The 72,089-nt window shown below is 41.5% G+C and overlaps 1 pseudogene; it reads left to right on the forward strand.

Annotated features, from left to right (window-relative positions):
• The first annotated feature begins 613 nt into the window (after positions 1-613).
• LOC101605055 lies at positions 614-24,376 on the forward strand (annotated as a pseudogene).
• The last annotated feature ends 47,713 nt before the right edge of the window (positions 24,377-72,089 follow it).

Raw genomic sequence — 72,089 nt, forward strand, 5'->3', positions numbered from 1 at the left:
GTAAATGTTCATATCAACTTGTTAATTTCTACCAGAAGAGAAATCTAATGGAATTTTTGACTGGCATTGCCTTAAATTTATACAACAGCTTTGGAAAACGTACCATCTTAACAATACTGAATTTTCCAAGCAAGGAATTTAGCAACTTGTCCATTTATTTAGGTCATTTATAATTTTAACAATGTCTTGTAGTTTTTGTTGTATAGATCTTGAATCTTGTGTTCATTCCAACACAATACATAAAACAATTTTCTATTGAACATCCCACTTTGAAGAATGTACAGGATTAATATCATTTATATATAAAGATATAGAAACTAAGGTATTCACTTGAAGCATTACTAAAAATTTTTTGTAATTAAAAATAGTCCAGCCAAGGGTGCTGGCATACGCCTTTAATACCAGCAGTAGGGAGGCTGCGATAGGAGGATCACTATGAGTTCAAGGCCAGCCTGAAACTACATAGTAAAATCTAGATCAACCTGAGCTAAAGTGAGACTATTCCTTGAAAAAAAAAAAGAAAGAAAGTCCTATGGGGCTGGGAGATGCCTCAGCAATAAAAGGTGCTTGCAGAGCCTGCAGGCCTTGGCTCAATTCCCCAGCCACCCACGTAAAACTGGACCCAAAAATTGGCATTTGTGATGACAGTGCTATTGATGTATCTTAGTCAAAAGAAAATGGACAAAAATCAGATAAGGCTAGGAAGAACAGGAAGAGGAGTGTAATATATTGTCATAGAAATTAGTGAGTCAATAAAAATAATCAGGCAAAATCCATTTCAGAGAGAGGGAGAACACCTTTATTCACATGTGGACCTCTGCTGGCTCATACCAAAAACGTCAGACAGAGGCCTGAACTCAGATTGTTCTGGGCTTATATACCTTTTACAATCCTTTGTCTGAATTCTCCTGTGCTTAGAGAGGGGAAAGATTTAAATCCATGAGTGCAGGATTCTGTCAAATAAGATTAAGTACAGGGAACTTTCTCCTGGGACAAGGTAGTTATATATTGTCCAAAGGGATCAGACTCAGAGTCACAGAATTCTTGTTAGCTACCATAAGTGGAATTTTCCCTGCTGCAGTTTCAGAGGAGAAAAGTACAACATCTTTTGTTTCACTGAAAGTCCCAGGAGCATATTTACATTTCTTATAGATACAATGATTATATTCCATCTAAACTAATATAAGCTAGAAACATTAGATATATGGTGTTCCTTCAATAGGTCCCCCCTTTTGAAGTCTTTTCTATTTTACAGAAAATCTAAGTCTTGTTTCGTTGGACCATAATAAGTCCTTGGGCTGAGAGCATCTAGTGGTGATAAGTCTACCTAGGAGGTCCAAGATGCAGGGCCCAAATAATAATCCTAAGAAGATCTTTGTTAGTAGTCTAATCAGGGGCATAGACTAGTTATCCCATGACCAGTAGCTGTCCTATGACAGCCAGGAGTTTGTTAATTTTCTCTCCTTTAGCCACACTTTCTTTAAATCTCTGGACTCTATTCCTAGTAACTCCAGATTTGTTTGTATAAAGGAGAATTCCTTATTGAAAATAAGCATAGGCCTCCTTTATCAGCTGTAAGCAGATTCAGCCCTCTCTAGTTTTGTATAACCACAGCCAGTGAATTTAGCTGCTTTTGTAGGTCTATCAGTGACTCCGCTATTTGGTGTATATTGTCCATGAATTTAACAAAGTATATTAAGTGTATAGAGACTTCTATTTTTTCACTTTTAGTTCCTATTCATGGATGCTTCCCAGTACTGTATAGCTTGATATGGCATAAGCTGCTACAAAAACAGCCCCTCAAATTGTGTTTTCTATCACTATGTAGAATAGGACTATAGCTGTTCTTTCCCCCAAGTTTTAACCCCATGGGACCATTGATCCCATCCCCACTGAAAATACCAGCAATGGTACCACTGCCAGACCCAACTGAATGGAATGGACTTGTGATGATGGTCCAGAGGTGTCTCCCATAGACTTCCTCAGGCTTCTGATGCATGGGCCAATCAGCAACCAGTTGTGCAATTAGTGTAGACCTGTAGATCCTCAAGCTTTAGCTGTGAATACACTGATCAGCTTCTGGTCAGAGCAGAGCTACAGATCTTTGGAGTGCTCCTGGCACCTCCACAGGGTGATTCAGAATGGCTGATCTGGACATTGTTGTGTCATCCAAGACATGCTACCTTCAGCTGTGTGGGTCATCTTTACCCAAGTGTGATTAATCAGCAGAGTGACACCTGTAACTTTAATAGCAGTTAGAGTGAAGTCTTATAATATGGGGACCAAGTCCAAACTGGCTGGAGTGGCTCCTTTTTTCAAGCTTTTACTTAGATTATATCCCCAGGATGAAGGCGGTATGTCCAGTTTTCTAGGGGTAAATGGGATTCCTTGTGTTACAAATTTCAAAAGAAGACAAACAATCTAGTATTTTTAAATCTTAGTGCTGGTCTCTAGATTTATTACAAACATGCCTTTTTCCTTGGTGGGTCTCTCTCCATTGGAGACAAGATTTAGGTTTGATTTTATGGACCCACACATTTAAGCCATTAATTATTTTCATAGACTCATGACCTTCTCATATTGTAAACTGTATTCAGAGTAGCTGTATAAGTCCCCATAACCTTTTACTGGCTTTAAGTCACATCTGAGATTTAGGACTGTTTCATGACTATAAATCCTATAAAATCAAAACAAGCTACATATTTTAACACATGGTGGCAAAGTAAGCATTTCCATTGTAATAATCATAACAAGGAGAGAATGGACAAATACAAACTGATAGCCACTAGGTAAACATAACCAGTAATGACAATCTTTGGATTGTCTATTTTACCCCTTTAAGTAGGCTGATCACACCTGGTCAAAGATCCCATCTTGAGACATCAGTGTAGATCAGATTATTTCTAGATTTTTTTTTCTTTCTTAAGTTATCTCCTTAATTTGTATTGTTACTCGTTGCACCTTTCCTGAGTGAATTTTAACTTTAGGCATTTTCTTTCCTTTGTTTTCCTCCCTTTTAAATTTCTTTTTCTTTGAAGGCAAACAGTGGCTAACTAATTAGGGCCAGACATAGGCAGAAGAAGGTGTAAGTTAACATAAAAACTTAGTAATGTAAGGCAACATCAGACAAAGAACTTATTAGTCTGAATTTTCTCCTTTATTTTGTTTTGTTTTGTTAGAGAAAGAGAGAGAGAGACAGAGACAGAGAAAATGGGCATACCAGGGCCTCCAACCACTTCAAATGAACTCCATATCATGTGCCATCTTGTGCACTAGTGTACATGTGTCCTGGGAAATCAAACCTGGGCCCTTTGGCTCTGCAGAGAAGTGCCTTCACCACTAAGCAATCCCTCTAGCCCTGAGTTTTCATTTATATTATAACATTTTGTGGTTATAGTCTCTTACTGGGTAACACATTATATTTTAGAGGTCAGTTATGGCTCTCTAGGAGACAATCTTAGGGACCTGTGAAAAGCTCTAGGACTCTCACTATTGCGTCACCTGCAAGGATGAGTCAAGGCCATGCTGACCCCGTGGCTTCATTTAGAAGCATCTGTAGTGACTCTCCTGCAGACACACTGGCTTGAGTCTATTTCCTGGTCTCCAGGTTTCCATGTCCTCTCTGACTAAGAAGATAGCCAACTTATCAGAGGCTAGAGGTTAGATAAGTTCCATCATCATCTGGGGCCTTTGACCTAGGAACCAAAATATTGGTTATCCTCTTCACTTCAATGTTTCCAATTGACTTTGGCTTCTACATATGCTTATCAATCACTCAGAGAGACTATATATACCTGATTAACAAAACAGATCTGCTTAAAGAAGCAAAGAACATACCTGGTAAACAAGGTATATCTGGTTAGAGAATAATGCAAACGTTTAAATCATTCTGATTAATATTTAAGCTTAGTTGTCAGGTGACAATAAACCATATCTGGAACATAGAAAGCATAAATGTTTTATCTTTTAAGTATCTGTCAGTTATAAATACAGACAGAACATTTTAGCAGCCCTGAAACAATTGTTTACCAACAACTTTAAATCAATTGATATGATCTAGAACTTGTATGTCAGAAAAAGACAAGACAGTATAAAAACTTGGCATCTATTTGAAAACAACTTTGGTAAAACTGGAAGCAGAACAGCAGAGTTTAAGATTTTATTTTTCATTAATAAAGATCATTTGGGGTGACTTCCGGTTAAGATGGCAGCGTAGGTACCACGCCAAAGCAGCCTGGGGAGAAAAAAGACAAAAAAAAACTCAGCAAAATACACACTTTTACTAAAAAGTGAGGTGTATAGGAAATTGAAGCAGCAGCGGAGAAGTAGAAGAGATCCAGAGCCCGCACAGGCCGGCAAAAGTGGCCCCAGCAGCTCCGCCAACCGTGGTGGCGGCAGCACAACAGAAAGCCACCAGGCTCGGCTCCAGCTGCAGGAAAATCCAGGTGCGGGAGCTTCCACTCACACCAGTGCTCTCCGCAACTCAGGAAATGTGAAAGGAGAGTGGCAGTGAGCAAAGGAGGAGCAGACCATGAGGTAGAAGAACATGTGGAACAGCAAGAGAACCAGAGCAGCTGTGGCAACCTCCCCTCCCCCACCGCCTGAGCCCAGCTAGAGCAAGCAGAGCAGTGGTTCCGGGACCCAGCCACGCCAACTTGGGCTGACAGCAGCACCCAAGCAGGAGCAGAGTCTGGCAACAACATCAGCGCCTCCAGCACCAGTAACAGCGGCACCAGCAGCAGCAGATCCAGTAGCGGCAACAGCAGCAGATCCTGCAACAGCTGCTTCAGTGGCAGTACCGGCAGTGGACCCAGCAGCAGCAGCTGCAGTGGCAGCAGTGGCAGTGGACCCAGCAGCAGCAGCTTCAGCAGCAGCAGTGGTTCCAGAAGTGGCAGCTACAGCAGCAGCAGAGGCAGCAGCAGCGGTGAGCCCAGCAGCAGCTTCAGCTGTTGACAGACCCAAGAGGGAGCTTTAGCAGCAGCAGTTCCAGAAGTGGGGGTGCTGATCTGCAGGGCCACAATTACCAGGCTTGGTTTGCCCCGCAGGACAAGCCAGTGCCCAGCTCCAGAAATCAAAACAGCAGCCCGACGACCCAGGCAGCAACTTGACTGAGACCAAAACCATCCAAGGTAACTGGGATTACACCAGGGAAGGGTCTCACTTGGTCACAAGCTGACTTGGATCCCTCAACAGACCAGAAATCTTAACCTCTATGTTGATAGAGGATCTGCTTGTTATAATAACTTCTCTGGCATACATACTTGTGGCTGTTTTTGATTGAATGGGTACAGGGTTTAGTTAACTTTTAGAATCTACCTGTATTTTATTCTACTCAGCCTACTTGAATACTCCTATAGCAGGGAAACTCAACCCCTAGGAACACCTTTGTAGATACTCTGAGAGTCTTAAGAGTCACACCTAATATCATAAGCTCCTACCCTGAAAATATATAACATGAAAACAATTGATACAGCTAAGAATACCCAGCCAGCTAGAAAATCCAAGCATTAACTTAATCCAAGATGCAAAAATATATACATTATAACACAAGAAACACTAAAAAGCAAGACGATATAAATCCACCTAAAAGTATTAATGCATCAGAAATGTCCTCCAGTGAGAAAGAGTTAGAGGAAATGCCTGAGAAAGAGTTCAAAAGAATGATTATAAATATGTTCAAAGAGGTCAAAGAACACATCAAAACAATCAAAGAAGAAATCAAAGAGGAAATCAAAGGAATCACAGAAGATGCAGGACACCAATTTAATGAAATAAAGAAGGCAATACAAGACATAAATAAGGAAACAGAAATAATAAAGAAAAACCAGTCAAAATTACTAGCAATGAAGAACACAATGAAATAAAAAACTCTGTAGAAAATCTCACCAGTAGGATGGATGAGGGAGAGGACAGAATATCTAAGCTAGAAGACCAGGTGGCAGACCTAATGCAGTCCAACAAAGAGAAAGACAAACTTATAGAAAAGTATGAGTGGGAATTTCAAGATATTCGGGACACTATGAAAAGATCCAATAAAAGAATTCAGGGCATAGTAGAAGGAGAAGAACTCCACTCCAGAGGCATAGTAGGCGTCTTCAACAAAATCATAGAAGAAAATTTCCCCCAAATTGGGAAAGAGGTGCCAATGCAGATACAGGAAGCCTTTAGAACCCCAGCCAGACAAAACCCAGAAAGAACCTCTCCTCGCCATATTATAATCAAACTTCCAAACACACACACCAAAGAAAAAATATTGAAAGCAGTTAGAGAGAAAAGTCAAGTTACCTACAAAAGAGAGCCCATCAGGATTACAGCAGATTATTCAACACAAACTTTTAAAGCCAGAAGGGCTTGGAGTGATATATTCCAAGTTCTGAAAGATAACAACTGTCAACCAAGGTTACTTTATCCTGCAAAGTTATCCATTCAAATAGATGGAGAAATAAAGACATTCCATGACAAAAGCAGGTTGAAGGAGTATTTGAAGACAAAAACAGCTCTACAGAAAATACTTGATAGAATCCTCCATGCTGAAGAAAAGGAAAAGCACACATATAAGGAACCTAGAAAAAACAAGCAATACTCAAATACTAGTTAACAGAAAAGAGTGCAGGTAGAACCAGAAACACACACACACACACAAAAAATGGCAAACATAAATACACACCTTTCAATAATATCTCTTAATATCAACGGTCTCAATGCCCCAACGAAAAGACATAGATTTGCAGACTGGGTTAAAAAGCAGGATCCTACAATTTGTTGTCTCTAAGAAACTCACCTTTCTACAAAGGATAGACATTATCTTAGGGTGAAAGGTTGGAAGATGGTGTTTCAAGCAAATGGGCCTAGAAAACAAGCAGGGGTTGCTATCCTAATATCAGACAGGGTAGACTTTAGTCCGACGTTAGTCAAGAAAGATAAGGAAGGTCACTTTATATTGATTAAGGGCACACTCCAACAGGAGGACATTATAATCCTAAATATATATGCACCTAACATGGGGGCTCCAAAATTCGTCAAACAAATACTTTTAGAACTAAGGCCACAGATAACACCAAACACAGTGGTGGTGGGTGACGTTAACACCGCACTCTCATCAATTGACAGGTCATCCTGGGAAAGAATAAACAGAGAGGCATCTAGACTAAATGAGGTCATAGAAGGAATGGACTTAACAGATATATACAGGACATTTCATCCAAAGGCTGCAGAATATACATTCTTTTCAGCAGCACATGGAACATTCTCTAAAATAGACCATATATTAGGACACAAAGCAAATCTTAACAAATTCAGGAAAATTGAAATAATTCCTTGCATCCTATCTGACCACAATGGAATTAAACTACAAATCGGTAGCAAGAAAGGCTATAGAGCATACACAATATCATGGAAAATAAACAATACACTACTAAATGATGAATGGGTCAATGAAGAAATCAAAAAGGAAATCAAAAAATTTATAGAGTCAAACTATAATGAGAACACAACATATCAAAATCTCTGGGACACAATGAGGCAGTTCTAAGAGGTAAATTTATAGCCTTAAGTGCCTATATTAAGAAATTAGAAAGGTTGCAAGTAAACGACCTAATGCTTCGCCTTAAAGCCTTGGAAAAAGAAGAACAAGGCAAACCAAAAAGCAGTAGACGGGAAGAAATAATAAAGATTAGGGCAGAAATTAATGAAATAGAAACAAAAAAAAAAAAATCCAAAGAATTAATGAAACAAAGAGTTGGTTCTTTGATAGGATAAACAAGATTGATAAACCCTTAGCAAATCTGACCAAAAGAGACAAGAGACACAAATTAATAAAATCAGAGATGAACAAGGTAACATCACAACAGATTCCAGAGAAATTCAAAAAATCATAGGGACATACTATAAAAGCATATACTCCACAAAGTATGAAAATCTGAAAGAAAAGGATGATTTCCTTAATCTTTATGACCTACCTAAATTAAATCAAAATGAGATTAATCACTTAAATAGACCTATAACAAACATGGAGATCCGAACAGTTATCAATAATCTCCCAACTAAAAAAAGCCCAGGCCCGGAAGGATTTACTGCTGAATTTTACCAGACTTTTAAGGAAGAGCTAACACCATTGCTTCTTAAGCTTTTCCAGGAAATAGAAAAAGAAGGAATTCTACCAAACTCCTTCTATGAGGCCAGCATCACCCTGATACCAAAATCAGGCAAAGATAGAACAAAAAAAGAAAATTACAGACCAATCTCCCTCATGAACATAGATGCAATTTTCTCAACAAAATATTGGCCAACAGAATACAATAGTATATCAAAAAGATCATTCACCCTGACCAAGTAGGCTTTATCCCAGAGATGCACAGATGGTTCAATATATGCAAATCAATTAATGTAATAAATTATATAAATGGGTTGAAAGACAAAAATCACATGATCATCTCATTGGACACAGAGAAAGCATTTGACAAAATCCAACATCCCTTCATGATAAAAGTCCTACAGAGGGCTGGAGAGATGGCTTAGCGGTTAAGTGCTTGCCTGTGAAGCCTAAAGACCCGGGTTCAAGGCTGAATTCCCCAGGTCCCACGTTAGCCAGAGGCACAAGGGTGCACACGTGTCTAGAGTTTGTTTGCAGAGGCTGGAAGCCCTGGCGCGCCTATTCTCTCTCTCTCCCTCTATCTGTCTTTCTCTGTGTATCTATCACTCTCAAATAAGTAAATAAAAAATGAACAAAAAATATTTTTAAATAAAAGTCCTATAGAGACTGGGAATAGAAGGAACATATCTCAATATAATAAAGGCTATTTATGACAAGCCTACAGCCAACATATTGCTAAATGGGGAAAAACTGGAAGCTTTTCCACTAAAATCAGGAACAAGACAAGGGTGTCTACTGCCCCACTGGTACTGGAAGTCTTAGCCATAGCAGTAAGGCAAGAGACGCACATAAAAGCGATACAAATTGGAAAGGAAGAGATCAAGTTATCATTATTTGCAGGTGACATGATTCTATATATAAAAGACCCTAAAAAGTGTACTAGCAAACTGTTAGAACTGACCAAAACCTACAGCCATGTAGCAGGTACAAAATAAATACACAGAAATCAGTAGCCTTCATATATGCTAACAACAAACACACAGAGGATGAAATCAGAGAATCACTCCCATTCACAATTGCATCAAAAAAAATAAAGTACCTTGGAATAAACCTAACCAAGGAAGTAAAGAATCTATACATTGAGAACTTTAAAACACTCAAGCAAGAAATTGCAGAAGACACTAGAAAATGGGGAAACATCCCCTGTTCCTGGATTGGAAGAATCAATCTTGTGAAAATGGCAATCTTACCTAAAGGAATCTACACATTTAATGCAATCCCTATAAAAATTCCACATGCATTCTTCATGGAAATAGAAAAAACAATCCAAAAATTCATTTGGAATCACAAAAAACCTCGAATATCTAAAATAATACTGAGCAACAAAAAAGAGGCTGGTGGTATCACCATACCTGATTTTAACCTATACTACAGAGCCATAGTAACAGAAACAGTGTGGTACTGGCACAAAAACAGACATGTAGATCAGTGGAACAGAATAGAGGACCCAGATGTAAGCCCAAGTAGCTAAAGCTACCTGATATTCAATAAAAATGCCCAAAATACTCATTGGAGAAAAGACAGCCTCTTCAGCAAGTGGTGTTTTGGAAACTGGATATATATCTGCAGAAGGATGAAAATAGATTCTTCTCTCTCGCCATGCACAAGAATTAAGTCCAAATGGATTAAAGACCTTAACTTCAGACCTGAAACTCTGAAACTGCTAGAGGAAAAAGTAGGGGAAAGTCTCCAACATATTGGTCTTGGCAAAGTCTTTCTGAATACAACCCCAATTGCTCAGGCAATAAAACCACAGATTAACCACTGGGACCTAATGAAATTACAAAGATTTTGCACTGCAAAGGACACAGTGAAAAAAGCAAAGAGGCAACCTACAGAGTGGGAAAAAAATCTTTGCCAGCTATATATCTGATAAAGGATTAATATCTAGGATATACAAAGAACTCAAAAAGTTAAATAATAAGGAATCAAACAAGCCAATCAAAAAAATGGGCTATGGAGCTGAATAGAGCATTCTCAAAGGAAGAAATACGAATGGCATATATGCATCTAAAAAGATGTTCTACGTCACCAGTCATAAGGGAAATGCAGATTAAAACTACATTGAGATTCTATCTTACTCCTGTCAGATGGCCACCATCATGAAAAGAAATGATCATAAATGTTGGCAGGGATGTGGAAAAAGTGGAACCCTTCTACACTGTTGGTGGGAATGCAATCTGGTCCAGCCATTGTGGAAATCAGTGTGGAGGTTCCTCAAACAGCTAAAGATTGATCTACCATATGACCCAGCTATAGCACTTTTAGGCATATATCCTAAGGACTCATCTCATTTCCTTAGAAGTATGTGCTCAACCATGTTTATTGCTGCTCAATTTATAATATCTGGGAAGTGGAACCAGCCTAGATGTCCCTCAACTGATGAGTGGATAATGAAGATGTGGCCCATTTATACAATGGAGTTCTACTCAGCAGTAAAGAAAAATGAAGTTATGAAATTTGCAGAAAAATGGATGGACCTGGAAAGGATTATACTAAGTGAGGTAACCCAGGGCCAGAAAGCCAAGCACCACATGTTCTCTCATATGTGGATCCTAGCTACAGATGACTGGGCTTCTGCGTGAGAATGAAAATACTTAGTAGCAGAGGCCAGTAAGTTAAAAAGGAGACATAAAGGGAAGAGAAAGGAAGGGAGGAGGGTACTTAACAGGTTGATAATGTATATATGTAAGTACAATGATTGTGAAGGGGAGGTAATATGATGGAGTATGGAATTTCAAAGGAGAAAGTGGGGAGGGGAGGGGGGAATTAACATGGGATTTTTTTTTATAATCATGGAAAATGCTAATAAAAATTTTTAAAAAACGATCATTTGGACATGAGGTTGTGTCCTAGAACAGGAAATGTACATGTGTGTGTGGGGAGGGGAGTTGCACACACAGACACACACACACATATCACACTAGGAGACATCAGAGTGCTTCCCCCTTTACCAGCCTACTGATGGGTTCAGGGCTGTTATGCACATTCACATACAAACATACATGCATGCATTAAGAAGCTTCACAGTGCCTCCCACTTCTTGTGTTCCCCTCCCAGTTTTAGTGACACATGATAGGCAAGGGTTGCCACCTTAGAACGAATCCATTTAGATCCCCATCTGGAAGAACTTCAGCAGCGCTTGGCCACAATGGGTTCAGCTTGTGATTTGTAATTAGATACTATTCCAATTCTGCCATGAGACCTTATGCCCCTTGCCATGGTCCTGCAAAATTAGCCCACTCAAATCCTGTGGTCTTAGTGGGGATCTTAAGGATGCCCAGCCATAGGACTACAAATTTGAACTCAGAAGTGGACTGAGTCACCCATTCACTCACATATTCACACAGAGGTTAAATTATAGTTCCCTCCTCCCTTATGGAAATTCCCTGGCTATCACTATGTCAATGCCTCTTAATGGCCCCCTGTTGGGCCTCATTATAGCCTTAACTTTCAGTTCTGAATACACAGTGGAGCCCATTTCTATCTCACTACACAGATGGAAAGACCCTCTTAGCTTCAAATACACATGGAGCAACCCTGTCAGCTTTGAATACACATAGAGCAATTCTTTAAGCTCTGAATATGTATGGAGCAGCCCACTCAGCCACTCAGGTCTACACTCAGAATGGTCCTAGAACTGGTCAGAATGGTCCCATTCTGTTTTCTGGTCCCCCCAGGACCTACCTTGGCCATATGTCTGGTGACTCTGTCCATCTTCTCTTCCAAATCTGTTTGGGAGCTTGAGTGCCATGGGACAGCAGAATTCTGATCAGAGTTTGGACCTTGGAAACCATTAGGGAGCATGCTTTCCAAATCACTGGGAGACTCCATCCCCCACAGCCAGTCAGCTGCCTGACCCAGTGGCTCAAAGGGCCAACAGTTTACATGAAAATTCTCCTGACTCAGTGTCCTAGCCAATCAACACTAGCTATGTTATAGGAATTAATGTGTCAATGAGAATAATCAGGCAAAATCCACTTCACAGACAGAGCCTTAATTCATGTGCAGACTGCTGCTGGCTCACACCAAAACCCAGCTGAGGTCCTGAACTCAGATTGTGCTGGACTTATATACCTTTTCCAATCCTTTGTCTGAATTCTCCTGCACTTGGAGAGAGGAGAGATGTACATCCATGAGTGTAGGGTTCTGACAAATAAGATTTAAGTACAGGGAACTCTCCTGAGATATGTCCAAAGGAGTCAAGCTCAGGGTCACAGAATTCTTGTTAGACACCATCATAGGAATCTCCCCCACTGCAGTTTCAGAAGAGGGAAGTGCAACATCTATTGTTTCACTGAAAGTTGTAGACACATTTACATTTCTTATAGATACATTTAAAGCAATATAAGCTAGAAACATTAGGTATATGGTATTCCTTTAATAATATGCTTCCTTACTGGAGCAGGGCTTTGTGGAAGCAGCTCTAGTGTCCAAGATATCAAGTCCTGCAGATAAAAAGATTCCAGTTAAGAAGGAGTCCTGTACAAGCACTGGCAAGTACAGAGACCACTCATTGAAATACAACGTGGGTGACTTGGTGTGGTCCAAAGTATTGGATTACCCATAGGGGCCTTGCATGGTTTCTGCTGATCCACTGCTTCACAACCATACCATATTTAAAGGTCAGAAAAAGAGTGCACACCAGTATCATGTACAGTTCTTTGGTGATGTCCCAGAAGGAGCCTGGACATTTGAGAAGAGTCTTTTTGCTTTTGAAAGAGAAGGGCAGTTCAAAAAATTATGCCAGGACAGTGCTAAGCAGGCACTCACAAAAGCTGAGGAAATTAAGCTGTTGAATGCTATTCCAGGGAGATTGAGAATCCAGTGGGATATGTGTATTGTCCAAGCAGAGGAAGCTGCAAGTATGTTAATAGGAGAGCGGAAAGCCAAGTTTACTTTCCTCTATGAGGGAGACCAGCTGCATCTGAACCTTCAAGTGGCTAAGGAGGCTGGCATCGCTGTGGGACCTTTGGGAGAAGTACCAGCTCTTCAGGGACCAGTGAAGAAGCTTTTGCAGACTCCAGCTCCATGAAAGAAGAGGGTGTTCCCATGAAGAGAAGGCAAAGAGCTAAATGGTCTAGTTCTTCTGAGAACCAAGAGAGTGCCCCTGGCACAGAAAGGTACTCCGTAAAAGATGGTAGAGGCCAACAACAAGAGAGGAATAGGAGCTCCCTGGGAGGAAAAGGCCACCACTTCTACTCCATGGAGCAAGAGTGGAGACGCAGTATCCCAGTTGTTGTTGTTGTTTTTTTGTTTTGTTTTGTTTTGTGTTGTTTTTTTGCCTTTTGTTTTTTGTCAGCAGCACAGGGATGAGGTTGTTGCTGAGCACCCAGATGCCTCTGGTGAAGAGATTTAAGAATTGCTCAGATCCCCATGGAACATACTTAATGAAAAGCAGAAAGTGCACTGTAACACTATGTTTTCCCTTGTGACTTTTTCTCAACCTGAAAAAGACTCTGGTAATATGAATGAAAAAAAAAAAAGAGAGAGAGAAACCATGCAATGAGGACAGAGGACCCTCTAGAAGATGTAGATGTTGATGATGCACAAAGAAAAAGTTTCAGGACAGATAAGCACAGTCTTTGGAGAGAAACAATCATCAACAAAGTGGCCAGAACAAGGTCTTAGAAGACCATAGAGGCACCTCCCTCACACAAGAGCCATGCAGCAATGAAAAATCTGTCTGATGCAAGTAAACCACTGAAGTAAAACTGGGCTTCCACAGCAGCATTTTAGCTATTGGGTTTAGCAAGTTCATCTCCTTAACTGGGAATGAGGTCTCAGACAGCCCAGGAGATGAGCCTTCATCATATCCATATGAAAGTGCAGATGAAACACAGACCAAAGCATCTGTCTCATCTAGAAAATCTGAACAAGGAGTGGCTTCCAAAAAGGAGTATGTGTGTCAGCTATGTGAAAACACAGGCAGTCTCTTGCTGTGTGAAGGTTCTTACTGTGCAGCATTCCAACTCATCTGCATTGGGCTTTGCTGAAAACCAGAATGGAAGTTCACCTGCACTGAGTGCGCCTCAGGGCTTCATTTACACTTTGTGTGTAAAGAGAGCAAGATGGAGGTGAAGCACTGTGTTGTAACTCAGTGTGGAAAATTCTATTATGATGCTTATGTAAAAAATATCCTCACACTGAACATTGAGGCTTTTGCTAGCCTCTCCATAACTGTGTGAGCTGCCATGGCTCAAACCCTTCAAATTCACCACCATCGAAAGGTAAGATGATGTCCTGTGTCTGCTGTGATGAAGGGGCTTCTTGTCTGAAAGCAGGATGCTCAATGACTTGATCACTTCCAACAGCATAGCCTGCACTGGCCACTTCACTGCTCAGAAAGGGAATGGGTACCACACCTGGGTCAATGTGATTTGGTGCTTTTTGTGTTACAACAGGGGAAGTCTTCTGTGCTGTGAGGCCTACCCAGCAGCATTCCACCCCAATTGCCTGAACATTGAGATGCTTGATGACAGCTGGTTCTGCAATAAGTGCCAGGCTAGCAAGAAGCTACATTTCCAAGACTTAATTTGAGTCAAACCTGGGAACTATACATGGTGACTGTCAAAAGTTTACCATCCCAAAAATGTTTCCCAAAATATTTAGAAAATGAAGCATGGAATTGGAGAATTCCCTGTGCTTTTCTTTGAGACTAGATTATTAGATGCATCAGGAGCAAGTGTTCCCAGACATGGAGTGGGACCAGGGAAGCCTCTACCATGAGGTCAAAGGGATCAGAAGCATCTTCCCAGAATGCACTTCAAGAAGCTGAAGTTCATTTTCATGAAATTTAACTTCAGCAGGAAGCCTGAGAAACACAGGAGAGTGAGCACAAGCCTCTTCCATATAAGCCTATCGAAGTGAAAAAGCCTTATGGAAAAGTCCAGATCTATACTGCTGACATTTCTAAAATCCAGAAGTGCACTGTAAGCCCACAGATGAGAACCCTGTGACTCAGATTCAGGATGCTGATGTTTGCATGCCATCCATAGGTATGTCCAGCTGGAGAGAACTTCAAAAACAAGCACCAGTATCCCAAGACCAAGATCGTCAAGATAGATGGTGAAGGATGGGACCTGGTTGCCAAAAGGAACATCAGAAAGGGAGAATTTGTTAATGAGTACATTGGGGAGCTGAGTGAAAATGAAGATTGTATGGCAAGAATCAAATATGCACATGAGAATGAAATCACTCACTTCTACATGCTCACTAAAGATAAAGTAATGGGAATCATATCCACTACTCATACATACATAATAAAGTAATGAAATTTTTAAAAATCCTTTTTCTTTCCAATTGAGCTCGTTTGAGTACCTAAGCTCCTATATAGTGTGGCAAAAATCTATTATTTGAGGAGTGCTATGAATGAAAGGGAAGACACAAGACCCCAACACACTCAGTTCATCTCAGTTATCTACACAGAGCAAATTGTAACTAGCAGCTGTTAATGCAAAACATGGCACTCACCTCAAAGGGAATTAAGCGAGTTAATTCTGGGACCAAATGAGTGGTCCTGGCTCAAGAACACAGATTTGGGCTACTCCAAATGCCATACTCCAAGAAATAGCTTTAGGAAAGTTACAGAACAAAAGAAACTCATGTCAAGGCTTTGATCAAGTATCTTGGTGGAACTATCATATAAGCAGGTTACAGACAAGCAAGGAAATATTTACTAGAGTTTTTGATTTGGTAAAAGCTAGTGCTCTCCTAAGTTAATATGTTTGTAAAGATCTTACCTGTTAGTCACAAAGATACTGGATCAGATACAGAAGTTGGCACTGAATAAGTATTAAAAGGGCCAAGATAATTTAGTTCTAGATTTGCAACTTTTCAACTCTCCACAATCATAAAGTCCAATCAGTCAATAAACATTCTAGGATTTTTAACATAGGTATGGATTTTTTTTCTAGGAACTTAGTTCTCACAGTTCTTTAGAAGATTTCTACAGCAATGGCTAGCCACACATAGATGAATCATAAATATCTTCACATCCTGTAATGGTCTTGAATCATCAGAAGCATACAAGAAAGGAAATTGTATTATCTCAAGAGGGAAGGAAATGGAGACATAGTCATTAGTGTCTGAGGACAAAGCCCAGTGTCTTCTGCTCTAAGATTGAATACACAGACTCATCAACAGAATACTACATGGACAGAAATCTGTAGCCAGATTCACCTATCTGTATAAGTGATCAGACTCTGGGACTGGAAGCTATGGGAGTGAGCTACCACCATGCTCACCCTGCCTTGCCAGCAGTGGAGTACCTTTAGCTTTGCATAATCATTGGGGGAGATGAAGGGGAAGTTCATTGCCATGCTTCTGTTCAAGCCCTGCCAACCCATCACACCGACCAACCACTTCAGCACAAGTCAAAAAACTGAACACTGGGCTGGAGAGATGGCTTAGTGGTTAAGGTGCTTGCCTGCGAAGACTAAGGATCCAGGTTTAAATCTCCAGTACCCACATGCACAAGGTACAGAATGTGTCTAATTTGTTTGCAGTGGCTAGAGGCCCTGGCATGGCCACTCTCTCTATCTGCCTCTTCCTCCCCCACACCCCTCTCTCTCTCAAATAAATAAAATATATTTTAAAAAAATTTTAAAGACTGAAAGTACTGCAGAACATACTTTAGTTTTCAAGACAACTATACTTATTCTCAACTGAGAAGACTCAGATGAGTCTTTTTTCCATATTATCCAGGTCAACTATTACAGTTAAAACTGAATGCTTCTGACAGTGACTGTAAATCACAGAAATCACACACTATTTGGGAACCATGTAAAGCACAAGAAAAATCTGCATTTCTTTTTCTTGCCTAACCAAGCTAGTAACCGAGCTAGCTTCTACCTGAAATGCATTGTTCTTTAAGCTTCATGCAGGATCTGAGCAACCTTCCATTTGCTGTAAATAACAGCCTGTCACAATGACAAGTGTAACAAATGTGCAGGCAGTTGGTCCAAGTTGCAAAGTACTCAGGCAGGCTGTATTTTAGCAGACTGCCATCTTAGCAAGAGGCTGTTTCATGGGAATGAAAGTCACAGTTGCCCCCAGTCAAAGATAATACTTTCCTTATTTGAGAGTATGTGGAGATGTCTATACATACATACATAGACATATATATACATATATATATATATATATATATATATATATATATATATATATATATATATATAAAATGAAACCTAGAAATATTATCTGTTACTTAGAAGATTTCCTTTATTACTTTGGTTCCCAATACTCTTATTTTGCTGACTGTTCAAAATAACAATTTACTCATTAAAATGTGACATTTTGCTAAGGAGATGGCCCAGTGGTTGGAGGCATTTTCTTATAAAGCCTGTCAGTCCAGGTTCAATTCCCCAGTACCCCCATAAAGCCAGATACAAATAGTGGTGTATTCACCTGCAATTTGTTTGCAGTGGTCAGAGGCCCTGGTGCACATGCATGCAGCACACACATACACATACATACATATACACACCTTAAAAATTCCAGAAAAAAAAATTGACATTTCACCTCATAGGACTATCCTCATTAAGCTGATATTGAGAGCACACAAATGCTCTTTTAATTTTGTCTTGGTAAGTAATCATCATTTATTGTTAGTGTGAGTGTGTTCAGAAAAAAAGAAAAAGTAGAAAAGAACATGTGTTCACTAACACAGCTTCCAGTGAGCTTTCCTATCAGCATCTAGTTGTTAAGGATACAGGCAGGAGCTGCAGTTTTGCCTTGTAGTTTCAAAGGATGACCCTGAGAAGGAGTAACCAAAACCTGGGGAGCAGCTGTGTTCCTAGCTGGTCAACCCCCTCCCAGTTGGATCTTCTCATAAAGCCCAGCCTAGTTTCCTCATTAGTAAACCAACCACACAGGGATAGCTTAGATCTAATTATAATGTCTAGGGACTAGGAATGTAGCTCAGCACTTGCCTAGCATGCATAGAGAAATGGATTTGACTCTATATAAACTAAACATGGTGGTACATGCCTATAATCCAAGCATCTAGGCAGTAGAGAAAAGAAGATTAGAAATTCAAGACCATTTTCAGCTACATAAGGAGTTCAAGGCCACTCTGGGATATATAAGACCCTGTTTCAACCTCTCTCCTCCCCCTTCCTTCCTATTTGAACTTAATTAAAACTACTCAAGCTCATGTAAGTCTGCTCTTAGTAAGAATGTAGCAAAATGGTAAAATTGTTGATTGGTTCTTTGAAGAGTGTAAAGCCTCTCACAAAGACAGTAATGTTAGCATAAATTCCTTATGGTCATGTTGAAAACCCTACTTTGAACAACTAAAGATCAAGCTTCCAATGGAAGGCCTCTAGGACTGTAGGGCGGGCACTTGATCCAAGTTACTTCAGCTCCAGGTCAAGGTTGACCAGGCAATGGGAAAGTCTCTGGGATAAAATGGCAGGGCAGCAGTCCCAGGTGCAATAACAGACACTGTAAGCATTGCCATATTAAATCTAAACATTGTGTGAAGCTGAAAGAAAGAGATGCTTCTGAGCTTAAGTGGAGAGTAAACTTAATGCTTTAATTACCATAAATTGTAATGATTATTTGTGTAAGCCCATAAACATACATGACTATATGGGTCATTTACAGAACATCCTCTAAATTCTCTTGGTATAAATCCTAATCCCTAAAGATTAAATTGAACACTAATCCCTTTTCTCAGTTTCTTTCATAATCCTGCATTTATGTTTACATCTGGTAATTCCTTTCCCTCATGGTAGCCACATAGGGCTGATCACTACCCTGTAAGCAGTAATGGATAACAAAGCATGCTCTAACAAAGGACAAGCTTTTTATCTTTTCTCTCAGTCCCTCTTCCCCCTTCCTTCTCAGTATGAGTTTAATTAAAATTATTCAGAACTTGGCTCTGTTTAACAAGAGAGAAAACAACCCTGAAGTGCTGACTTGCTCCTGCATTCCACCTGCTGGGTCAGCGCATTTAGGGTTCTGACTTTATAGCATGTCCATGGTGGCAGCTGCAGGCTGCCAAGAAGAGCAGATTTCAGCAAGTAAGTCAGCTTGGTTAAAAAACAACAAAACAACAACAACAACAACAAAACACTTTAATGAGAGAAAGAGAGAATTGATGTGCCAGGGCTTCTAGCAAGTGCAATCAAACTCCAGATGCATGTGCCACCTTGTGCACATGTGTGACCTTGTATGCATGTGTCACCTTGTGTATCTGGCTTATGTGGGATCTGGGGAGTCAGCGTCTTTCCAGCTCCTAAAAATGTTTTAAACATGAAGTTCAATTAAATTTCTGTATTTAGTTTCTAAGTCTGGTTATCTTTCTACAAAATGATCTACCCATACTCTTAATAAAAATTTGTAAGTGTGACACTTAGATGACTTCTTAATTTCTCAGTTATGTATGACAAAAAATTTTATTAGTTATGTACACAGTGTATATACATCCATGTGGGTACCATTATTAGCCTCCTCCCTGTCCTCCCTGCTCTGAAGGGACCCTCCTCCTTGGGGATTGTGGGTCATGCATTGTGGGGTTAACCATCAGTTATGGAGAAGAGGCAATGTCTCTGTGCATAATGTTCCAACATGTGGCTCTAAGAATCTTTCCACCCCCACTTCCATGAATTTCCCTCAGCTATGTTGGGTACATTTTAGGTGTACTTCAGTCTTAGGAGCGTCTGTGTCTCTGGATATCTGGTTTGGTAGGAATTGAATATTCTCTGTCTATCTCCTTCATCCTTGTTCTGGTACCAGGTTCACTAAGAAAGCAGCACTCTTCCTCATTTCCCCAATTACTCTTGGTTTCAGCTGGGGCCCTGGTGAAGTGCAATGGGTTGATTCTCTCCTCAGGTTCTGCACCCATCTGAAAAAGAGAAGCAGGTTCTCCAATGGAGAGTGAAGTCAACACCAGATAAATGGGATAAACATTATTTTAGAGAGAATTTATAGACCACAATTGGTGGAAGCTTGATAATGGAGAGTGGACTCATTTTTTGTATATGGTTCTGACTTGTTTCCCAGATCCAGCTATGGGTTCCATTCCATTTAGTGGATCTGTTAACTAAATCAAGAGCAGTTGGTTACCCACTATGGCTGTGTGCCACTATTGCACTTGTGTGAGCATCATGTGTAAGACAAAATTTTGACTATCACAGTAGTGAGGAGTTTTGCTAGTACACAAATCTCACATTTCCTTATCATTTTGTCCCCATATAATTTGATCATAATATTGCATTGTCATGAGTATATGGTGTTCCCTGTTAATGTAACTAATGTATAACTGCTATCTTCTGAATGTGTCTTCCATGTATTGAACTCCTAATCTCCAAGGTGATAATATTAGGATGTTGTATTCATTTTTTGTAGGGGAAGGGGATTTAGATCATGAGCACTAACTGGTTTCAAAGCATTTTATACCTCAAGAGTATTCCTACCCATTAGGCTGTCATTCACTATTTTACCCTGCCTCAGGAACTAGGAACCACTGGACTTCCTGTGTCTATGGAATGACCTATTCTGGATACTTCTTACTAAAAAATTCATTAGTTATTAAAGGAGTTTGTGTTTATCTCCTTTACTTAGCATGTTTTCAGATTCACCCATATAATAGTCTTTACCAATCAATACCTTGTTTTCTTTATATAACTCAATACCATTCCATTGGAAAAATATATCACACTTGGTTTATCCATTCATCTTGTTTTCCTCACCTTTTGGCTGTTGAGAATAGAATTGCTATGAACATTTCCACATATGACTTGAAGTACTGTTTTTAGTTTCTTTCATTTTTTTTCTTTGAGGGTATGTTTCATTTATCTTTTCTTTTTCAATTTTTTATTAACAACTTCCATGATTATAAAAAATATCCCATGGTAGTACCCTCCCTCCCCACACTTTCTCCTTTGAAACTCCATTCTTTATCATATCCCCTCCCCATCTCAATCAGTCTCTCTTTTGTTTTGATGTCATGATCTTTTCCTCCTCTTATGATGGTTTTGTATAGGTAGTGTCAGGCATTATGAGGTCATGGATATCCAGGCCATTTTGTGTCTGGGGGGAGCACGTTGTAAGGAGTCCTACCCTTCCTTTGGCTCTTATTTTCCGCCACCTCTTCTGCATTAGACTCTGAGCCTTGGAAGGTGTAATAGAAATATTGCAGTACTGAGAACTGCGGTCACTTCTTTCCAGCATCATGATACCTTCTGAGTCATCCCAAGGTCACTACCATCTGAAAAGAGAAGATTCTCTACCAAAAGTGAGAGTAGCATTAATATAAGGGTATGAACATTAAGAGAAGTGCTTACTGGGCAGTTTGATAAGCATAGTATATATACATTTAGCCAGACAGCAGCAGACATTACACCCCTAGGGCTCATGCCTACCTCTGTTATAAGTTCAGTATCAGGGAACTATTCCCTCCCATGGAGTGGGCCTCCAGTCCAATTATAGGGAAGTTGATTTCCACCATGACAGATATGCCACTATTGCACACGTTGGCTCATTTGGCCTAGCTGGCCAAATAGAAGGCTTGCAGTGTCTACTGTTGAGTATCTTCACTGCTATTTTCTCTTTTTCCCATTGAACTGCATGCTGGTCTACATGGAGGAGGTTCTCAGCTCAATTCTGGCATGATTTCTCAGTGGCCTTGGAGCCCAAGTATGTGGGGTCTTCAGCAATAGGGTCTTACCATCTATTCCTGGTGGGAAATCAAGGACCTCGGCAATGGCCTATAATGTTTTGGGGGCATCAGGGACCTCTCTGGCCAACAACTCACTAGAAGGTTTCCCATCCCTGGTACTGAAAATTTTCTAGCAAATCTAGAGGACAGGGTGGAAGCTAACAATGGTACCAACTTGATTGTATTCACTGACTACAAAAAGTGAAAAAAAAAATAGAGAGGGAAACCCTTAATGCTTCCAAGTGGAGGGAAGCCTCATGGTCAGCATGGCCCTGACTCATCCCAGCAGATGGCACAAATGCTGAGAGAGTTAAAGAGTTCCCTTCAGGTCCTGAAAAGTCTCTCCTAAAGCTCCACAGCTGTCCTTCAAAATTAAAACATAAAATTAAACTTTGGCTACTTACTTGGTTATAAGCACTCAATAGAAAAATAAAGACAGAAAGTAAGGTATATCCTAAAGAATTTAATCATCACAGTGCAGACTGTAACTTTATTTATTTTTTTTAATTTTTTTTTTATTGATTTATTTGAGAGCGACAGACACAGAGAGAAAGACAGAAAGAGGGAGAGAGAGAGAATGGGCACGCCAGGGCTTCCACCCTCTGCAAACGAACTCCAGACACGTGCGCCCCCTTGTGCATCTGGCTAATGTGGGACCTGGGGAACCGAGCCTCGAACCGGGGTCCTTAGGCTTCACAGGCAAGCGCTTAACCGCTAAGCCATCTCTCCAGCCCAGACTGTAACTTTAGATAGATGTGCTCACTATGATTCAATGGTATCTGTACCATTATCAAGATTAAATGCTGTGTACATATGTTCTTTTTTTTTTAAGAAGGTGACACTAACTAGACCCCAACTGCTACATCCACGGCGACCTCGCCTGTGTAGCAAGCAGAGATGCTTCTGTACTGGAAGAGAGCTGAGGACAGAGGGCCAGCACTCTTCGAAGGGATGCCCCCGGTGACCCCTTGGCAGTCAGTTACTGTAATGGTTCTTGCTGCCCAAGTCACGACGACCTGATTGCTGGTGCCAATGAGCTGTTTTCTGCGCTCTGTTTCTTTCCTGCTTCCTTCTAGTTGTTTGTCAAAGAACAGCTAGTTTCTATGCTACGCTTACTATTAATCATGCACACAATCAGAGTACAAAAAAAAATTTGAGTATTGAATGTGCCCCTCCTATGATTAGGGCAATGGAGGAAATGTATAACTCTACTAGGAATAAAAAATTAACTCTAGAACAGTTTTTAGATGATATAAAGTAGAAACAGCTTATGATGTTTTAGAACAATATTGATCCTGAGAAAGTGGAAGTAGAAATGTTGATCAGTAATGTTCATAAGAAGCATGACAGTTCTACAGAAAAGGAGTTACAAAACTTAGGCATTCCCATCAGGAAACTTCCTGGGGGATATGTTCAGTACTTGATCAAGGGCTGTTAGTAGACTCCCAGAGCTGGGAACTACCTAGATCCACTCCCCTATGAGGGAGGATATGATAAATTTGGTAATAGATGAATAAATTATAAAAGAAAAAAGGAGGCTATGGCATTCTCTTCCATTTATGAAATGCTTAGCAAGGACACGTAAGCCTTGATGCTAGACAAGAAAGAAAAAAATTCCTGGAAAACATTAAACCAGCCTTAAAATATTGGTGGTCTTTTGGATAGAAACACTTTTATAATGAATATGAGGATTATATAAATAATCTAATAAGTGACAAGAGATGGCTCTCTGCTCGGTTTATAAGAAATAAATAACCTATTGTTCACCTTATACCTCTTACCCCAAGCTTCTATTCATGTAAAGCTGTGGTCAATGATGCAAGACGTCCTTCTTAAAAAATGGGTACAGTTCCTGCCTGATAAATATTACATGTATGCTTACAATAGAACAATACTTAAGATTGTTTAGATTAATGATTTCTGAGATCACTTGTTGGCTTGCTAAGTTTCCCTGTTCAATCTATATAAAACCTTCATGAAACCTTCAGTAAATTACAGCAGCATATTCAACTTAGAGTGTGTCTGTCTGTCATTTCCTCGCCGAATCCCGAGTTCTCCTTGAGCCTTCGCCCTTGTTCTCCCTCGGTCCTGATCTCCTCGAGAGTCAGTCCGCGGCAACCAACATCTTTTGTCACCTTCTTTTTAAAAAATATTATTTATTTGTTAGAAGACAGAGAATAAAAATGGGTGTGCATGGACCTTTAGCCACTACAAACAAACCCCAGACACATGTGCCACCTTGTACATCTGGCTTACATGGGTACTTTGGAATCCAACCTAGGTCCTTAGGATTCACAGGCAGGTGCCTTAACCACTAAGCAATCTCTCCAGCCCTGCTGTGTATATATATTCTTGATAATTCTGCTAATGTCTCACTTGCTTTACAAAAACAGGTATAGACCACACCATTTGGTAAATTTCTAGATCTTCATGATGGAAGAGAATCATGCCTATAATTTCTGGTAAACTGCTAATTTGGGGACATTGTGTATTTAACTGTGTTTAACTTTGTATCCTCTCATTTGTAGGTAGCCCCCACTCAAATGGTCCAGTGACAATCCAACTCCTGGATACCCTGGATCACCCTCCAAGTCCTGAACTGCTACATGAATAGGAACTCTGAGTACCTCTCTAAACTCCAATTTACCTGATGCTTGCTTCTCCTTGATTTCTCCCACATTTCTCCCAACAATATCTTTATCTGGAAATCATAGGTTTCTTCTCACACTGTAAGACCATCAATAAACTTTTGGGGTCCTGTAGAATAGACCTACTGGAAGAGTACCCCAACTGCCACACCCAACAGCCTCACTCAACTTGAAGATGTCAGAGCAGTTTGTCATCCTAATTTCCTAATGGTAGTTAGGGCTACCTCTTCAGAAGGGGAGAAATGATAAGAGATGGAAATTGGATAGGCAGTCAGGGTAACAGAACCCCAAAAGTAATGTTTTTCATTCCTTGACTAAAAGTAGAAAATGTCGCTAAGCTTATAGATATTTGGATGGTATACTGTCTAGGAAAGATTTCTTAATTAATTATTTATTTATTTGAGAGCAACAGACAGAGACAGAAAGACAGATAGAGGGAGAGAGAGAATGGGCGTGCCAGAGCTTCCAGCCTCTGCAAACGAACTCCAGATGCGTGCGCCCCCTTGTGCATCTGGCTAACGTGGGACCTGGGGAACCAAGCCTCGAACCGGGGTCCTTAGGCTTCACAGGCAAGTGCTTAACTGCTAAGCCATCTCTCCAGCCCAAGATCTCTAGATTTATCTTGCTCCCTTCCTAGGACAGAAACTGATCCTTACCTAAGATTACTGGCAAAGCTATAAAATCTGATCTTTGTCCATAGTAACCTGCCAATATGGTCCTCCTAAAGCTTTGGTCTTGCTCCCCATTTTCCTAGGAGTGGCCTTAACTGACACCACAGCCATTGGGGCAATGACAGCTGTGCTCCAACAGGTTCAGTATAGCCAGAACTCTAATCAGATCAGGGAAGATCTAGTCCTAAAGAGCACTGGACTCTACAGAACCAGATAGATTTCCTAACAGTTGTGGTACTGCAAAACTGCAGAGAGAGGCTTGTACTTGGTTACAGCAGAAAATGAGGGATTTAAGTGTTTTTTTTTTTTTTTTTTTTTTTTTTTTTTTTTTTTTTTTTTTGAGGTAGGGTCTCAATCTAGCTCAGGCTGACCTGGAATTAATGATGTAATCTCAAGGCAGCCTTGAACTAACTGTGATCCTCCTACCTCTGCCTCTCAAGTTCTGGGATTAAAGGCATGCACCACCATGCACAGCTTCAGATTTATGTTTATCTAAGGGGGAATAAAAGTTGTTTCTACACAAACCAATCTGGCATAGTTAGGAAAAATGCAAGACAATTGCTGGAAATAATAAAGGCCAGGGGAAAGGAAAGTGAATCCTACTGGAAAATTACCTGGAACAGTTGGGGCCCCTCTAGCAGAGTCATGGTCCTTCAAGCCTTCTTATTTGAGCATTTTCTGATAAACCTGCTCATTAGATTCACTTAAAACTGGATAGAGGCCATCAAATTCCAGGTAATTCAGCAGGAATATCATAAAATACCTCTGGAATAAGATATAATGGATTATGTATGTGAAAGGGAGGGAATGCAGTGGTGGTAAAATTATATCAAAAAGCTGGAACAGTGGCAAGCCCTCAAGATGAGATAAGAAAAGAATGAGCAGTTTATTGCATGTTTAACTTAATTACCACATTCACCCTGCTGTAAACTTTGCTTGCCAAATTTTTACATTCTTGTAATCTTTGGTAACACACTTGCTCAACTGCCATGTACACATTTTTGTATAAATTCCCTTATAAACATAAACTAGGGGCTGGCGCCATTATGTAGAAATCCAGGTGTCAGCCCACTAGCATAAATAAATTTTCTCTCCTCTATTAAAATGATTCTGAGTCTTAGTCTATCTAGGAATTTCTGTAACATGCCTTTATAGGAGTTATAGAGAAGAGAGAATTTTAATACATGAAATTGGCATGACTCTAGCTTAAAGTTCAAAATGGCTGCATCCACTTTTATTTACATTTATTTGTTTGTTTGTTTGTTTATTTATTTTGATGAGAGAGAGAGACAAAATGGACATACCAGGGTCTCTACCCACTGCAAATGAACTCCAGACATTATCCCACCATTTGCATCTGACTTACATGGGTTCTGGGGAGTCAAACCTGGGTCTTCAGACTTCACAGGCAAGTATTTTAACTGCTGAGCTATCGCTCCAACCTCTTCCATGTACTCTTTTTTTTTTTTAAGGTTTTTTTTATTTATTTATTTCCTAGAGACCAACAGAGGGAGAGGGAGAGAGAGAGAATGGGCACACCAGGGCCTCTAGCCACTGCAAATGAACTCCAGATGCATGTGCCACCATGTGCATCTGGCTTATGTGGGACCTGGAGAGTCAAACCTGGGTCCTTAGGTTTCAAAGGCATGTGTCTTAACTGCTACACCATCTCTCCAGCCCTAAATGTACTCTTTTAAAAAATGTTTTGTGGCCAGGCGTTTTGGCGCACACCTTTAACCTTAGCACTTGGGAGGCAGAGGTAGGAGAATCACCTTCAGTTTGAGGCCACACTGAGACTACATAGAGTATTCCAGGTCAGCCTGGACTAGAGTGAGACCCTACCTTGAAAAACAAAACAAAAAAAGAAGTTTGTATTAGCATATAAGAATTATACATAATGGACTGAATTATAAAGTTTTCATATATATGTATTTTGATCTTATTCAATTCATATTACCCTTTCTTGAACCCTTACCCCTCAAACTGATTCCCTCTTTATTCCCAAGTAGAACCCCTTCTAGTCTCATATATATATATTTTTGATTACCTAATGAACCCAGTGAGTTTCATTAGGGTTGTTTACAAGACCATGGGTGAAGGGCTGATTACAGAGCATTAGCACCTTCCCAGTGGCTATACCACTGAAGAAAATGTCTTTCCCTCTGTTGTATAGCAAATTCCTCTGAATTTAAATATTCTCTCCTGAAGGGAGGTAAGACTCAGGAGATAAAGTCTGGGAAAGTTTAAATTTTTTTAAAGAATCTCAGGAACACTCTCCAAGATTATAGGAGCAATAAACAACTGTTGAGGGGCAGATTCTGACCAGTGTTGTGTAGAAATTTTCCCTGAATTAAATCACTCCTATCAGTGGGAGGAGGGAGTCTCAAGGAGTCAACAAGTCTGGGGAAGAAGTTTCCAGCCACCCCTAAGGTTATATAAGGGGTAAATAACTGCTTGGGGGAAACTTTCTGATGAGCTGAGCTGCCTGTAAATCATGTGCAGTGAGCTCTAGAGATGAAGCTTCTGTGAGTCATATCTATTTGGGGCGCTTTTGACAATGCTGTTGTCAGCAACTCCTCACCCTGCTCTGTAAGAAACTTCAGTAAACTCATTGGGTCAACAGAACTGGTTTTGGTGCAATTATACTTTGGTCTGTCATCTCTGTCCTATCTGGGGTAAATACATGAGTGTTTGCATTTCCCCAGGAACAAGTTTCATGCAACACTTGGTGCCTGAAGAAAGACATGGTAGAACCCCGGATAAGCTTGGTGCAATTGAATGGTTCTGGCTTTGGGTAGCAAGGCTATGGGTAGCTTGAGAGTAGAGAATCCCAAGGGAAATCCTGACACAGCCATCCCTCTCCATGTGGTGTGTGGTGATATATTCTCTTGTAGTGGTAGTTCCATGGGCCATTCTATGAGTAGTAAGACATGTGACTAAGGCTGAGCCATCAGGAGGTCGTGTCTGCAGGGAAAATCCCAAGGTGGCTATCTTCTTATCGGTGGTATTGAGTGGTAGGCATACTTCATGAATAGTGTCTGTTGAGGCAGTACAGGGATGCCCTAAAAGAAGTCAAGAGTATTAGAAAATGTGTTGAAGTCCCTAAGTGTGGTATGTAAAGAACAGAAATGCTGGCAAGCTGCCACAGAGGTGGCCTGGTAAATGCTATGGGTAATGACATAGGCATCTGATGGCTATGCAGAAGAAATGTGTTTTTGTAAAAAGAGAAAAAAGTTCCAAAGGGAAGATGACATGCAGTTAGCATCTTCAGCATTAGTCTGAATTTGCAGAAAAATTAGGAACAATCTAGGAGATGGAAGAAGTGTGTGGTGCTGCTCTCTGCTTTGATCAGTGAGGAGAACATGTTACAATGAGAGGTATACTACAAAGACTCAACTGGTCAAGCTTTAGACTAACTGACTGTTGGTATGACATAGTGGCCTAGTGCTTAGCCATAAATGGACATACATCTCACCCCCTCCAAGTCTCAGGGAACATTGAAGAAGCAGGGAGAAGAATGTATGAGCCAGAAGAAGGGTGGAGTGTTGTATAGAAAATTCCCTAGAATTTAAATATTCCCTCCTAAGGGTAGGAGGGGGACTCAGGAGACAATGTCTTGGAAAGATGAAACTTAAAAGTTCACAGGACCACTCCCCAAGGTGATAGGAGTAGCAAACTACTGTTGAGGCGCAGACTCTGACCAGTGTCGTGTAGCATCTTATATATATATATATATTAAGTGCTTGCCTATGAAGCCTAAGGACCCAGGTTCAAGGCTCGACTCCCCAGGACCCACATTAGCCAAATACACAAGGGGGCACACACATCTGGAATCCTTTTGCAGCGGCTAAAGGCCCTGACACGCCCATTCTCTCCCTCTCTCTATCTGCCTCTTTCTCTGTCTGTCACTGTCAAATAAATAAATAAAAATATTTAAAAAAAAGATATAATCAAACTCTCAAGTCTCAGTTACAAAAACAAAAGGGGGAATCCATACCCCCACCCGACCAACTAAAAAGGGCCTTATTTACCCTAAATATTTTAATTTTTTCTAACAATTTATAATGTGTGATGGTTATAAATCTATTGGGCTCCAGGGGCAGAATGTGATAATTTAAATAAATGGCCCCCAATATATTCAATTGTTTATCTTAAGGTGTGATGGTGGGTTTCAGATTTCAATCTAAAGATATACAAAGTGTGCCTAACAGGAGTTCCTAAAGTGTGCTGTGGCTTTAGGCTTTAGGCTTGTACTTTCAATGTCTAACTATCCTTCATACTCACAGCTTTAAAGTAGTTCCTGAGAAAGTTCAAACTGTATCTCTCTTTAAGATCTTGGGCTTGATCCTTACCATAGATACATACATAGATACCTGTTGGATACTCCATATACTAGGGTTAAAAGTTAAAACTCGTTTGGAGTGTCATGTAGATTTTCAATGGATTTGTGTTACTTCTAAAAAGTATAATAACAGTTAACAGTATTGGGGAAATACATTTAAGAGATATTTGGCACAAAGATAATATTTCCTTAGATCTAATTCAGTTACATTCAGAGATTTTGTCTTTACAAAATAATCAGCTTACTTTTGATACAGCTAAAGCTGCTGATGACTTACTATTTACTTTTAAGTCTGCCTTGCCTAGATGAAATTCTCTCACTTCTTGGATAGAAAGCTTTGCTACTATAGGTGTTTGTCTTTTAGTCATTCTGTGGCTGCTTCCCATACTTGTTAAATGCCTTTTGAGATCCATTATGGATATCTGTGCAGAAATACATAGGATACAGCTACAGACCCGACCTCAGTTTCCTGAGACATTATCTTAAAGCCCCTGCAGAGGCTGGTAGTCAAAGATGGGTAAGATTCTCTCGAGTTAGGTCAACCTAAGACAGGGCATGAATGATGGAATTCATGTACCAATGATGGATAAGGCCTAAATATCGTAGAGAACAACCTAAGACAGACACAGTCTTTCTGCACCGAGGCCCGGAGGGGCCCGGTTCATAAAAAAATAATAAATAAAAAAAAGGGGGACTTGTCGGGAGCCATTTTGGCTGGACTTGTTTCTATAGCTCTAGGCTTTCCGCAGCAACACTTTAGCAAAACTATAGCAAGGCTTTAGCAAAACTATAGCACCTATCGTAAGCAAGATTATGTATATTCAGTGTCAGAAAGCTGTTCCAGCAGCAAGACATTAGCACGTACATGTAAGCAAGATTATGTATATTCAGTGTTGGAAGCCATTTGGCTGGCCTTAATAGTCTTTTGTACTGAGAAGTAATTAAAATACAAAAACTCTGTACCAGAAAAGAGTTTTTTTGATAGAAACTTGTGTGAAGCTCATAAAATTGTTGTCCATGGAAAAACTTTATAAAAAGAAAAAGACCCATTTGGGTACCAGCGAGAGACCTAAAATATTTGTCCCAACAAGGGGACACTGAGAGTCACTCCTAGGGAGTGTCCCACCCCTGAGGACTATTCCTAAAATGGTCTTTCACCCTGCTAAACTAAATAACTCCCTCCCTTGCGGAGGATTGCTGGTTTTGCCTCCGATCTGGGCCTCTTTGGCTGCTTGCAGTGCAGTTGTCCATACGACCTTAAAAAACTGCTCAGCCACCTTGCCCATCCCTGTCCAGCTTTTCCCAACGTTTCCTCTGGGCATTTGGGCCCCGCCTTCCCCTAATTATTCCAGTATAGATGTGAGATGCATTCATCCTTCCTTCTGCACTTTTAACAAAACTGAGCCCAATGCTCACCTCTGCCGGCCTTCTGGAATGGCTTATGTTTGCGGAGGCGAAATGGCCTATAACTTTCTGCCCAACAATTGGATGGGCCTTTATGCCCCAGCCACCTTAATCCCAGATGTAGATATCATTTCTGGAAGCTAGATTCCCTGGCTAAGGTAGTCCTACAAAACAGGAGAGGACTAGACCTACTCACAGCCTAAAAGGGAGGCATATGTTTGTTTTTACAGGAAAAATGCTGACTTATGCCAATAAATCAGGAATTGTCCAGGACAAGATTAAGAGGCCCAGGAAGACATGGAGAGGAGGCGACAGGACACCCAGGACAACCTGCTGCGGACGGGCTTACATGACTTCTTACCCTACCTCCTCCCTCTACTGGATCCCTCCCCCTCCTTCCCCTTCTCCTTATCCTCACTGTCGGGCCTTGTGTAATTAACAAAATTACACAATTTAATCACCAGCGGCTAGAGGCAATAAAACTTCATCAGGTCGAAATACATTACCATAGGCTGGAAACTCAGGAATTAAGTTCCTCAGATGACCCACTGCCACCTCCCCTGCCCTCCATGTGACCAATGACGGGTAAGTACCCAAAGGGGTACAACCTAAGACAGGCCATGGAGTGGCTTCTCAGTGAGCTAAACACCTGGTACTCAATGATGGGTAAGATCCCCAGAGGGGGGCGACCTAAGACAGGTGCCACGGTAACTAATGCTCTTACAAAAACAAAAGGGGGAGATGTTGGGCCCTGAAAGGTCCAGGTGTGAGGCCTAGTGGAACTTCCTGAGCCTAGCTAAAGTTTGGCGAACTATCTCTGGCCAGCTATGACTCAGCAAGACGCCTAATGGCTTCTGGCCTGCTACCTCCACATGGCAATTGGAATTACCATTTCAATAGTTACAGTTTACTATTGGCCCTTACCTCTTCCCCCATCCTAAAATCCCTGCCTTCATCCCCAACATGATATAGGCAACTGCTCAGAGTAATAAAGTGAGTTGTTCCTGCAGTGAAAAGACTCCGGACTCAGTGTGGTTTTTCTCCAGTGGCCAGGAGAGGTTTCTGAGTCATCCGATGGTCATCATCCCCTCAACCCCTAGGGAAGAACAAGCAGGCCTGGTCCTTCCCTCCGCACTACCTACCTGACTGGGAAGGAGCCCCACAGGATTCCCCTAGCAATTTCAAAGTTTCAGGTCTAATATTAAGGTCCCTGATCCACTTGGATTTGATTCTTGTGCATGAAGAAAGACAAGGATCTATTTTCATCCTTCTACATATAGATATCCATTTTTCCCAGCACCACTGGTTGAAGAGGCTGTCTTTTCTCCAATGAATATTTTTGGCATTTTTATCAAAAATCAGATGCCTGTAGCTGCCTGGATTAACATCTAGGTCCTCTATTTTGTTCCACTGATCTACATGTCTGCTGTTGTGCCAATGCCATGCTGTTTTGTTACTATGGCTTTGTAATATAGCTTAAAATCAGTTATGGTAATACCACCAGCCTTATTTTTGTTGCTCAAAATTGTATTAACTATTTGAGGCTTTTTTATGCTTCCAAGTGAATTTTAGTATTGTTTTTTCAATTTCTGTGAAGAATGCCATTGGAATTTTAATGGGGATTACATTAAATGTACAGATTGCTTTTGGTTAGATTGACATTTTCATAATATTGATTCTTCCAATCCAAGAACATAGGATGTCTGTCCATTTCCTTGTGTCATCTGCAATTTCTCGCTTGAGTGTCTTAAAGTTCTCATTGTAGAGATCCTTCACTTCCTTGGTTAACTTTATTTCAAGGTACTTTATTTTTTGAGACAATTGTGAATGGGAGAGATTCCCTGATTTCATCTTCCACATATTTGGTTTTAGTATAGGAAAGCTACTGATTTCTGTGTGTTTGTTTTGTATCCTGCTATGTTGCTAAAAGTGTTTATCAGTGCTGTTTTCTAGTAGTGTTTAGGGTCCTTTAGGTATAGAATCATATCATCTGAAAGTAATGATAACTTATTCTCTTCCTTTCCAATTTGTATGTATTTTATGGGTGTCTCCTTCCTTATTGCTATAGCTAAGACTTCTAGTACTATATTAAATAAAAGTGGGGACTATGGACATCCTTGTTTTGTTCCTGAATTTAGTGGATAAGCTTCAAGTTTTTCCTCATTTCATATTATATTGGCTGTAGGTTTGTCTTAAATAGCTTTTATTATGTTGAGATATGTTCCTTCTATTTCCAGTTTCTGTAATGCTTTTACCATGAAGGGATGTTAGATTTTGTGGAATGCCTTTTCCTCATCTTTTGAGATGATCATGTGATTTTTGTCCTCCAGACCATTGATTTGATGTATTACATTTATCGATTTGTATATGTTGAACCATCCATGCATCCCTGGGAAAAAGCCAACTTGGTCGGGGTGAATAATCTTTCTGATATATTCTTGTATTCTGTTTGCCAATATTTTATTCAGAATTTTTGCATCTATGTTAATGAAGGAGATTGGTCTGTATTTTTTTTTTTTAACTTGGAATTAACTATGTATTCTCAGGGTGGCCTTGAACTTACAATGATCCTCCTACCTCTGCCTCCTGAGTGCTGGGATTAAAGGTGTGTGCCACCACACCCAGCTTGTAATTTTCTTTTTTTTCCTGTCTTTGTCTGGTTTTGGTATCAGGGTAATGCTGGCTTCATAGAATGAGTTCAGTAGAATTCCTTCCTTTTCTATTTTATGGAAAATAGATTTGAGAAGCAGAGGTGTTATTCTTCCATGAGGGTCTGGTAAAATTCACCAGTGAATTCATCTGAGCTTGGACGTTTTTAGTTGGGAGACTTTTTATAACTGCTTGGATCTCTGTACTTGTTCTATTCAAATGGTTTATCTCATCTTGATTTAATTTTGGTGGGTCATATGAATCAAGGAAATCATCCATTTCTTCCAGGTTTTCAAATTTAGAGTCATATATATTCCTAAAGTATGTCCTGATGATTTTCTAAATTTCTTTGGTATCTATTGTAATGGTGCCTTTTAAATCTCTAATTTTATCAATTTTTGTCTCTTCTTTCTTTCTTCTGGTCAGATTTGCTAAGGGCTTATCAATCTCATTTATCCTTTCAAAGAACCAACTCTTTGTTTCATTGATTCATTGACTGATTCTTTTTACTTGTGAACTGTCTAATTTCTTAATATAGGCACTTAGAGCTATAAATTTCCCTTTTAGGACTGCCTTCATTGTGTCCAAAGGTTTTGGTATATTGTATTATCATTATAATTTGATGCTATGAATTTATTGATTTCCTTTTTGATTTCTTCAATGACCCCTTTCTCATTCAATAGTGTACTGTTTAGTCTCCATAAATTTCTGTATGCTCTGTAGCTTTTTGTTGCTGATTTGCAGTTTAATCCCATTGTTGTCAGCTAGAGTACAAAGAATTATTTCAATTTTCCTGCACTTGTTAAGATTTGCTTTATGTCCTAATATATAGTGTGTTTTAAATAATGATCCATGTGCTTCTGAGAAAAAAAAACAAAACTGCGTACTCTGCAGAATTTGGATTTAATGTTCTGTAGATATATGTTAGGTCCATTTGTTACATAACATCATTTAATCCCAATGTCTCTCTGTTTATTTTTTGCCAGGATGACTTGTCATTGATGACAGTGGGGTATTGAAGTCACCCCTACAATTATGTTTGGTGTTATCTGTGACCTTAAGTCTAAAAGTGTTAGTTTGGTGAAACTGAAATTCAAAGTGCCTCAGTGGGATTCTGGTTGTTTACCTCCTTTCTTGTGGGTCTTGGACTTTCCTGCTTCTCTGCTGTGTCTAAGAATAACCTATATTCCTTCACATTTCAGAAGAAGGGTGTATTTTGCTATGGTTTTGCTTAAATCCCTCCCTAGGCTGGTTTGGCATGGCTCCTACACTGCCATCTTACCCAGAAGTTGCATCTTTTTTTTTTTTTTTTTTTTTTTTGGCTTTTCGAGGTAGGGTCTCACTCTAGTCCAGGCTGACCTGGAATTCACTATGGAGTCTCAGGGTGGCCTTGAACTCATGGCAATCCTCTTACCTCTGCCTCCCGAGTGCTAGGATTAGAGGCGTGCGCCACCACGCCCAGCTCCGCATTTTTTTAATAGAGAGAAATAGAGAGAGAGAATTGGTGTGGCAGGACCTCAGCCACTACAATTCAACTCCAGATGCTTGTGCCACCTAATGGCATGTGTGACCTTGTGCTTGCCTCACCTTTGTGTGTCTGGCTTACATGGGATCTGGGGAGAGATCACACATAGATCCTTATGCTTCATAGGCATGCACCTTAACTGCTAAGCCATTTTTTAAAAAATGAAACACATTTTCCTGAGGTTCAGAAGACTCAGAATGTCAATATGTCTGGGGGAAAGTGCAAGCTACCTCCCTAAGGTTATATAAGGGTAAACAACTGCTTTGGAGGAAACTCTCTAGCTGAGTTGCCTGTAAGTTATGTGCAGTGAGCTCCAGAGATGCAGTTTCCTTAGGTTTTACCTTATTCTGTTGTGAGCTTTTTGGTGATGCACTTGCCTTTGAGTTATCTATGTTCTGTAAGTAACCCCTCACTCTGCTCTTCAATTACCTCCAATAAACTCATTGTTCACCAAAACTGGTTTGGGTACAGTCATGCTTTGGCCTGTTGTCTGTATCCTATCTGGAGTGAATAAACATGTGTTAGCATCTCCCCAAGAAAAAAAAATTACGTGTGATCACCTACTTTATCAACCAGTAACTATATAAATCCTTAGGCTGAGATGGTGCTTCAAACCTAATCATATGCAGACTTAGCACTATTTTTAAAAACGTTATTCCTATATATTCTTTGTTTTATAGCTGTTGTGAATGGGATCAATTTACTTTAAATTTTTTATTTATATATATAAATATATTTTTACATTGGCTATAGTTTTGTATCCCCTCATTCCTGGTCTACATCACCCTGAGAGTCCTCATCTGTAAGGCCCTTCATTGTTGGGTAGTTAGGGCTTGTGTTAGTTTCTATGGGGGTGGGGGAGAGACCTGTACCTCAGGGTATTTCTACCCATTCTGTGGTTCTTATAATTTTTCCACACCCTCTTTCACAATAATCCCTGAGCCTTGGTTGTGTTAACAGATTGTTTTCAGTGTTGAGTTCACTGTAGCCTCTGTATTTCTGTTAGACTTGTATTTCAGTCTCTCTGTGTTTGTTGCTATTTACCTGGAGGCCTTTGTCAGACTTGTCTTAAAGAGTAATACTCTTATTGCTGCTTCCTCTGCAGTTTCTCCTGAACCCTGATAAATGTGGTAGAGAAGGCATGCTATGGTAAGCAGTCGGCTGTCTTTTATTGTAGAATTGGATCTTTGGTCTGTCCAGTATTCTCTGTCATCTGTAAAATAAAACAGATTCTCCAACCAAGGATGAGAGCAACTTTGATTAATGGAGGTATGCATATAATTTTGAGAGACATATTGATAAGGATATTCACTCAGCTTATCCAGGGAACAATGGGAGATGTGGAGGCTTCTCTCTGGGGATTGTGAAATTCCTACCTATGGGACACTGGCTTGGTTCCCAGCATGAGATATGAGTGTCACCCACTGAGCAGGCCTCATGTCCAATCAGAGGGCAGTTAGTTACCCACATGGGCTGTGTGTCACTATTGCATTAGTGTGTTTCTTGTCCATCTGAAAGATTGCATAGTTTGCAGGGTCTCCAACTTATGTGTGATATTGGTGACCATTTTCACATACTAACTCCCTTACCACTTTCCAGCACTGTTAGGCATTAGTAGGAGAGGACTGGCTTTCCTCTCAATTCCCACATGGCCTCTCAGGTGTTCTGGGATAGCATCCTGTGCTGTCTTCAGCAAGAGAATCTTACATTTTAGGTCTGTTGGATAAGCAAGTGCTTGGCAAGGGCCTACATTGTTTTGGGGACCTCATGGATCTCCCTGACCAACTGCTTGTTGTAGGGAATAACCATGTTCTGATTCTGGGATTATCTAGGTAGAGCCTATGGATTTAGGAGTAAGCTTTCTTCACCTTCTACTGAGCATATCTATCAAATCCATCCACCTCCCTTCAGTGGTGATTGTATCTTGCATACTGGTATCACAGAGGGAAGTTCCTAATGTAGTAACCACTTTAGTCTTTTTTTTTCTTTTGCTTTCTTTTTTATGAGAGTGAGAGAGAGAGAGAGAGAGAGAGAGAGAGAATTGGCATGCCAGGACCTCCAGCAATGCAATTGAACTCTGATGCATGTACCAACTTGTGAGCGTATGTGACCTTGTACACTTGTGTCACCTTGTGTGTCTGGCATATGTAACATCTGGAGAGTCAAAAATGGGTCCTTAGGCTTCATAGGCAAGCTACGCCATCTCGCCAGACCCATTATAGTCTTTGGCTTTGTGTAGTTCCCCTCTACTCCCTCCCATTCCTTGGCTCCCCCACCTATTAGTTTGTTATCCCATTCTCTCCTTCCTTCCTATTTTCACTTTTTTCTGGTCTCATTCTAGGTTTACTCCCATATCCTTAATACTTACTGACAAGTCATCACATTTTCCCCTGCCACCAGATGTGATCCCCCAGCTGCCACCTCAACCACCCCCAGCACACTGACCCTGCTCCTTCCATGCACACGGTAAGCTCCCTACTCCTGTATATGTCACTTTTCTTCTTTACATTTTCAGTGTTCAGAAAGGACCAGGCTAAAGCTCTATTCTCAGTCATCTGCTGAGAGCAGAATACTATCATAAACAACAGTAATTATTAGAAGATAATTATGAATAAAAGAGTAATAGTCAACTGTAAAATAATGACCTCTAGTCAAAAATATTTTTTTAATTTTTTTATTAGTTAGTTTTGTATTCAGAAAATACAGTCACTTTGGTAGCATTATTAGGTTCATCCGTGACCTACCCCCACCCCTTGGACCCTCATTGTTGAGGTATATGGGTCATGCAATGTGGAGTTAGCCCACATTTATGGGTAAGATAAATGTCTCTGCATATCATGACCCCACATGTGGCTCTGACATTCTTTCTGCCCCCTCTTCCACAAAATTTCCCTGAGCCATGTTGGGTTCATTTTTGGTCTGCTTCACTGATGAGGTGTTGGGGGCCTCTGGGTAGCTGGCTCTTTGGTAGGAGTTGATTTTTCTCTGTGTTGATCTCCTTCACCCTTGTGGTGGTATCTGGTTCACCAGGAAAACAGAACCCTTGCTTGTTTCACCAATTTTACTTAGTTTCAGCCAGGGCCCTTTTGAGATATGATGGGGTGGCTCTCTCCTTAGGATCTGCATCTATCTGAAATAGAGAACCAGAATCTCCAAAGGAGAGTAAGTTAGCACCAGGACAAATGAGATAACCCTTACTTTTTTAATACAGAGTTTAATAGGTGTAGGCCCTCTAGTACTCCATGATTGATGGTAGCTTGATATTGGAGTGTGGGCTTATGTTTGGATACGGTTCTGACTTGTTTCCCAGCTCCAGCTATGGGTCGCGCACCACTGAGGGGATCAGTTAGCCAAATCAAGAGCAGTTTGGTTCCCCATCATGGCTGTGTGCCACTATTGCACTTGTGTGGGCATCACCACAGGTTATTTGTTGCTAAGTAGGTTCGACCATGAGTTACTTGGACAGATATTGGTCATTTCCCCCAGTCACCCATGTAGCAACTTCTGGCACTAGACACGCTGACTGTCTGGGGACAGACTCTCTCCTGGCCATTCCATTTTATGTGTCAGCTGCATATGGAGTCTTCAGCAATAGGGTCTTACCACTGATCTTTGGTGAGTCAAGTACTCTGACATAAATCTGTCATAGTTTTAGGAAACCTTGTAGGTTTCTCTGATCAAAAGCTCATTGTGGTTGATAGCCCCATGCTGGTACTGGGAGTTACATGTCAGTGCCACTAAGAAAAGAAGGAAAAAGATAACTAATATACAAGAGTTAGGTGGGGGGGGGAGAGGGAGGGAAGATGTAGAAGATTTAGGTTAGACTTGATCCTACCCTCTCCTTGTGGTTTATGTATTTCCTGTAAGGGGCTGGTGAAGGTTCAGCCATTTTGTCTGCCTTTTAGGAAGTAAAATTTTATGGTACCATTCCCACCCTTTTGATGCCCTCCCCACCCTCCCCCTCCATCCTAGTGTCTAGTCCATGGGATGCTTGATGGGTATGTAAGGTATCTTAGGTAACCTTAATCTACCCAGGATCCTCCTTTTTAACCCAGTCTGAAAACCTATGTCTTTTGGTATGGGCATTGAGGCCGTTGATATTAAGAAATATTATTGAAAGGTGTGTATTTATGTTTGCCTTTTTTTTTTTTTTTTTTGGTGGTGGTTCCGGTTCTACATGTGCTCTCTTGTGTTAACTAGTATTTGAGTATTGCTTTTTTTTTCTAGGTTCCTTATATGTGTGCTTTTCCTTTTCTTCAGCATGGAGGATTCTATCAAGTATTTTCTGTAGAGCTGGTTTTGTCTTCAAATACTCCTTTCACCTGCTTTTGTCATGGAATGTACTGATTTCTCCATCTATTTGAATGGATAACTTTGCAGGATAAAGTAACCTTGGTTGACAGTTGTTATCTTTCAGAACTTGGAATATATCACTCCAAGCTCTTCTGCCTTTAAAAGTTTGTGTTGAATAATCTGCTGTAATCCTGGTGGGCTTGCTTTTGTAGGTAACTTGATTTTTCTCTCTAACTGCTTTCAATATTTTCTCTTTGGTTTGTGTGTTTGGAAGTTTGATTATAATATGGCAAGGAGAGGTTCTTTCCAGGTTTTGGTGGCTGGGGTTCTAAAGGCTTCCTGTATCTGCATTGGCACTTCTTTCCCAATTTGGGGGAAATTTTCTTCTATGATTTTGTTGAAGACACCTACTTTGCCTTTGGAGTGGAATTATTCTCCTCCTACTATGCCCTGAATTCTTATATTTGATCTTTTCATAGTGTCCCGAATATCTTGAAATTCCCACTCATACTTGTCTATAAGTTTGTCTTTCTCTTTGATGGACTGTATTAGATCTGCCACCTGGTCTTCTAGCTTAGATATTCTCTCCTCTCCTTCATCCATTCTACTGGTGAGATTTTCTAGTTTTTAATTTCATTAACTGTGTTCTTCATTACTAGTAATTCTGACTGGTTTTTCTTTATTATTTCTGTTTCCTTATTTATGTCTTGTATTGCCTTCTTTATTTCATGAAATTGGTGTCCTGCATCTTCTTTGATTCCTTTGATTTCCTCTTTGAGTTCCTCTTTGACTCCTATGATTTGTTCTCTGACTTCTTTGAACATATTTACAATCATTCTTTTGAAATCTTTCTCAGAAATTTCCTCTAACTCGTTCTCACTGGAGGTCATTTCTAATGCATTAATACTTTTAGGTGGATTTATATCATCTTGCTTTTTAGTGTTTCTTGTGTTATAATGTATATATTTTTGCATCTTGGATTAAGTTAATGCTTGGATTTTCTACCTAGATAGGCATTCTTAGCTGTATCAATTGATTTGATATCTTCAGGATAGCATCTTAAGGTGTTAGGTGTGGTTCTTAAGGCTGTCAGAGTATCTGCAAAGGTATTCCTAGGGGTTGAGCTTCCCTGCTATGGGAGTATTCAAGTAGTCTGAGTGGAATAAAATACAGGTAGATTCTAAAACTGAACTAAACACTGTACACATTCAATCAAAATCAGCACCAAATATTTATGCAAGAGTAGTTATTATAACAACCAGATCCTGTATCAACAAAGAGGTTAATATTTCTGGTCTGTTGAGGGATCCAAGTCAGCTTGTGACCAAGTGAGACCCTTCCCTGGTGCAATCAATCCCATTTACCTTTTTGAATGATTTTGGTCTCAGCCAAGTTGCTGGCTGGGTCGTTGGGCTGCTGTCCTGATTTCTGGAGCTGGGCACTGGCTTTTCCTGTGGGGCAAACTGAGGCTGGCAACTGTGGCCCTGCAGATTGGCACCCCTGCAGCTGGAACTGCTACTGCTGCTGCTAAAGCTGCCACTGCTGGGTGTGTTGCTGCTGCTGCTGAATCTGCTGCTGCTGTAGCTGCCACTGCTGGTTCCGCCACTGCTGCCTCTGAAGCTGCCGCTGCTGGATCTGCTGCTGCTGGATCTGCCACTGCTGAAGCTGCTGCTGCTAGATCTGCTGCTGCTGCTTCTGAGGCTGCCGCTACTGGATCCGCCACTGCTGGGGCCACTATTGCCAGTGCTGGAGCTGCTGATGTTGCTGCTGGACCCTACTCCTGCTTGGGTCCCGCTGTCAGCTCAAGTTAGCATGGCTGGGTCCCAGGACTGCTGCTCTGTTCACTGGAGCTGGGCTCAGGTGGTGGGGGAGGGGAGGGAGCCACAGCTGCTCTAGTTCTCTCACTGCTCCACGTGTTCTTCTACCTCGTGGTCTGCTCCTCTGTTGTTCACTGCCACTCCCCCTTCACGTTTCTTGAGTTGTGGAGAGCTCCGGTGTGAGTGGAAGTTCCCTCACCTCCCTTTTCCTGTGGCTTGAGCCAAGCCTGGCAGCTTTCTGGTATGCCACCACAGCAGCGGTTGATGGACCTGTTGGGGCCACTTTTGCCAGCCTGTGTGGGCTCTGGATTATCTGAATCTCTTCTACTTCTCCCCTGCCATTTCAATTTCCTATACACCTCACTTTTTTCTTGTATTCTTTCTGATCACAGTGGGATTAAACTACAACTCAATAGCAAGAATGACTATAAAACATATGCAAATTCATGAAAAGTAAACAATACCCTACTGAATGTTGTTTGGGTCATTCAAGAAATCAAGAAGGAAATAAAAATTTCCTATAATCAAATGATAATGAAAACATAACATATTAAAACCTATGGGATACAATGAAAGCAGTCCTAAGAGAGAAATTTATAGCTTTAAGTGCCTATGTTAAGAAATTCTAGGCAACAAGTAAAAAACTTAATGCTACACTTTAAGTTTTTGAAAAAAGAAGAAAAGGAAAACTAAAAGTCAGTCTACATAAATAATGAAGATCAAGGCAGAAATTAATTAAATAGAAATCAGAAAAATAATACAAAGAATAAGTGGAGCAAAGAGTTTGTTCTTTGAAAAGTTTAAAAAGATTGATAAATCCTTAGCAAAACTGAAGAATATAAGAAGAGGTCTAAATTAACCAAAATAGAGATGAAAAGGGTACAACCACAGTAGATACCAATGAAATTTATAAAATTATAAGGACATACCTTAAGAACACTCAACTAAATTTGAAAATCTGAAAGAAGTGGATAAATTTCTAGATATATATGACCTTCCAAAATTAAAACAAGATGAGACAAACCATTTAAACAAACCTATAGTCCAGGCCCACAGGGAGACACTAATGAATTCTACCAGACCTTCACAAAAGAACTAATACCTTTGCTTCTTAAACTCTACCACCAAATAAAAAGGGAAAGAGTGCTACCAAATTCCTTTTATGAAGCCAGTAGTATCCTGACACCAAACCAAAGACACAATGAAAAATGAAAATTACATACCAAATTCAAAATCCTCATGAATATACATGCAAAAATTCTCAACAAAATACTGGCAAGAATATGGGAATACATCAAAAAGATCATTCACCTTGACCAGAAGGGTATAGAGAAAGAGGAACCCTCCTGCATTGTTGGTGGGAATGTAAATTTGTAAAGCCATTGTGGAAATCTGTGTGGAAGTTCCTGACACAGCTAAAAATTGAGTCACCATATGATCCAGCTTTACCACTCTAAGAACTCTACTCAATACTATAGATATACTTATTCATCCATGTTTATTGTTGCACTGTGCACAACAGCTAGGAAATGGAACCAGCTTAAATGTCCCTCAACTAAAGAATAATGAAGATGTGGTATATTTATACATGAGGTTTTATTCAGCCCTAAAGAAAAAATAAATTATGTAATTTGTGGGGTAAATAAATAGATCTGGAAAATAGTATACCAAGTGAAGTAACCCAGAAATATCCTGTGGATGTAGATAATCTTGTACCCAGAAGCCATAGATTATTTAAACGAAAAAAAGGCCAGACATGGTGATACATGCCTTTAATTCCAGCACTCAGGAGGCAGAGGTAGGAGGATTGCTATGAGTAAAAGGCTACCCCAAGACCCAAGACTACATGGTGAATTCCAGGTCAGCCTGAGCCAGAGTGAGACCATACCTAAAAAAAAAAAAAAAAAAAAGTTCCAGGGGGTGGGGTACTTAACAGTGAATTTTCACCAGGGAGACCCCTGATATCTCCAAAACATTGCATGCTATCTCTCAGGCTCTTGCTTGTCCACCAGAACTAAATAGCAAGACCTTATTGCTGAAGACCCCACATGTTTGGACTGCAGGTCACTGAAAAATTGCCCCCGACCCGCGGGACCAATCTAACATGGGGTGGTCGAGAAGGGCTGCAACCTGAAAGAACGGGCGGGAAAGAAGAAGGAGACCAAGGGGAGGGTTTGTCAAGGTCTCGTTTAATGTTGGATTTTTTAGCTCTTTTATAATCAACCAGCAGGTAGGGCAATAAGGAGGGGAAAAAGGGGGAGGGGGTACAAGGAAGGAGGAAGTAGGGCCACCTGGCCGTAATCTTCTGGAGCATCTTGTGGTATTTCTGGAATCTCTCTTGTGACATCTCCCAGAGCAGCTGTTTGTTCTCGGGGGAGGGGCTGCATGAGGGCTGCTAGTTCTCTTTTGTCCTCAGGGCAGCCAGGTCCTGGTCTCTGACATTTCCTCCCTCTTTGTATAATTGAAATGGGCGTGGCACCCTGTCTTAGGCTATATGGCATGCTTCCAATCCCAGCACCAGTTACTGAAGATGGCCTGCCTGTCTTAAGCTATGAGGGCTGCCTCCATTCCTGGATCCACAATAATCCCGTCATTGGCCGTGATCACAGCTCATGGAAGGTGATCCGCCTGTCTTAGGCTATGTGGATGGCCTCCAGGGAATGGGCCCTACAATATTCTCATCTCTGGCTGCGGCCATAGCTTAGCGGTGTGTCCCTGGGCTTGGTACCATAATAATCCCGTCATTGGGAGCCTCGCAGCCATTTAGGGAATCGAAACCATGACCTGTTGTCAGCCAAGGGAGAAAAATCAAGTCGGGCTGAAGGGGAGCCAAGGGGTGTCTCATCTGTTTGGCCCTCTTCTTCTTGTAGCTGTAATCTGTGGTAATGGACAGACACCGAATTTCTGGTGGCAGAATCAACCTGTTCTTTGACAAAAGAAGTTAGTCGTTTAAATGCCCAAGGTCCAAAAGAAAGAAGAAGGAGGAGTCCTATGAAGGGACCAAGAATAGAGGGGAGTAATGTGGAAAACAGAGGAGAAGTGGAGAACCAGTTTTGGTACCATGACTCCTGCTTTTCCCTGTTACGCTTTCGTTCCTCCAAGCTGGAACGGACCTTGTCAATACTATTTTGAACTAGGCCAGTTTTGTCCACATAAAAACAACATTCTTCCTTAAGTGCAGCACAGAGTCCCCCCTCTTGTAGAAAGACTAGGTCTAGCCCACGTCTGTTTTGGAAGACTACTTTAGACAAAGATACCATAGAGTCCTTTAAGTCTTGAAGACCCTTTTGTAATTCCTGTAAGTCCTTATCTACTGCCAAAGAGAGTTGATTAAATTGTTGGGAGGTGACTAATGAAGCGATGCCTGTGCCTGCTCCAGCGGCACCCAACCCCAGGATAACAGCAAGAGTGATGGCAGTGATAGGCTCCCGTTTGGCACGTGATGGAGATGTTCCTCCCTCCCCAAAATGGAGGAACTCATCTTTGGAATGTATTGTTAGCTTGGGGAAGAGTTGTACAAGGACACAATAATCTTTGTGAGCTAAGAAGGTGGAAGTTACAACATAAGGAGTGAGACCAGTAGAGCATGCAAAGTAAGTGCCAGCAGGGGCAACAATATAAGAGAAAGCTAGAGTTAACAACATGAGTGAGATTGCAGGTTGTTTGAAGCTCTATAGGGGGAAGCACGGACAGACCCAGGAGGCACATCCCGCACCCAGATACCTGGGCGACCGTGAGGTCAACCCCATCTTGCTGTTGCCACCGTAAAGCCATGGTGTCATTGGTCACAGTTAGTTCTGCATATAAGGCTATCCCTTCATAAAAAGGGGGTCGAGGTGAATAACATACCCAGCATTCCTGAAATTCAGATACATTGGTCTGATGTATGGCCTCTATAGAGGCATTAACCATGGTCAGAATAAGGTCTGCCGATGAAGGCGACCCTAGTGGTAAGGTAGGCTGGAACAGGGTGATGCCGGTGACAGCTTGTGGGGTGGGGGGAGAAGGGGGGATTTTTTTTCTTTGCTTGGTTGGGAAGGGGAGAAGGAGGGATTTTTTTTGTTTGCTTGGTTGGGAGGGGGTTGATGAAGAATGTGATTTGGTCCTATTGCAACCTTAGGGAACTGAGGGGGTGTTTTAAGAAGTTTAATTTTAAAAGTAAGGCCGGGGTCTATCCCGTAGGCATATAACCTAAGGCCCCACTCAAAGCCTCTGTTGGTCCAATCCTGTCTTTTGCCTTCTAGCATGAAGCTGATATTGAGTGGATTACACCACCCTTTTCTAGAAGAATCATGTCCGCATTCTGAATTTAGCAATTTTGGATCAGAGACAGTATAAGACTTTTGGGGGGGATTTCCTCTCTTGACAGTTATGTAATCCCATGTGGAGGACAGTTTCCAGTATGTGTCTCCTGTTGTCTCACATCCCCAGGATCTGCAATAGAAATCTGAGGAAGCCCATCCACATTTGTAATTTAGGTTTTTAGGTCTATGTCCCCCAGGGCAGACATAGAGTCCATCCCGCTGTAAAGCTAGTATTGTGCGTTGTGTGTCACTTCCACATCCAGACCCAGTCCCTGATGTATGTTGTTTAGGGGCCCGGTCTTGCGGGGCAATTATATCTGGGACTCCCCAGGCGGGAGGTCCCCCTAAAGCTAACTTGCATAGGTCCGGATGAAGTGAAACCCAGGGAATGTGTGGGGAAACCTGTGAATAGCTCCAGACAGTGTCCCCAGCCTCATTGATGACGATCCAGGTGTAATTAAAAGTCTGGTATATGGGAGTGCTAGACCTCAGGGAGCAGGCGGTCAGCAGGAACACGGCAAGGGTCATCCTTCTCCTAGAATTAAGCACAATTACAATCTTTCTCAGGGTGGACCCTGGGTGAGTTATATAGCTTTATGAGTCTTTTGGGTAGCCACCTGGCATTGTTAGTTTGTGTGTCATAGACACATGCGTGTCCTTTGCCCCAAATAAGCACGGGGTCAGGCCCTTGCCACTTGAATGTCAGAGGGTCCTTCCAAAGTGCTTGTGCATAATTGTTGGTGGTGGAGGGATGCCACAGGTGATCTGCAGCAGATTTTCCTTCTTGATCTAATGTAAGAAAATTTATTACAAATAGTGCATGATTAAGCAGATTTTTATAGTTTCCTGTAAGTGGGTATAGTATTCCCCCACTCAACTGTAGTTTGGTAATGGTATTTTTGAGAGTTTGATGAGCTCTTTCAACAATTCCTTGTCCCTGTGGATTATAGGGAATGCCTGTGATATGTCTGATACCGAGCTGTGAGCAAAATTGTTTAAAGGCATTACTGGCATATCCAGGCCCATTATCTATTTTTATCTTTTTTGGCTGAGGGAGAACCGCCAAACAGGTCAGGACATGATTAATAACATTTTTTGTGGCCTCTCCAGATTGGAGGGAAGCAAAGATAAATCCACTATATGTATCAATGGTGACGTGGATAAACTTTAGTTTGCCAAAAGCTGGCATGTGGGTAACATCCATTTGCCATAGTTCCCCAGGAATAAGCCCGCGGGGGTTTACGCCCAAATCTGCCTCAGGTAAGAAGGCTAAACATCCTTTGCATTGATGGACTATTTGTCTGGCTTGTTCTCTAGTGATGTGGAATTTTTGCCTAAGTGTTCGAGAATTGAGATGGTGTAAATTATGGGCAGCCTGTGCCTGCTGAAAAGGGTCTTGTGACTTAAGGCCAGGACTCTGCGTGAGGCCTATAAGTTGTGTAGCTTGGTCCACCTGTCTATTGCCCTGAGTTAGAGGTCCTGGCAACCCAGTGTGTGCCCTTATGTGTCCTATGAAAAAGGGGTGGACATGGTTATGAATGAGAGACTGGAGAGTGGAAAACAGGGGGGCTGCGTTGATTGTGGGCTTAATATAGGGGGCTGTTTCTAAGAGGGGAACAGAGTAGGCTAGATATGAGCTGTCAGTGTACAGATTAAAATGCGAATGTGGTAAGACCCTAAAGACTTCAATAATGGCTTGTAACTCAACTAATTGAGCTGAGGAATATGGTGTAATCCGTAGAGTTACTTTACCATTAATAGAATAAGCGGCTCTGCCATTGGAAGAGCCATTGGTAAAGACCAGATTAACACCCAGGATGGGGAGATGTTTTGTAATATTTGGAAAGATAATAGTTGTTTTATGTAGAAATTGGATCAGTTTGTCTGGTGGGTAATGATTATCCATCCTTCCCTGGAAGGACACACAACTTATTGCCCATTGATCATCATTCTGAAGTAACCAGGATACTTGGGATATATTGTATGGGGTTATTATGACTTCTAGATCCTTCCCAAATAGTTTTCGAGATTATTCTCTCCCCAAGCAAATCAATTGTGCTACTAAGGACGTATAGGTGGGGAGGACCTTGGGAGGGGTGGCAGGTAAATGAACCCATAAAGGGGGGTTGCCCTGCCAGAAGAGTGCAGAAGGAGAAAGGGGGTAGGGAGGATTATGAAATGTAAAGGCTTGTCAGGGGAAAAATAGGTCATGAACTGGGCAGAGATAGCTTGCTCCACCAGACCCAAGGCGTCAATGGCCTCTGGGGTAAAATGTCAAGGGGAGGAGGGATCAGCTTCTCCTTTAAGGAGATCAAACAGAGGCCTTAATTCACCAGTGGTTATGTGTAAATAGGGGCATAGCCAGTTGATCTCCCCTGGGAGTCACTGGAAATCATTTAAGGTATGAAAGGAGTCTCTTCTTAGTTGTATCTTTTGAGAGACAATCTTATGTGGAAATAATTCAGAGCCTAAAAACAAATGGGGGGAATTTATCTGAACCTTATCAGGAGAAATTTGGAGGCCTCGCTGTTGTAAAGCTTTTATAAGCTGTTGTGAAACAGCATGAAGTTGGGAGGCATCAGGTCCTGCTAATAAAATATCATCCATATAATGAATAATATAAAGAGAAGGCCAATGGAGGCGAAATGGATCAATGGTTTGGGTGACATATTTTTGACAGAGCATAGGGCTGTTAGCCATACCTTGAGGAAGGACCCTCCATTGAAATCTAGGCATAGGTCCAACAAAGTTAGTAACAGGAAGGCTGAAGGCAAAGTGTTTACAGTCTTCTGGGTGTAGGGGAATGGAGAAAAAGCAATCCTTGAGATCAATGACTATTTTTTGATACCCTTTAGGAATAGCCACAGGGGAGGGCAAGCCTGGCTGTAGAGCCCCCATGGGGACCATAGTTTTATTAATTTCCCTGAGATCCTGGAGTAGTCTCCATTTCCCTGTATTCTTTTGTATAACAAAAATGGGAGTATTCCATGGGGAAGTAGATGGCTCGATATGACCAGTGGCCAACTGTTCCTGCACTAACTGTGTAGCCGCAGCCAACTTGACTGAGGAAAGGGGCCATTGATCTACCCAAACAGGAGAGTCATCTTTCCAAGTGATTTTATCTGTCTGCTGTGCAGGAGGTGCAATGGCCCTTAAGAAAAATGGTGATACCCTAAGCCTGAACGAATAGGTCTTTGTTGCTGGATAATAGGCTGAGTAATGCCCTGATTATTTTTTCCTAGTCCTGTCCCTGGTATAAAGCCCTGAGATAGCATTTGATGAGTGATTGTCTTATTTGGACTGTAGATAATGACCTTCATTTGGTCTAGTATATCACGCCCCCACAAATTTATAGGCAAGCCATCAACCACAAATGGTTTAATTGTCCCTGAGTTTCCTTCTTGGTCTTCCCATGTTAGGAATTTGGAGCTTTGTAAAGTATTTTGGGATTGGCCGATCCCTTGTAAGTGAGTAACAGAGGACTGAAGAGGCCAAGCTGAAGGCCAATGATCCTTTGAAATTACAGTGGCATCGGCTCCTGTATCAATGATGCCAGGAAACCATTTTTTATCTAGTTGGAGGCGAAGGGTGGGTTGGTCGTGGGTGATAGCCTGGACCCAGTAGATATCAGAGGAGCACGGGTTGGTGTATCCTCGAGGCCCATGAAGGGCAGGGCCATCGGTCTGTAAGGGTAGGGGGAGGGCTTGTGCCACTCTTTGGCCCCTGGATATAACTAAGGGTCCCAGGGTGGCACTGGCCAGGATTTTTATTTCCCATGTATAATCATTGTCTACCACAGAAGGGTGAATAGTAAGTCCCTTAAGAGTGGAGGACGCCCTCCCCAAGATTAAAAAGAACATTTTGGGGGTGGTCCAAAAACTCCTGTAGGGAGGACCTGGACTCCATACTCTGGTGTTAATATTGTATCGGTGGAGGTACACAAGTCCAATCCTGTGCTTCCTGCTGTGGCTCGACAGAGGTGAGAAGTGGGTTGATTTGAGGGGGGTTGGAGGATTGGGGGGTTGGACACAGGGTGGTGAGCTGCTGACTGTTCCCCGAGGCTGGCAAGAAACGGATGGGTTGAGGGGCCCGGGGCTGGCCCCTCAGCGCTTTTCCCTGGAGAGGAGGTAGGGGGTTTCCTGAGATATCTGTCTTAGAATGGCAGGTACTGGCTCAGTGTTTGCCCTTTTTACAATGAGGGCAAAGAGTAGCAGGTTGGAGTGGGCGTGTTTGTGGCCCAGCAGATGGCAAGGAGGTCACGGCTGTCATGTTAGAATTATTGGGGCATTGTCTGGGAAAATGCCCAATTTGGCCGTATTTAAAGCAGGCTTTGTTAGAAAACGGTTGTTGAATAGTGGCCCCAATTGCAAGATTGACTGCTTGAGAGATCTTGTGGGTGAAGGTATCAACATCTTTGCAAAGTCGGATCATGTCCTCAAGGGAGGCTGTCCTGACTTTGCCACGCAGAACAGACCTGCAAGCTAAATTTACACTTTCGTAGGCTAATTGTTTTAGAAACTTGGGTTCAGCACCTCCCGGGCCGAGAATACGTTCAGCTGCTTCAGTGAGTCTGCCCACAAAATCAGTATATTCTTCTTGGGCACCCTGAGTAATTTTTGACAAAGGGGAGGTAACAGAACCCCGCGTAGGGATCATTCGCCAGGCAGCAAGGGCTGCATTGGCTGTCTGTGCCAGGAGGCCAGGAGGAAAGCCCCGTTGGCGGGCCTCAGTGGCATATCTACCTTGGCCAGTCATCTTATCAAGGGTCCAATTTGCAGTGGGTGAATTGGGGTCCCTTAGATTAACTGTAGTGATGGATTGGCACCTATCCACAAAGTCCTCCTTCCAGGATAGAAATTGTCCTAAGGTTAAAACTGACTGAACAACTCGGGTCCATTCTCCAGGGGTTAAGTGAACCCCCCCCCCCCAGAGAGATCTTCAAGGAGGGAAAGAGTAAAAGGGGCCGTTGGGCCATATGTCTGTACTGCTGAATGAAATTCTTTTATCTTTTTAAAGTGCAGGGGGCGATAATGGACGTCTGAGGCCTGAGCGGCTGAGACAGCAGCAAGGATTCTGATAGGGGGAATTAATGTGTCATCAGGACCCTCCTCAGCCTCGGAGGTCTCATCCTCATTGTTGGAACCCAGAGGAGAATTAAATTCCTCCAGTGGGGCATCCATAGAGGATATCTGAGGGGCAGTGGCGGAGCGTGTAACCACCGGAAAGGCCAGGGAATGCCGCGGGGTGGGAGTCTTTTTAGTGGTCCTTGTCATGGTTAAACTTGGGGGTTTAAGTATGGTCTCCTTAATTGAAGCTTGTAAAGAGCTTAAATCTGTAGATAATTGAGCAAACTCTTTTTGAAGCTTAAGCACATCCCGTAATTCAGTTATCTGTTTAGTGAGATGTTCTTTGGCACCAGTAAGGGTAGAGGGGTGAACCTCTGGAGGTAGCAGAGTGGGTAATAGAGTGGGTGCACAAAGCTGGGAGGGGTAAGGGGGCAGTCTGAAAGGGAGGGCCGATGCAGCGGGAGGCCAGTTGGGATTATGGTATTTAGCAGCCTCCTCCTCAAGAGAGGTAGCGTCACCCAGATCAAGAGGCTCGGGATTGCAATATTTTGAAAAAACTGGGTTAATGAGGGGTGTACAATGAGAAGCAGTCTCGGGGGGAGAGGTCTCAGGCAAGGGCGGGTACAACCTTTCTACTGCTTGGGGAGCATCAGAGTTACTGGAGTTAGAACCTATATTGATAATGACCGACGGGCAAGGGGATTTTTCAGGAGGAGAGGAAAGTGAAACTAAAGAAGCGCTATGTGAAAGAGGACAGAGGCAGTATTCTGCGACAGAAAGGAGTTGTTTCTTATCGGGGTCTGAGTGTGCTTCCTCCATTATGTCTCTTATTAGTCCCCAGTAAGAAAAGACTGTGGAGGGGACAGAATTGGGCCCCTCTTCTTGGAGGTGGCGAGTTAAATCTTTGCCAACCTTCTGCCATTTTCCAGGATGGATATCAGGACCAGAAATAATGAACCATGGGCAGATCTTGTCAATAAAGATAAAGAATTTAATAAGGTCCTTTTTCTTAACTCTTACCCCTCTTTCCCTGAGGGAGCTCTTTAAATCTTTAAGAAAGAGAGCTTCCTTAGTAAGCTTATGGCCCATTCTAAAAATTGGATGAGAATGAAGAATAAGGATCCTGACTTACAGTGAGCTGTAGCCGAAATCGCGAGCAATGAAATGGCGGACACTCTTCAAAATGTCTCTCGGCGTCCCGAAGAGATTTCCAATGTGGTCTGTCGTCTGGTCCAGAACTGTTCCTCAAGCCCCACGTTGGGCGCCAATTGCCACCGACCTGCGGGACCAATCTAACATGGGGTGGTCAAGGAGGGCTGCAACCTGAAAGAATGGGCGGGAAAGAAGAAGGAGACCAAGCAGAGGATTTGTCAAGGTCTCGTTTAATGTTGGATATTTTAGCTCTTTTATAATCAACCAGCAGGTAGGGCAATAAGGAGGGGAAAAAGAGGGAGGGGGTACAAGGAAGGAGGAAGTAGGGCCACCTGGCCGTAATCTTCTGGAGCATCTTGTGGTATTTCTGGAATCTCTCTTGTGACATCTCCCAGAGCAGCTGTTTGTTCTCGGGGGAGAGGCTGCATGAGGGCTGCTAGTTCTCTTTTGTCCTCAGGGCAGCCAGGTCATGGTCTCTGACAAAAAATCAAGCTAGAACTGAGATGAAAGCTTCCTCTCTATTAACTAGCTACCAGTATGCTAGAATGAGCTATGGAGCACATAGCCTTCTGGGAGAGAGTCATTATCATAAGTCTTAACCAGCAGTGCTCCCTGCAAGCCTTACAGATGCCAGCCAGGCCAGATGTACTGACTTGTACAATGGTAGCATGTCTGTGATGGGGGAAACCAACTGCTCTCTGATTGGACTGGAGCATACTCTATGGGAGAGAATACATGCCTGTTACTGTAAACCTAGTCAGAAGCCTATGAAAGGTCATATACCCTAGGGAATAAACTATTACTGTTGCCTGGTTAAATGTATATGTTATGTACACCAAAGTCTAAACACTTATGTTTGTGCTAATATATTAATGCTACTCTCACTTTTAGTTAAAGAAGCTTCGTTTTTTAGAAAGTGGTGATCACTGGGGTGACTCAAAACTCACCATAGTGCTGAGAAGTGACAGTGTTGTTCAGCACTGAGACATCTTTCTCACATTCTCAAAGGCTCAGAGGCCATTATGGAAGAGGTGACAGAAAGATTGTAAGAGCCAAAGGTACTAAATGAGAGTTTACAATACACAACATGGCCTTGATATTCATGATTTCTCAGTGGCTGACACTACCCACACAATACCTGCATAATTGGAGGGAAAAAACATGACCTCAAAATAGAAGAGTCTAATTGGAAGAAGATAGGGTTCAATGGAGGGGGGATTTGGGAAGAGAAAATGGGGGTCATGGGAGGGGAATATAATCATGGTATATTGTTTATACTTATGGAGGTTTTCAATAAAAAGTTACAAAAACAGTATCTCCAGTGGGAAGCCTACCGAACATAGTACTTTTACAATTTCTCTTAAGAAAAAAAAAGTGTGCATTCAAATTCTTTCAAAACTCAAAGTGAAGAAGGAAATTGAAATTTTCTGTGGAGTCTACATCTTAAAAATAAAAGATAGGGGCTGGAGAGATGGCTTAGCAGTTAAACGCTTGCCTGTGAAGCCTAAGGACCCTGGTTTGAGGCTCAGTTCCCCAGGACCCACGTTAGCCAGATGCACAAGGGGGCGCACGCATCTGGAGTTCGTTTGCAGAGGCTGGAAGCCCTGGCACACCCATTCTCTCTCTCTTCCTCTATCTGTCTTTCTCTCTGTGTCTGTCGCTCTCAAATAAAAAAAAAAAAAGAAAGAAAAAAAGAATAAAAAAAGAATAAAAGATAATCTTCATGAAAAGTAAGAATCCAAGACTCATGTACTGTAGCTTTGCCTAACATAATTTTCTATGATGGTTGTAGATACTTTCATGTTGGAAAGTTCTGAATGTTCTTTTATCGTGGTAAAATATACATAGCATAAAATTGACCAGTTTAACCATTTTTTAATATTTTATTTTATTTATTTATTTGAGAAAGAGACAGAACGAGGCAGATACAGAGACAGAGAATGGACACACCAGCACCCCCAGCCACTCAAACTCCAGACACAAGTGCCACCTTGTGCATCTACCTCATGTTAGTCCTGAGTAATTGAACATGGGTCCTTTGGCTTTGCAGGCAAGTGCTTTAACCATTAAGCCATCTCTCCAGACCCAGTTTAACCATTTGTAAATGATTAGTTTTGGAGCATTATGGACACTCACATTGTTGTGAAACCATCTCCAAAATATTTTCATTATCTTAGGGCTGGGGAGATGGCACAGTGGTTAAAGGCACTTGCTTGCAAAGTTGCCAGCCCATGCCCACATAAAGCCAGATGGGCATTTGTTTGCAGCAACAAGTGACCCTGCCATGCACTTATGTGCCTACAGACACACAAATAATAAGTAAATATTTCTATAATCCAATCTAAACTTTTAAATTATTTATTAGAGAGACAGAGAGAGAGAGAGAGAGAGAGAGGAGAATGGGTGCACTGGGGCCTTCAGCTGCTACAAATGAACTCCAGATGTATGCGCCCCTTTGTGCACATGTGTGACATTGCACACTTGAGTCACTGTGTGGCTTACATGAGACCTGGAGATACGAACATGAGTTCTTAGGCTTCACAGGCCAGTGCCTTAACTGCTAAGCCATATCTCCAACCCTAAATTTTTTTTTTTTTTTTTGAAAGAGAGAATGGGCATGCCACGACCTTCAGCCATTGTGAACGAACTCCAAATACATGTGCCCCCTTGTGGTGCATGTGTGATGTTTCATGCTTGTGTCACTGCCTTTAGCTACTGGTCCCTGGAGATTCTGACATGAGTTCTTAGGCTTCCCAGGCAAGTGACCTAACCACTAAACCATCTCTCCAGCCCCTAAATATTGTTTTTAATATCAGTATTTTACCTGTGTTGGAAAGTTAGTGATCGATAATTAAGTTAAAAACAAAGAGAAAAGAAGAGAAAATTGTTTTCAATACAATCACATGGTATTGTTTTCAAGAGAAATGACATAGCTGAATTTCCTGAATAGAAAGGTTGCCTTTATATATTTCCTTCTATTGTAAACTGATATTTAAATGTTATTTGGCTCACCAGGAAGACAAAGGGGTTTAGTGGAAAGGAGATGGGGAGGGGTACAAAAGAAAGTATAGGGAGGGTATTTTGATGAAAATGTATTATATATATCTATATGAAAAATTTCAACTTAAAAAGTTTTTTTTTAAGGGCTGGAGAGATAGCTTAGTGGTTAAGGAGTTTGCCTGCAAAGCCAAGGGACCCCATTCAATTCTCCAGGACCCACGTAAGCCAGATACACAAGGGGGCACATGCATCTGGAGTTTGTTGTGGCTGGAGGCCCAGTGTGCCCATTCTCTCTCTCTTTCTCTCTCTTTCTCTCTTTCCCTCTCTCTCTCTGAAATAAATAAGTAAATAATAAAAACTATATTTAAAAACCATAGGTACATTAAAAAAATGTTTAAGTTAAAAAATAAAGGTTATTTGAGTATATAGAGAGGCTGAAAATGATGAAGATACATGCATACCTATCACACTGTTCAACTGAAGCAGCCCAAACCTATTCTAATAAGTGTAGCTTCACAGCCCAGATGCTATGTGAAAAATGCAAGTCCTGAGACTCTAGGGATTTGGTTGCTGACTTTAACTTGTGCATATTTGAACCACAGTTGTTTGCACAGCAGGTGTAGAATCAATTCCACATACCAAATCATGATCTCATAGGTAAGATTTGAAAACTGTTAACAATGAAAGTCCTTTATGGTCAGAGCTGGTTTTCATATCTTGTCCAGCTGACCTCGAGGGGCATCTTCAGGCAGCTCAGCTCTAAAAGCTGGCTCAACAGAGCCTGGGCCAGGGGAGCCTGGGCCAAGCAGGTCATCTGATCATACATCAGAGGATTGCACCAATTATAATCAGCTTTATATTGTTTTATGCAACTTCCTACATTTCACTGAAGCAAAATCACCAAACTCAAAATATTCTAGGTAGCAAAGGTGAGTGAACGCAAACAGCTCATATCAAACACTGGTGGCCAAGCCTTTAATAGGATTCTCTGGTTTACAATTGTGAAAGTGTGAAAGTGAAGGCCAGTTACCATGGAAACATAGTTTCTTGAAAGGGAGACAGGTCCCTCTCTTAGTCTGAGTTCTTTCTTTTTTTTTTTTTTAATTTTTTATTTATTTATTTGAGAGCGACAAACACAGAGAGAAAGACAGATAGAGGGAGAGAGAGAATGGGCGCGCCAGGGCTTCCAGCCTCTGTAAATGAACTCCAGACGCATGCGCCCCTTTGTGCATCTGGCTAACGTGGGACCTGGGGAACCGAGCCTTGAACCGGGGTCCTTAGGCTTCACAGGCAAGCGCTTAACCGCTACGCCATCTCTCCAGCCCCTGAGTTCTTTCTACAAGGGCAAAAGATGAGGCAGAGAAAGGCAAGCCAACAATCTGGAGCTAGAACAATGAAAGGAAGTGTTCTTCTCAACATTAGGTTTTTGCCAGTAAAACATGTGTGCAGCTGCAGCTCACCATTATGTCAATCTTCCCTGTCTCATTTTAAAGCCTCAGGTTAGCTGTTTTGGGGGTATTATGCAAAATGACATTGAAAAATATTTTAATTCAGTCATGGTGGTACACACCTTTAATCCCAGCACTTGGGAGGTAGAGGTAGGAAGACTGTCGTGAGTTTGAGGCCACCCTTACTGAGACTACATAGTGAATTCCAAGTCAGCCTGGGTTACAGCAAGATCCTACCTCAAAAACCTTCATTTATTTATTTAAGAGAGAGAGAGATTGAGTGAGAGAGAATGGGCACACCAGGGCCTTTAGCCACTGCAAATGAATTCCAGACACATGTGCCACCTTGTACATCTGGCTTTACATGGGTACTGGGTAATCAAACCCTGGTCCTTGGACTTTACAGGCAAGTTCCTTAACTGCTGTGCCATCTTTCTGGCCCCCAAAATGGTATGTTTAGGGGACTAGGTCTCCCTCTCTACCCAGGCTAACCTACAATTTACTATGTAGTCTCAGGGTGGACTTGAATTCACAGCAATCCATCTACTTCTGCCTTCTGAGTGCTGGAGTTGAAGGCGTGTGCCACTACTCCCAGCCCCAAAGTGATTTTTGATATTTTTTAAATTTAATTAGTGACACATGGATCCTCTAGTACAATGAGGAGGCAAAGAGAAGTCACTTTCCTTGTCTCACACTGCTGCACTGACTTTCTGAAGGAGCTGCACATTTTACATTTTTCTTTTCTGTACCACTATCTTGATTTTTTTTTTTTTGGTTTTTCGAGGTAGGGTCTCACTCTGTCCCAGGCTGACCTGGATGGAATTCACTATGTAGTTTCAGGGTGGCCTCCAACTCACAGCATTCCTCCTACCTCTGCCTCCGGAGTGCTGGGATTAAAGATGTGCACCACCACACCCAGCTTTCTACCTTGTTTTTATGTACATTAAAAGAATATGCAAAAACTAAAATATAACCAAGTTTAAAAACTGATCAAGAAAGCTAAGAATTATGAGCTCTTCAGGAAGCTGAGACAAAAGGATCACTATAGCCAAGGTGTTTAAGACCAGTCTGGTAACATAGTAAAACCCTAACTCTGAAGAAAAAGAAAATAAAAACAGTAGGGAAAAGACTTAAATAGACACTACTCCAAAGAAGATATAAAAGTGCCAAATAAGCACATGAGAAAATCTTCTACTTCACCAATCATTAGAAAAATGCAAAATGAGAGGCAGGCGTAGTGGCATATGCCTTTAATCCCAGCACTCGGGAGGCAGAGGTAGGAGGAGCACCATGAGTTTGAGGCCACCCTGAGACTACATAGTGAATTCGAGGTCAGTCTGGACTAGAGTGAAACCTTACCTCAAAAAAACAAAAAAGGGGGCTTGGAGAGATGGCTAAGTTGTTAAAGCACATGCCTGTGAAGCCTAAGTGTTATGCCCAGTTCTTGGTGCCCACAGTGACCACCAAGGAGAACCAAACACATATGCAAAGGCAAGGAGCTTTATTTTGGGCTTAAGCTCGGAATCTTGACTTCACCAATGTAGTGGATCTGTACAAGAGCCATGAATAGCAGGGGGGCAGGTTTTTTATAGGGATTTGAACAAAGAAGTAGGGGAATGGTTACATGATTGGTAGATTTAAGTAGTAACTGCACTTGTATTTTTCTGATAGGCTTAAGATGCTGGGGGCAGAGCTGGTGGGCAGGGGGCTAGGGGAAGTTCTAGCACATTAGGTAACCTTTATTGTGATTGGCTATGTGTGGTTAAGGGACTTAAGCAACTTGTCTTATGACTATAGAAATGTATGGCATAAGCAATTTGTGATCTTTTATCAGTAACTATTAAATTCTTATTTAAACCTTGTTGGAAAACAGAAACTTAGGCCTACTGGTGACTCTGAAGCCTGACATGGCATTCCTCTGGTTCCTGAGTCCTTCATTCGGTCTGGACTAGAGTGAAACCTTACCTCAAAAAACCAAAAGAGGGGCCTGGAGAGATGGCTAAGTGATTAAAGTGCATGCCTGTGAAGCCTAAGGACCTAGGTTCAATTCTCCAGGTCCCACATAAGCCATATGCACATGATGGCACATGCATCTGGAGTTGGTTTGCAGTGGCTAGTGGCCCTGGCATGCCCATTCTCTCTTTCACACTCTCTGTCTCTAATAAATAAATAAATAAATAAAAATAAATCTTGATGTTGGGCCTTGAGAGGCCTGGATGTGAGGCCTAGTGGAACTTCCTGACCCTAGCTAAAGTTTGGCAAACTGCCTCCAGCCAGCTATGACTCAGCAGGGGCCAAATGGCCTCTGGCCTGCTACTTCTGCCCAGGAAGTTAGAGTTAGAACCAATCATCTCAGAGGTCGCTGTATGCTATTGGCCCTTACATCTCACCCCATCCTAAAATCCCCACCTTCATTCTCAACATTATATAAACACCTGCCGGTAACAATAAAGTGAGTTCCTGCTTTGATGAGACTCCCGGTTCAATGGTTTTGTACCTGGCCATCAACACCCACCCTCCTCCTCAACCCCTTGGGAGGAACCAGTGGGCCTGGTCCTCCCCCAGAACTACCTGCTGGTGGAGCCTGGCAATAAATCTTAAAAAAAAAAAAAAAGAAAGAACTAAAGAAAAATGCAAAATGAAATATCACTTCACACACCTTAGTTTTCTCAAAAAAATTAAAAATAGAATAACCATTATAGTTAAGCACTTCCACTTCTGCATATAGGCTAACCCTGAAGAATCAAAACCATATAACCAGGTTGGAGAGATGGCTTAGCAGTTGAGGTGCTCGCCTGAAAACCAGAGGACCCAAGTTCAATTCCCTAGGACCATGTAACCCAGATGCACAAGGTGACACATGCATCTGGAGTTGGTGTGCAGTGGCTGAAGGCCCTGGTGCATCCATTCTCTTTCTCCCTCTCTCCCTCTCTCTCTCTCTCTCTCTCTCTCTCTCTCTCTCTCTCTCTCTCTCTCTCCTTTCTCTCTGTGGTGGTTTGATTCAGGTGTCCCCCATAAACTTATGTGTTCTGAATGCTTGGTTTCCAGCTGATGGAAATTTGGGAACTAACACCTCCTGGAGGCAGTGTATTGTTGGGAGTGGGCTTGTGGGTATTATAGCCAGTTTCCCTTTGCCAGTGTTTGGCACACTCTTCTGTTGCTGTGGTCCATCTGTTGTTGGCCAGAATGTGATGCCCACCTTCTGCTCATTCCATCATTTTCCCTGCCATCAGGGAGTTCATATCATGCCATGGACCTAAAACCAACAACCTCTTTGGAGATTTGACTCTTCTGTGTCTCTTGGTTTCTCAGAAAACCAATAACTTAGTTAGCTTTTGCTTGATGTATGGAACTTTAGCATGAGTGATTCCATTTTGGGTGGCCTGGCAGGGGCCTAGTGTAACTAAGTTCAAATCAAAAGTCTCCTGTAAACTTTATTTCACGTCACATTGTGTCAGCTGAGGCTGGTACAAAAATCTGTGCATGTCCAGGAGCTCATGGAAGGAAGTGTTAAGCTTAAAGGGAGAGATTGTGAAAACACAATCTGCTATAATACACTTCTTAGTTTTCAACTTGCTTAATAGCATTACATTGACATCCCTAGAAGTCAATAAAAGTGTAGTTCCTCAATTTTTATTATTTCTGTTAATTATAAATTCAAATATAATATGCAATACAAAATAAAACTGGGCAAAATGAAAGAAGAATTCTCAATAGTCCTCCTTAAGTCTAGCCACAGAAATTACTTTACAGTCTTTTTTGCCCTATAATTTCTTTATAAAGTTGCAGACTTTCATACTGGAGAGCACTTTGTCTCACAACCATGAATAATTAGGCTCCAGACATATAAAGTATGGCACAGGGGATTTATAGAGAGAAAGGTGAAAATGTCTCAGAGTATCAGGCTGGGAGTTCAGAGTTTCAGGGCAAACATATTTAAGCTTTCCACTGGCATCCCAATGATAGAAAGAAAGGAAAATTTACTCTTCTTGAGTTAGAGTTCAGAGAAGTGGGCAGGCTGTGCAGTGAGGGTCTGTGAGTAAGTTTACTGACAGAGGGACTTCTTGGGATATGGTGCCATTGTCTCATTAAGGGGAGAACTACTCCTCTCCCCTTGTTTAGGTGAAGGGTGATTTTTTTTTTTTTTTTGACCAGATGAGTGAGTGACAAGCTCTGCTGGATTGCTCTCAAGGGAGGTAAGAACTTAGTCTCTACCCAGGGCCAGGAAGAAGTCTTTTTTGGACAGTTTAGGGGTGGCAGGGCCACCAAAAGTAAAAGCAAGGAATCCTTGAGAGAATCTGTTTATTTTTCTTATCCTGTTTTCTCCAAAACCTCACCAGAGGATATGAATAAGTGCCTAAACAGATGACATAGGCTCTGACCTTTTCTTATCTTTCTTCCTTAGAAGAGAAAAATTAACTGCTTCCAAGAAGGAATGTAAAGGGACTACTTCCTTTCCTGGAAGCTGGTGGCACCTAGACACCTGACATTGGATCTAGACTGACCAATTCAGCCCCTATCCAGTAAATTTCCATAAAGGAACCCAATTCTCATTCTCAGGAGCTCTCTCCTGCCTCCTAGCAGGAGCTTTGTCTTTTCTTTTCCTCTAAGCTCCATAAGCTCTATAATAAACTCTTTCTAAGCTAAACCTTCTATGGTCTATGCATGTTATCTGTTGAATTCATAAGACAAGCTCCAGAGGCCACTAACTCAGTGGATGTTTTGTGTGGCCATGAGTGTCCAGCATCCTAATTCCTGAGTTCCAGCCCACCATAGAGCTGAGTAGAGCTCCACAGCTCTCAAGGCTTGGGTTAGTTTCTCCCTCAACGGGGCCTGAGAAGCTGGCCTGGGCTGGTTCCCAGGCCCAACTGGGAGGCCCCCTCGCCCTTACTGTCCCCATGGGTTCCTTTATCTTCTCCAGCTCCCCACATGGTAGGGGCTCCTTGTACTTTCTTTTCTCTTTTCTTTGCACAGTTTTTTTTTTTTTTTTTTTTTCCCAGACCCTCCAGGTGGGATCTCTAGCTATGTGGATGCCTTTCCTTGGCTCTGTACTTACCTCAATAAATATAATAGTTTAATAATTATCCTTCTCAGTCTTCTTTTGTTATCCAATTATTTGATTAAAATTAAAAATAAACCTAGGGTTTGGGGTTTGAGGACTTTCCTGGACCCCTAGCACCCCGCTACAACCTTGTTTCAAAAAAAAGAAAGGAAGGAAGAAAGGAAGGATGGAAAGAAGGGAAGGAGGAAAGGAGGAAGGGAAGGAGGGAGGGGAAAACCTTGAAGCAAGCAAACAAACACAAACCAAAAAAGTCCTAAGCTTTATCTGAGGCACTTCCTTATTTTTGGTGTAAGATATTTTGTGCTATGACATAATTCTGGTCAGAGTGTTTTCATTTCTTTAGCTTTAAGAATTAGTAAACTAGGACTTCCAGTCAAGATGACATCCACCTAACCATATTTTAGCTACCAGGGTAACAACAGGTAAGATCTGTGAGGTTCCAGGGTCAACAGGTCCTAGCAGACCTCCAGTGGGAGAGTTCAGAGGAGCACAGTAGGGAAATCTGCTGATTCCCATTCTCTCAGGTAGCCCACTAGACCCCCAGACCCCTCAATCAGCCATTCCAGCAGCCATGCTGAAGATCAGGTTTGCTCCTGTGCTATTTGCAGGCTCCATGGATCCTGGCCAGGCACCTCTCACTTTCCCCCACACCAACCATCTCTCATTCCTCCCTCCCTCCCATGGCTTTCCTCCCTTCCTCATCCCTTTCTTTGCCACCAGGACCATGCTGACCCATCTCCCTGCTCCAACATGCCACCAGGTCCATGGCACCAATTCCATGCCAATGGGTCTGCACCATTCCATCCCCCTGCCCTGCTACCCATGAACAGGTCTGCACCATCCCATTTCCCCACCCCACCACCCACCAATGAGTCTACACCACTGGATCTGTGCCACTGAGTCCATGCTGTTCCATCACCCTGCCACATCATGCCACCAGGACTGTACCACCAAGTTTGAGCCATCCCACCATGCCCCACCATGCCCCATCACCCGCCAATGGGTCAGTGTTGTCCCATCCCCTCAGCATACCACTTGCCTCCAAGACCATGCAGTCTCCAGGCTCATCTCCCCATCCAGCCACCAGGTCTCCTGGTCCACACTGGGGCTGTGCTGAATCATTCCTCCTAAGCAGACAGGCCCCCTTGCCATCAAAAGCCTAATCTAGCCAAACATGAAAGGGAACAATCACTGAAGACAGTTCAAGGGTAAATTACAGCTTCCTCCTGAATTGAATAAGATTCCCACATGGTGATGGGTAGACCACAGCACAAAAGGAACAACATGAAACATCAAATGGAAGGAACCCTAACCAGGTTGCCTAGTCCCACAATGGAAGTCAAAACATAGAAGAGACAACAGGATCAGAACCCCAAAAGGAAGACACAAGGTATGTGACCCTGACCAAGCAATTGGTAGAACTTGCAGAAAATCAATAAAAGACCAACAATTGTGTAAATGCTGCTCTCACTCAGTTGGACATAATAAAAAAAAAAAGGGGGAGACTTTCCAAGGACAGTTAAGTGATCTGAAGGAGAGCACCCCCCCATAAGCACACCCCCAGGAATTTCCCTGAGCCATCTTAGGTCTATTTCAGTGGCGAGGTCTTGGGAGTCTCTGTGTCTCTGGATATTTGATTGGGTAGGAGTTGAGTGTTCTCTGTGTCTGTGTCTTTTGCTCATACCAGATTCAGTGAGAAAGCATTTCTTGCTCATTTCCCCACTAACTCTATGGCATCAGCTGGTGCCCTGGGGGAGGTGTGATGGGCTGATTCTCTCCTCAGGTCCTGCATCCATTTGAAAAAGAGAAGCAAATTCTCCAACGGAGAGTGAGGTCAGTGAAAAATACATGGACATTATTTTAGAGATAATTTAATAGGTGTAGACACTCTTGTAGCCCACTCTTGGTGGGAGCTTAATATTGGAGAGCAGGCTCATTTTTGAATATGGTTCTGACTTGTTTCCTCAGTCTAGGTATGGATTCCATTCCACTGAGCAGTTCCATTAGCCAGATCAGAGCAGTGGGTAACCCACCATGGCTGTGGGCCACTATTGCACTTGTGTGAGCATCATGTCAGGTTGATTGCTGCTGAGTAGCTTAGGTCATGAGTTGCTTAGACAGATGTTGGTCATTTTCCCCCAGTCACTCATGTAACACCGTCTGGCACTAGACAAGCTGTATGGGGATTGACTGTCTTCCAGTTTCCAGCCAGGTCACTCCATGTTCTGTCACAACAGCATATCATGTCTCCAGAAGTAGAGTCTTAACATTAACCTCTGGTGGATCACCAAGTACTCTGACAGAATTCTGTCCTCTTTTGGGAAACCTTGTAGGTCTCTCTAATCAACAGCTCATTGTGGATGTTACCCACATGCTGTTACTGAGAGTTAAAGGTCAGTGCCAAGGGAGAAAAAGGAAGAAAAATATACCTAATATAAAAGAGAAAGAGAGAGAGAGAGAGAAACAGAATATTGAGGATAGTCTTAATCATATCCCCTCCCCCCCAGGCCCCTATGAATCAGGTATTCTCTCTAATTGCCTGATGAAGGTTCGACTTTTTAGTATGTCTTTCAGAATGTAGGATTTTATAGTACCATTTCCACTTGGGCTCAGTTTTTGGCCCCCGCCCACCACCCTTAACCTTCCCTCCTGCCCCACTATCCCTATTGTCCAGTCCTCGAGATGATTATTAGGTATGTTAGAATCATGGGCAGATACAGGTTAGGACCACAGATGAGTGAGGCCATGTGACAATTATCTTTCTGTGATTAGGTGAGCATGCTGAGAATGATCTGTTCCAACTTTGACCATTTTTCTTAAAATTTCATTGTGTTATTTTTCCTTACTGATGCATAGAATTTCATCATGTAGACATACCACATCTTAGTTATCCATTTGTCTAATGATAAACATCTCGGTGGATTCTAGCTCTTAGCTCTTAGAATTGAGCAGCTATAAACATGGTTGAGCAAATGTCTCTGAGCTTAGGTTTGGAGATTTTAGGGTAAATGTCCAGTAATGGAATAACTGGGTCTTTCGGAACCTCTATGGTCATCCTTTTTAGGAGTTTCCATATTTCTTTTCATTTTAAGTTATACCAGCTTGCATTCCCACCAACAGTGAATGAGGGTTCCTATTTCTCCACAACCTCGCCAGCATTTGTTGTCATTAGATTTTTTAATGTTTACTATCAATACTAGGGTAAGGTGGAATCTCATAGTTGTTTTAATTTGCATTTCCCTGATGATTAGAGATGTTGAACATTTTCTTAAGTGTGTGTTTGCCATGTGTATTTCTTCCTCTGAGAATTCCCTGTGCAGTTTTCTGCCCCTTTATGTGAGTGGGTCATTTGACTTTTCATTGTTTCGGATTTTGTGTTCGTTTTAGATTCTAGAAATTAGGCCTCTGTGCGATGTGTATCCAGCAAAAATTTTCTCCCATTATGTTGCCAATCTATTGGTTCTGCTTATTGTATGTCTGTGCAAAAGCTTTCAGCTTCCTGAGATCCCAATGGTTGAGTGATTGTTTAATTTCCTGAGCCACTGAGGTTTTGTTCAGGAAGTTTTTTCACATTCCTGTATCATGGAAAGGTCCTCCTACTTTTTCTTCTAGTAGTAGCAGAGTTTCCAGTCTTATATTGAGATCTTTGATCCATTTGGACTTGTTTATTGTGCATGGCGAAATGTGTGGATCAAGTTTCCTTTTTCTGCATATGGTTATCCAGTTTGTCTAGCACCATTTGTTGAAGATGCTGTCTTTTTTTTAGTCTACATTGTTAGGGCCTTTGTTATATATCAAGTATCTGTAAGTACTTGACCCAAAGTCTGGGAACTTGATTCTGTTCCATGGGTCTATGTTACTGTTTTTATGCCCGTACCATGTTTTTATTACTATGGCTTTATAGTATAGCTTTAGGTCAGGTATGGTGATTCCTCCAGAGGTGTTTCTTCTGCTGAGGATATGCTTGGATATCCAAAGCCTTCTGCCACTACATATGAATTCTGAGATCCTTTTATCTATCTCTGTGAATAAGGATGTTGGGTTTTCATTTATTTATTTGCAAACAAAGAGAGAGAGAGAGAGAGAGAGAGAGAGAGAGAGAGAGAGAGAGAGAGAGAGAGAGAAGATAAACAGAGAGATAATGGGCATGCCAGGGCCTCTAGCCACTGCAAACAAACTCCAGATGCATGCACCCCCTTGTGCATCTGGCTTACGTGGGTACTGGGAAATTGAACCTGGGTCCTTTGGCTTTGCAAGCAAGTGCCTTAACCATTAAGCAATCTTTTCAGCCCCCAGATGTTGGTATTGCATTAAATCTATATATTGCTTTTGGTAAGATTTCCATTTTCACAATGTTAATTCTGCCTATCCGGGAGCTTGGGAGGTCTTTCCATTTTCTCAGACCTCCTCAATTTCTTTCTTGAGTATTTTTATATTTTCATTGTAAAAGTCTTTCACCTCCTTGATTAATGTTATTCTGAGTTCTTTTATTTTACTTTTTTTTGATGCTATTATAAATGGGACAATGTCACCTATTTCTTTCTCTCTATCTTTGTCTTTTGCATATAGAAAGGCTACCGATTGTTGTGCATTGATTTTGTATCCTGCTACTTTACTGAAGGAGTTAATCACTTTTAAAAGTTTTGAGATAGAGGTTCTAGGTCACTTATGTACAGAATCATATCATCTGCAACTTAGGGCTAACTTAACTTCTTCCTTTCCAATTTGTATCCCTTTTATTTCTTTCTCTTGTCTTATTGCTTGACCTAGGACTTCCAGTACTATGTTGAAGAGCAGAGATGACAGTGGACACCCTGTCTTGTTTCTGATCTCAATGGGAATTTCTTCAGTCTCTCCCTATTATGTATTATTTGGGATTTAGGAGCTTTATACATAGCCTTTATTATATTGAGATATAGACCATCCATGCCTCTCCAATGCTTTGATCATGAAGTGATGTATCTTGTCAAAGGCCTTTCCTGCATCTATCGAAATGATCATGTGGTTTTTGTGTTTTAGCTTATTTATGTGGTGTATTCTATTGACCGATTTCCATATGTTGAACCATCCTTGCATTACTGGGATGAAGCCTACTTGATCCAGGTGGATAATGCTTTTGATGTGCTGTTTAATTCAGTTTTCAAGGATTTTGTTCAGGATCTCTCCATCTAAGTTCATCAGGGACATAGGCCTGTAGTTTTCTTTTCTTGTGGCATCTCTGCCTGGTTTTGGTATTAAGGTGATAGTAGCTTCATAAAAGGAGTTGGGGAGATTTCCCTGCTCTCTTATTGTGTGGCACAATTTGAGAAAAACTGGTTTCAGTTCTTCCATGAAAGCTTGACATAATCCAGCTGAGAAGCCATCTGGTCCTGGACTCTTCTTTTTAGGGATGTTTTTGATTACCCTTTCAATCTTGGTGGTTGTGATAAGTTTGTTTAGGAGATTAATCTGCTCTGAGTGTTGCTTTGGTAGGTGGTACGTGTCCAGGAATTCATCCATTTACTCCATATTAACCAATTTTGCAGAGGAGAGGTTTTTGAAGTAAGTCCTGATGATTCTCCCAGTTTCACTTATCTGTTGTGATCTCTCCTTTTTCATTTCTAATTTTGTTATTTTGAAGCATCTTTTTTTTAGTTGCTTGATAAAATTGGCCAGGGGTTTATCAATCTTGTTTATTTTTTTTAAAGAACAAACTCTTTGTTTCATCAATTTTCTTAATTGTTTTCTTATCTTCTTTTTTTCAGTACAGTTAGGTGGATGGTTAGACTACTGGTTTGGGATCTCTCTGTCTTTGTTATGAAGGCATTTAGTGCAAGGAATTTTCCCCTGAGAACCACCTTCACTGTGTCCCATAAGTTTGATAGGTGGTGTTCTCATTGACATTCATTTCTAGAAATTTTGCAATTTCATTTTTTATTTTGTCCACTACCCATTTATTGTTTAAGAGTGTGTTGTTCAGTTTCCAGGAGTTTGTTGATTTCCTGGCACATCTTTTGTTGTTAATTTCTAGCAATACAGCATTGTGTTCTTATGTCATTCAGGAAATATGTCGATTTTCCTAAATATATGGAGACAGACTTTATAACCCAGAATGTGATCTATTTTAGAGAATGTTCCATGTGTTGCTCAGAAGAATATGTAATCTGTGAATTTGGGGTAGAATGTTCTCTAGATGTTCATTAGGTCTAATTGACCTATGGTGTTGTTGACCTCTCTTACTTTCCTGTTAATTTTCTGTTTGGATGATGTAACTATTGTTGATAGTGGATTATTGAAGTCCCCAACTATGATGGTGTTGGTGGTTGTTTTTGTTTTATTGTCAAGTAGTTTTTGTTTTATGAATTGTGGTGCACCTGTGTTTGGGGCATAAAGATTAATGATTATAATATCCTCTTGTTGGATCATTCCCTTGAAAAGTAAGAAGGGGCCTTCTTTGTCTTTTTGATTACTTTTGGTTTGAAGCCTATTTTATCTTATCTAAGTACATCTACACCTGCTTGTTTTTTATTTCCATTTGCTTGTAATATCATTTTACACCATTTCACCCTAAGGAGGTATCTTTCTTTAGTGGTGAGGTGGATTTCTTTAAGACAGCAGATTGAGGGGTTTAATTTCCTGATCTACCCTGTTAGCTTATGTCTCTTGATGGGTGAACTAAGGCCATTAATATTTAGGGTAATAACTGTGAGGTTTGATTTAATACCTGCTATATTGTGGTAGATTATGTGGATTGGTGTTTTCTTGGTCTTTGTAGAGTTTTTGGTATCTTAAAGTTTGGCTATTGTGATCTGCTTCTCCTATGCACTTGAGGTTAGTTATTTGAATCTGTGTGGAGCATTCCCTGAAGTACTCTCAGTAGGTTTGGTTTTGTGTTCATATAGTTGTAAAGCTGAGTTTTATCATGGAAAGTTTTTCTTTCACCATCTATTATGAGGGATATATTTACTGGGTAGAGTAGTTTGGGTTAGAAGCCATAGGTTCTTAGAGTTTGCAGTGTTCCATTCCAGGCCCTTTTGGCTTTCAGGGTTTCCATTGAGAAGTCTGAAGTAATTCTGATGGGGCTTCTTTTATATGTAATGTACCATGGTGTCTCTCCCTAGCTGCTTTTAGTACTTTCTCTTTGTGATCAATGTTTAGAGTCTTAATGGAGAGCTTTTCCTTTGGTCCAGTCTGTTTGGAGTTCTGTTAAGTTCATGTAACTTGATTGGACTTTCTTTTGAGAGAATGGGAAAGTTTTCTTGGATAATTTTGTTGAATAACTTTTCCATGCCTTTGGTCTGTATTTCTTCCTCTACTTGTATTCCCATGATCCAAATGTTGGGATGCTTAAAGGTATCCCACAGTTCCCTCATGTTCTATTCACAGAAATTTTTGAACTTGTTGAAACTTTTGGACTCATGAGCTATGTCTTATGTTTTGTCTTCCAGTTCTGAGCTTCTATCCTCCACATGACTGACTCCATTCTTGAGAGCTTATGTAGAGTTTTGGAATTGTTCAATTTGATTTGTATTTTGTACTGCTTTTTTTTTTTTTTTTTTTTTTTTTTTTTTGGTGGTAGGGTCATTGATGGGCACCAAATGGCTTCCTTGTGAAGAGTCCTTAGGTTTGGCTTGTAATATGCATCAGAAGGGATTTAACATTATGACAGAGAAACTGCTGCACATGGTCCAAAGCTATGGGGTCTACATGTGAAGGTTCAATTGTATTGAAGCAAGCAAATTTATGCTCTGAATCTCTAACCTCAGCAAGCAAAACCAGTCTGTAATTACTACTTTCACCCTTGCAGGGTGAGGAGGGAAAAAGTTTCATTGTTATAGAGTAAAGAGCTGCCTAAGTGCTGAGTGTCTTTATAGTGCTGCAATGGATGAGCTTTGCTTCTCAGCAGGTTCTGAAATAGCTAAAGAAAAAAAATGTGAGGAGGGATACTCTAATATCTCAAGTATTTCCTTGGGAGTCTCTCATTTCAATGAGAAGAATATTCTCTAATTAAAATGCCACCACCTTTTTAAAAAACAAATTGCCATCTAATTTCCCTTTGATTTTTTTTTTTCTACTTTGGTTGTAAGGTTTTGCAGAAATTTTCCAAATGCTTTGGGCCTGTACTAATTTTAGTTTATTCTAATTAAGCTTCAAAAGACAAAATATAAAAACCACCAAACCAGCTATGCTTCTTTTCTCTTATGCAAAAAGATTCTTTTTTTTCATTTTTCATTTTTCAAGGTAGGGTCTTGCTCTAGCCCAGGCTGACCTGGAATTCACTATGTAGTAGCAGGGTGGCATCAAACTCATACTGATCCTGCTACCTCTACTTCCTAAGTGCTGGGGTTAAAGGTGTGCATCACCATGCCTGGCTTGCAAAGAGAATTTTCTGAGCATTCACAATGTGGTTGAAATTGTGCTGAGTCTTGGGATAGAAAGGATGAATAACTACTATATAGTCTTCCCCTCTGTGGGTTTATAGCTTCTAGGTGAACAAAACTGAGATACAATATGGTAACAAAAATGCTATTTCACTTAGGAATTGTGGGAGTAAAATGGAGGATTTGGCAGAGCAGGGCACTTCAGTGAAAATAAAGGTTAATTTAGTGAAAGACAGCAAGAACAATGTCCCAGGCAAAGGAGATACTGTAAGCTGGGGCTAGGGGGTAGAAAATGGCATGGTCTCACACACATGCACACAAGTGTGTAAAACTATGCTGCCCTGATGATAAAGGATGGCAGTGGGAATTGTAGGGGCTTTACTGAATGGCATGGGGAGAGGCAAGCTTGCCTGAAGCAAGGAGACAATGTGGATCTTGGGATTCAAAGGCTTGTTTAACTATCTAGAAAGGAAAAGGAAATATTTATGCATAAATTTGAATTGAATGTGCTTGAAAGCTACCCACCCCCATTCCCACATCTATAGAGAATCTGCATGCACCTTGAAGGAAGAAACAAGGTTGTTTGAAGTTCTAGGTAGCGATTTGGGGACCCCTTGTTCTCTAGAAACCTTATTCAGGGTCCTCAAGCTTTGCTCTCCGTAAGAATCACTGGCAATCTTTTCTAAAAAACATTTTATCATTTATTTATTTTTTTGAGAGAGAGAGAATGGGCACACCAGGGCCCCCAATTGCCACAAACAAACTCCAGATTTATGGGCCACTTTGTACATCTGCCTTACATAGGTCTGGGGGACTCAAACCTGGGTCCTTTGGCTTTGCAGGCAAGTGCCTTAATTCTAGCCCTCTGTGACAATGTTAGCATGTGTTCTCTGACTCAGGGCCTCAGGAGGCTTAAATAAACTTCATGGTGACACCAATCCTGCCACATTTTGGGAACTGAGGTCTAATGCACTTGCACTTCAGTTTCCTCTCCCCCAACACACACTTTACACTTTATGTGAAAAACTAACTCAGTAGTTGCAGTGGTGCAGAGGCTGCATGAGTACCACACCCAAATCTTGTCATCTCATCTGTCCTGAAGCACAGGAACCCATTCAGAGGGAGACAGGACAGGCCCTCATAGGCCCACATGGAGAGCTAACTAGTACCCACCTGGGTCCATAGACATAGATTCAGAGGGTGGAATGGGGAGAAATACAGTAGAAACTATAGAATGGGGCACACAGAAAATAGGTCCAGATAGCTCAATGGCAGGAATTAGGAATGTTGTTCAGGGCTATAAAATGAAGAACCCAATCACTTGGGCAGGGGCTCAGCAGAGCTGCTAGGTCATGGCACTGAAAGCTGACTCTGTGCCAGGGATTGTATTCACACTTCACTTGGATGCCACTGGCCATCTGCCAAGTCCTTGCAATTAGTGCCTGACCTCCCAGATGGCAAAGGGTAGAGGCCTGCATTCCAGGTGTCCCTACTGTCTGCTGTCCCTTCTAAAATGGGTGAGATAAGCCTCTGTACCTAGGTTAAGGTTGCCCAGAGCAGTGTCTTTAGGTAGCTGAGCCCAGGAGCAAACAATATTAGCCATATGTGAAGGGAGTGCTAGGTCAGGAGAAGTGGCTTCTGAAGGAAGCTGGAGTATTTGGAATCCTTCATTGCCTGATCCTTCTGGGCCAGAAGGGGATCTACTTTGATGAGGACTGGGGTGTCCTCACGGTTAGGGCATGTACAAAGGCAAACTGGTTGGTGGATATCTGGAAGTCATCTTTGATAGACATGTTGTCAGAAATGGACTCTACTTGAGAAGAAAGAAAAGAACTTAATGGGAAGAACTATCATAGGACAGAGTGAGTGATCAGTAGCAGCTGCTGTTTACAATTGTTGTTGATGATAATGGGTTCAGGCCATGGTATTCCAATACATGGCACCCTTGCATTTGAGAAAATAGAAGAAATAGGTTCTCTCTGACCGATTTCTGTCATGATCTTCCTCTGAAGCAAGTCATAATGCTCCCATTCCAAGGGGACCCTCCATGTGCCCAGAGAAAAAAAGATGCTGAAGATCAGACACATGAAAAAGAAGCTGAGAATATGGTCTTGGTCAGCTCCCCTCAGTTGGTTACTACTAGATCACCCCCATATTTACTGTATTTCTTCACAACCATCAACTCTTCATAAAACATAAGCATTTAACAAAACCACACAGATTTGTATTTGGCTGCTCTTTAGTTGTGAAGGCTCCCATGACAAAGAAAGCAAATCAAGTTTTATGCTTCTTAAAATACTTTATTTACTAGAAAGAGAGATAGAGACAGAAAGAGGCAGACACAGAGAAAGTGAGTATGAGGGATTCTTGGTCATTGCAAATGAACTCCAGATGCATGTGCCACTTTGGGCATCTGGCTTTACACAGGTTCTGGGGAATTGAACCCGAGCAGTAAAGCTTTGCAAGCAAATGCCTTTAACCACTGAGCCATCTTTCTAGTCCATTTTAAGCTTTTTAAATGTGTCTT

The sequence above is a fragment of the Jaculus jaculus genome, chromosome 7, assembly GCF_020740685.1.
Source record: "Jaculus jaculus isolate mJacJac1 chromosome 7, mJacJac1.mat.Y.cur, whole genome shotgun sequence".
Taxonomy (NCBI): Eukaryota; Metazoa; Chordata; class Mammalia; order Rodentia; family Dipodidae; genus Jaculus; species Jaculus jaculus.